The following is a 60,948-nucleotide window of genomic DNA, read 5'->3' on the forward strand; positions in this document are numbered from 1 at the left end:
CTGTGAACAGGTATTCCAGCCCAGGATGATTGGACTACATTCCACAGTTCTCCATTTCTTGGTTTTGCCTCAGAAACTGCATTTTTGATGTCACCCCACAAGTTTTCTATTGGATTACGATCCGGGGACTGGGCTGGCCACTCCATAACGTCAATCTTGTTGGTCTGGAACCAAGATGTTGCACGTTTACTGGTGTGTTTGGGGTCGTTGTCTTCTTGGAACACCCATTTCAAGGGCACTTCCTCTTCAGCATAAGGCAGCATGTCCTCTTCAAGTATTCTGATGTATTCAAACTGATCCATGATCCCTGGTATGCGATAAATAGGCCCAACACCGTAGTATGAGAAACATCCCCATATCATGATGCTTGCGCAACCATGCTTCACTGTCTTCACAGTGTACTGTGGCTTGAATTCAGTGTTTGGGGGTCGTCTGACAAACTGTCTCCGGCCACTAGACCCAAAAAGAACAATCTTACTTTCATCAGTCCACAAAATGTTGCGCCATTTCTCTTTAGGCCAGTCAATGTGCTCTTTGGCAAATTGTAACCTCTTCAGCACGTCTTTTTTTCAACAGTGGGACTTTGCGGGGGCTTCTTGCAGATAGCTTGGCTTCACATAGGCGTCTTCTAATTGTAACAGTACTCACAGGTAACTTTAGACCTTCTTTGATTCTACTGGAGCTGATTGTTGGCTGAGTCCTTGCCATTTTGGCTATTCTTCTATCCATTCAAATGGTAGTTTTTTGCTTTCTTCCACATCTTTCAGGTTTTGGTTGCCATTTTAAAGCATTTGCGATCATTTTAGCTGAGCAGCCTACCATTTTCTGCACTTCTTTATATGTTTTCCCCTCTCCAATCAACTTTTTAATCAAGGTACGCTGTTCTTCTGAACAATGTCTGGAACAACCTATTTTCCTCAGAATTTCAGAGAGAAATGAACTGTAACCAGCATGTACAACATTTGCTGCCTTCCTTCCTTAAATAAGGGCAATAATTACCACCTGTTTTTCAAAGAATGAATGACCTCACTAACAGAACTCCACACTGCTATTATTTTGAACATGCCCCTTTCAATTAGTGATTCAATTACACAGAATCAGCAGCATGCATGTCATGACTGTTGGGTCTGTTGGATTTCTATTACTCTACTACACCTGCCAGTAAATTATTTGCCATATAGAAATATCATTTCTACCAAAAACAGTGATTGATCAGGTTAGTGATGTCTGACTGCTATTATTTTGAACACAACCGTATGTATTTAAATAGTAAAGCACTCCAGAATCTGTCACCACTACACAGAAATCCTATTATACAGGAGACTATGCCTGCCCTTTCTGGCCACCTCCACCATTCACAAAAGCTGTACTTGCAGCTTCTGTGAATGGAAAAGGATGTATGAATGGAAGACAGGTGGATAATTGATAGCTCCATGGCCTCCATTCATAGATTATGTTGCATTCATGGAAGCTCTATGACAGTTTCTATGAATTGTGAAGATAAGTGGGAAGGGAAGGCCTAATCAGGCTCCCTTGATGAGTTTAGTTGTATTAAAGTGATTGCAAAGGGGTTTTTTTCTCTGAAAAATAATAAACATGTTATACTTATCTGCTCTGTGCAACAATTTTGCATAGAGGGGCCCCGAACACCAGGACGGGGAACATGAGGTAGAGCCAGGAAAACTACAGTAAGAGAAAAGGCAGAAGACATAAGGGAGGAGTCAAAGGGCTTGGAAAAACCAGCCATAACATCAGTTTTACAATGACAGTTGAATGTATTTGGGGAGACCGGGTGCCTTCTCTGCACATGACATCTACTAAAACTTTAGTGAAGGATGCGTAGGTTGTAGCCAGCAACCAGGTAGAGTAAGCCCTGTTCTTTATGATAGCCTGCTGACATATAAGAAAGCTGGATGCTCTTCACCACACAAGACAAAATCATTCTGGAAGAAGCTGGAGTGCTTTTCCAAGTAGAAAAAGCTCTTTATAGAGCGAATTTCAGTCTTCTGCAGGTAGGTAGATATCAAGTTCACAATATCCACCCTGCACAAATGCTGTTCTTTCAAAGAAGGGTCTCCTGTGTTAGAAAGATGCTTTATTGGTAGCTTGATCTTCATAGCTGCATGCAAAAACTGTCTAACTAGAGAATGGGAGGCCCATCGTACCTTCATTAAGGCCAAAATCTCTGAGACCTGAACTCTTCAGCTGGCCAAAGACAGATCGAAATTGATTCAGTTCAGCAGTTACTGGCAGAATTCTGTGTGGCTGTCTCTGTTAGATAGACTTCTGACAAATGGACAAGCTGGAAACCTTTTTTGCGATTAGCAGCTGCAGCCACTGATCAGTATATTTTGACAGTAGTGAGTCCCTCTGTCAAAATACAATTTGCCTGCGAGGGGATTTCTCCATCCACCCAGTTTAGGTGGATGGAGGAATATGTTCACCTTATTTCACTCAGCCTGCTTGCTGAATGAAAAAAAGAAGAAAAAAAAAAAAGAACCATCTATGACCAACTTTAAGGTGTTACAGCTAAGTCCTGCATCAGGGGTTGATAGGAGAAAGTCCAGAATGTTACCTACAGAAAGGTTATCAGCATACCAATCTTCACTTACTGCCATCTCTAGAAATTTCATCCATACCCATATCCTATGGCAGGTAGTCTTCGTGAAGCCCTTAGTGGAGTTTCAGAGAGTTTGGGCCACCTATGAGGAGAAAGATAAATATCAAAACCCCATCCTCTCAGTCTCCATGGCACTAAATTCAGTCAGGAGGCATTTGGCGGATGATGCTTACCTGTTAGGGCAGGAGCTCTTGGTATTGTGGAGGGTGAAGTGGAAGACTTGTCAGCTGATTCATCAGCAGGGAATACCTCAGCCAAGGTGGAAAGATGGCTATGGCCATGATCCCTTCCCTGTCAATATTCAGAAGCAGAGACCTCAGGATCAATGGTGTTGGTTTATAAATGTACATAACTTTGAAATTCTAGGGCATGTAGAGGTTCCCCTTCCCAAAAGCTCCTGGGCAGCGAGTAAAGAGATCTTGTTAGATCTTTCTGTGGTACCCCCCAAAATTGAAATATGGGATGACTATATGCCCAATTCAGTGGATACTGGCTGAGCTTGTCAGCAATCAAGTTCTCTAAGTCTAGCATGTAAGATACCGTTTGGGCCTCATTATATATCAAATAGTGACTACACTAGCAAGATCAAAAACCAGCTGATGATTCAGTCCATTGAATCTAATGGTCACAATGGGTTAAAAGTTTGCTTTGGACAGGATTAATTGCACTAGAGTGGTTTGCACTCTGTCTCTCTGTTTATTGTATTTATCCAGGAAACTAGATCTGCCAAAATCTGAAGAATGCTGTCAGGGATCGGTGTTTCTGCCGCGATGCGCAGAACACCGATGCACCCTAGCCAGCGAGCAGCGGGACCTGGGCGATCGTGGCGGCCGTGCATGCGCACTCGCGATTATGGACACGCGCCTGGCACCAATGACAGCGCAGGGCGGGCTATTTAAACAGGACAGGAGGTATATCAAATTGCTGTTTGGTCTTATTTGCTATGTTCCTGATATCTGATCCTGTGTATATTCCGTTGCCAACCTCTGCTTTGTACCTGACCCTGCTGATTGTCTCCTGCTTAACCCCTGGCTTGCCTGACCATCCTTCTGCCTGATCCTCTGTACCGCGCTGCCCGCTAGTTACTGAACTCGGCTTGTGACCCTGACCATTCTCTGCCTACTCCTCCGGTACCTCGCTGCCCACACGTTGCTGACCTGGCCTTCCTGACTACGCCTCACGTTACCCAGACGATCCATCCATCCATCCTGCATGGATCGTTTCCTGTTACCAGGTCTGCCAGCCTCTTCACGTCAGACTCCTTTCCCCACACACCTCTGGCGGTACTCTCTACCATTGCTGGACGTACTCAGGGGTCGCGACCTGGTTTCAGTCTGCTCCAAGTCCATCCCCACCATCAGGGGCCCTGGTGAATAAGCAGATTGGGACTTAGACCCTGCGCCCTGAGGAACCCCGTGCTGTGGGCTGCTAGAGACGCCGCCAGGCAGTTCGTGACAGTACCAAACGGCCAGATGTCGGAGCCTGGAAGAGGACCATCCCCATTGGAGGATATATGCCAGCACCTGGTGGCACTAACCAAGGCAGTAAAGACGCTGCAGGAGCGTTATACCCACTTGGAGGGACGGATTCAGACATGGACTACTTCCGCCACTGCACCCAAAGACTCGGGTCCCTCATCATCGTCCGGAAGCCTCCCGGAAACTCCTGCCGGAGACGCGGCCTCTATGCCCGTACCGGAGCCTCGGGTACCCACACCAGAGCGGTTCAATGGAAACCGCACTAAGTTTAGGGCCTTCCGCAATGCCTGCCAATTTTACTTCAGTCTGCAGCCGCAGACATTTTCCACGGAATCTGTGAAGGTGGGATTTGTCATTTCACTGCTGCAGGACAAACTCCAGGCCTGGGCCCACCGGTTACTGGAGACCCATTAACCACAGCTGGAGTCTGTTTCAACCTTCTTTGAAGTGATGGCACTTCTTTATGATGACCCACAGTGAACAGCTTCAGCCGAATCGGCCCTACAAACTCTCAGACAGGGTCGTAGGGCGGCCGAGGAGTATGCGGCAGACTTCAAGCGTTGGATGGGGGATACGCAGTGGAACGATGCGGCCCTGCGCCATCAGTTCCGTATAGGTTTGTCCGAGCCATTAAAGGACGAACTAGCCAGGGTGGGCATACCAGCCACGTTAGAAAACCTCATCACTCTGGCCATCCAGATTGACCGACGGTTGCAGGAACGCAGGATGGAAAGGTCCGGCCAGGGTCAGAGGCCTACAAGGGTGTTACCCCGTGTCCCAGTGCAGGCCGCTTTGCCTACTGGGAGTCGCTACCCGGAGACAGCAGACGCGCCTGAACCTATGCAAGTGGGGTTAACTCGTCCCTCATTAACATTCGAGGAACGCCAGAGACGCCGGCTCAACAATCTGTGCCTGTACTGTGGGGAAGCGGGTCACATGGTACGTTCCTGCCCAGCAAAAGTGGGTAAGTGTGCATCTGTTTTTTCTGCCACATCTTCCACTGCCATTAATAGTTCTAGTTACTTAGCAGTACCTGTCTCGTTCCAGCTTCCCGAAAGGACCGTGTCAGCGACGGCAATCGTTGATTCTGGGGCCTGTAGCTGCTTTGTAGATCTAGGGTTTGCAGCACAGTATCAGATTCCCCTACAAATCAAAGAATGTGGATTAAACATCTTTGTGGCCGACGGGTCCCAAATCAAATTGGGAGTGGTAGACCGGGAGACCCCACCTCTCTGTGTTACAGTGGCGGGGCACCATCAAGAGTTCCTTCGTTTGGATGCCATCGCATCTCCTCTGTTTCCAATTATTCTGGGGCTTCCTTGGTTACGGGCACACGACCCCCAGATTAATTGGAAGACCGGTACCCTCCAGTTCAGCTCCCCATACTGTCAGGAGCACTGCTGTCCCCAGGCGCCTTTGGCTCCACGCTTTCTGTTATGCTTAGACACTGACGCAGAATTGACACAACTCATTCCCCCGGCCTAACACAGCTTTCTCGATGTGTTTAGCAAACGAGGAGCGGAGAACCTCTCCCCACATAGGGCCTATGACTGCCCGATTGATCTGCTTCCAGCATCTGAGGTACCCTTCGGGCAAATTTTTCCCTTATCAGAGAGAGAATTTTGGGTACTCAAGGAGTATATAGATGAGAATCTTCAGAAGGGGTTCATCCGCCCTTCCACGTCCCCGGCCGGGGTGGGAATTTTCTTCGTTGAGAAGATAGATAAATCCCTGAGACCCTGCGTGGACTACAGGGAACTCAATAAGATCACAGTAAAGAACCGCTACCCACTTCCCTTGGTACCAGAATAATTTCAGAGGCTCAGGTCAGCATCCATTTTTACAAAATTGGACCTAAGGAGAGCTTACAATTTGGTCTGCATTCGGGAGGGAGATGAGTGGAAGACTGCCTTCCGTACTAGGTTTGGGCATTTCGAGTATCTGGTAATACCCTTCGGTCTGTGCAATGCCCCAGCAACCTTTCAGCACTTCATTAACGATGTGTTCAGAGATCTTTTGGACATTTTTGTGGTCATCTATTTAGAGGACATCCTGATCTTCTCTGCATCCCTGGAAGAGCATAGAGGTCACGTTAGAAGTGTGCTGGGACGGCTCCGTCTACATGGGCTGTACGCAAAGGCAGAGAAGTGCAGTTTTAAGCAACACAGCATTTCCTTCTTGGGACTAATCATTTCCACCACTGGGGTAGCCATGGACCCCCAAAAGATCTCTGCGATTCTGGAATGGCCGGTGCTGGAGGACAAGAAGGGTGTGCAGCGATTCATTGCCTTCGCCAATTTTTATAGAAAATTTATCAAAGGCTTTTCAGGCCTCGTGTCCCCCATCACCCAACTCACCAAACAAGAAGTGCATTTTTGGTGGACACCTGAGGCACAGATGGCCTTCGAGTCCCTGAAGAGGCTGTTCACCGAGGCCCCCATATTGAGCCATCCGGATTCCTCGTTACCCTACATTTTAGAGGTGGACGCGTCTGAAAACGCGGTAGGGGCTGTACTATCCCAGAGGAAGGGCGTCAAGGAACTGATGCACCCCGTGGCATTCTTCTCCAGAAAACTGTCATTGGCGGAGAGGAATTATGATATTGGGGACTGGGAACTTCTGGCCATCAAGGCAGCATTAGAGGAGTGGAGGTACCTACTGGAGGGAGCCATGCACCCAATCCTAATCTTCATGGACCACAAGAATCTGGAGTACCTGAGGACGGCGAAGCGCTTGAGACCAAGTCAGGCTAGGTGGGCACTCTTTTTCTCTAGGTTTGTGTTCCACATAACATACAGGCCCGGATCAAAGAGCACAAAACCCGACGCACTCTCGCGTATGTTTGAAGACCCTGAAGAACCCCACAAAACGGACACCATTCTGTCTTCTGGGAATTTCCTCGCTTTACAGACCGAGCTACGGTCCCAACTACAGGCTGCGTCCGTAGGAATGTCGAGCCCACCAGGAGTTTCTTTGCAACGTAAGGAAGGGCTTTGGTGGAAGGAGGGACAGATCATGGTGCCCGAAGAGTCCCGCACCGCAGTTTTGGGTCACTGCCATGATCATCCTCTGGCTGGCCACTTTGGGGTACGGAAGACATTGGAACTGCTGCAACGTGTGTTCTGGTGGCCCAGCATGACTAAGGATTGTGAATTGTACGTGAAAACCTGTGCAGTCTGCCAGAGAAGCAAACCTTCCAGGAGCAAGGCCTGGGGTCTGCTACGACCCTTACCCATACCTAGCAGACCATGGGAGATGATCTCCATCGACTTTATTGTGGAGCTCCCACCATCCCAAGACCATACCGCCATTTTCGTGGTGGTAGACCGCCTGTCTAAAATGGCCCATTTCCTGCCTCTGAAGAACACGCCATCAGCTGCAGACAGCACAAGTCTTCGGAAAGGAAGTGGTAAGACTTCATGGGGTCCCAAAGGACATTGTTTCAGATAGAGGGGTTTAGTTTACCTCTAAATTCTGGAGAGCACTGTGCGAGCCTCTGGGAATCAAACTGTCGTTATCTTCGTCATACCATCCACAGACCAACGGGCAGACAGAATGCACAAACCAGACCCTGGAGCAGTATCTCCGATGCTACACTTCGTTCCTCCAGGATGATTGGCTGACTCTCTTGCCGCTGGCCGAATTCGCTTACAACAATGCGAGCCACTCTGCTACTCAACAATCTCTGCTTTTCGCCAACTACAGATTCCATCCTACATTTTTACCTGACACGATTCCAGAGAGCCCAGTACCAGCTACACAGGATATGTTACAATTCTTCTCAGCGAATAACAAGGGGCTACAGGAGGCTATCTCAAGAGCTCAAGAACATAGTAAGAAGGCCTTCAATAAAAGAAGGAGAGGCGAACTTGTTCTGCACCCTGGGGACCAGGTCTGGCTAGCCACAACAAACCTGAAAATGTCTTGCTCATCAAGAAAATTAGGACCAAAATTCATGGGTCCATTCAAGGTGAGACGGAAAATCAATGAGGTGGCATATGAACTCGTACTCCCCGAATCCTTTAAAATACACCCAGTTTTTCACGTGTCCTTGTTGAAACCCGCGTGCCGCTGCCCGGGTCCATTCCCGAACTGGAGATCTAGACCTCCGGAGGCCATAAACATTGATGGGGAAGAGGAATTTGAGGTCAAAACAATTCTAGATTGCAGGAAAAGGGGAGGCCAGACCCAATTCCTCATTAAATGGAAAGGTTACGGCCCGGAGGAAAACTCGTGGGAACCAACCCAGAACGTCCATGCCCCTAGACTGATTCGGGAGTTCTTTCGTAATCACCCACGCAGGAGAGGACAATTGGGCATCTGGCGGCTGCCCGTGGGGGGGGGCATTGTCAGGGATCGGTGTTTCTGCCGCAATGCGCCGGGCGGCGCATGCGCAGAACACCGATGCAACCTAGCCAGCGAGCAGCGGGACCTGGGTGATCGTGACGGCTGCGCATGCGCACTCGCAGACACGCGCCTGGCACCAATGACAGTGCAGGGCGGGCTACTTAAACAGGACAGGAGGTATGTCAAATTGCCGTTTGGTCTTATTTGCTCTGTTCCTGATATCTGATCCTGTGTATATTCCGTTGCCGACCTCTGCTTTGTACCTGACCCTGCTGATTGTCTCCTGCTTAACCCCTGGCTTGCCTGACCATCCTTCTGCCTGATCCTCTGTACCGTGCTGCCCGCTAGTTACTGAACCTGGCTTGTGACCCTGACCATTCTCTGCCTACTCCTCCGGTATCTCGCTGCCCGCACGTTGCTGACCTGGTTTTCCTGACTACGTCTCCCATTACCCAGACGATCCATCCATCCCGCATGGATCATTCCCTGTTACCAGGTCTGCCAGCCTCTTCACGTCAGACTCCTTTCCCCGCACACCTCTGACGGTGCTCTCTACCATTGACGGATGTACTCACGGGTTGTGACCTGGTCTCAGTCTGCTCCAAGTCCATCCCCACCATCAGGGGCCCTGGTGAATAAGCAGATTGGGACTTAGACCCCACGCCCTGAGGAACCCCGTGCTGTGGGCTGCTAGAGACGCCGCCAGGCGGTTCGTGACAAGTGCTCTTTATCCCTTGCCACACAATATACAAGTCATTCTTATTGTACTTGCTCAGCTTGACTTGATATCTCTTCAGCATTAGTAGGAAAATTTTCAAGGCCTAAAAAACCACCTGCAGCTTTTCCTGAATACAGGATTTCCCAGGGGCTATTCTTTAAAATTCCATCTGCTTATCAGCTATAGTGAGATTTGGAATTATATCTATGGTGAGATAAAAGGAGGAGGCATCGAGCTATAGTGTTAGCTGTTACACAGAGGAGGACTTGGGCTATGTGGTTTTGATGTACTTTTCTGTATACCCCTGTACAATTTTCCCTACAGAAGATACAGAGGCTACACTTATACGGTAGTGCTCTTTTTACCTTGCAGACCATGAAAAAACAACTCCCCATAAAATTAGCCATCTTGATAATCTACTCTGGTAAAGCTATTTTTTCACTAAGAGGAGGTCATCATAGTATCGCAGAAGCAGGTCGTTCCCCAAACTTCACCAAAACTCATGTACTATATGGAAAAGCTGAACAGTCTATTCATAAAGTAACAAATCCAGGTCAGTCCAAGGATGAGGATGAAATTTCCTGGTTTTGCACAACACAAAATACGCTATCCAGGTGCAATGGTAGACTTTGGAAGAAGTCAGTTTCATAACCTTCGAGAGGGTAGGGAAGACTGAATCCAAAAGAATCCTGCAGCTTAGGACACGGGTTTCAACAGCCATGTTATTAAAGCCAGTGACCAAGAAGCAGAATGGTGAACAGGTTCTTTGGGACAGAAGTTTCAGATAATCCTGCAGAACCTACAGAGAGTATGCCAGTTGTCCAGGGTTTTTTTTTTTTTTTTTTTTTTTAAGCACCACATCCTCCTGGGCCAGTTCAGTGCAAAGCAGATGAGGGAGAAGCAGAAGAGGCAGGTCCTCTGCACCAGGAAGGCATCCAGGACTCCTTCCCAGCCCGTCAGCCTGGCATCCATTATGAGAACTTTCCACGTCTTCAGGGGGAAAGGGGTGGCAGCGCCAGGTTGGAAATCACAATGCTGAGTAAAGACTGGCCTTGCAGGTCAGATTCATGGGGCAGCCCAAGGACGGAGTCTGTTTGTCCCATGTTTCCAAATTCTTACGTTTCAATGGTTGTTATGAAACTGGGTGTAAGGCACTGCCTCGAAGGAGGCTACCATCAAGACCTCATGCAGGCATGAATCTAGGGTTGACCTTGGAACTAAAAGGCCCGAGCACAGGAGCAAAAAGGACAAAAGTTTGTCATGGGGCAGGAAGATTCTGGACAGGGCCGTATCCAGACTCAGGCCTGGGTACTGCAATTGGTGAGTTGGCTCCAGCAAAGGTGCGAAGTTTGAGGACCCAACTGATTCTCTGCAAAGTCTGCACTGTCCAATAGCCATTGGCTGACAGGAATAGAGAGAACTGATCCTTTAATAAGATATTTTAAAAAAACCCACATCCTACGAAAGGAGCAGATCACCTTGGTGAAAACCAGAGGGGGACATGGATAGGCCAAAGGGAAGGGTGAACAGTTGGTTATGCTGATCGTTCACTGTAAAATGCAGATAGCATTGATGAGGAGGAAAGATGGAAATGTGCAAGTATGTGTTCTGGAAGTCAACTGCGGCCAAAAAATTCCAAGGAAGGAGGAAATCACTGACCGACCTGGCCAATTCCATGCAGAACTTTTGAACCTGCAGTTATAAGTTTAGATATAGCATAGGCTAATGTGGCTTTGAGCGCTGACAGTCCTTGTACGATACACAAGCTGTTTCACATGTAGTATAGGCCAAACTTCTTTGGTTTGGAAACAGCAGTTTGGGAATAGAAAACCTGAAAGCATTCCTCATGCGGTATTGAAGTGATAAACTTTTTCGTGAGAGGAGCTGCTGAAGAGCAGCAACAAGATCTGCCCATCTTTGCGCGGAAGGAAAGCAAAGCTGAAAGCATGAAGCAGGGAGGAGGCAGAGTCTGAGACTTTAGTTTGTACCAATGGGAAATGACATTGGATCCAAACACCTGAAATTTCCTGCAGCTCCTGGAAATAGCACTGGACCCAAACATCTGAGATTTCCTGAGACCAGAACGCCCAACATATGATCCCCCACTCTGATAAGAAGGGGTGCCCCATCACTGACAAGAGGGCTTAGAGCCAAGGTTGGCAGGCTTAGAGGCCCACATTTTCCATGAAAGGTTGCTCCAAACTTAGACTTGGAGCTAACGGTCAGAAGAGGACTCCCAGCCTCAGGAGTACAAGGTCTATCAAAGTGCAAGCCTTCTTTTTCTGGGGGTGGAGATTACTCTTGCCCCCTACTCTTTCCTGAAGAAGTCACGTGACCATTATGACACGTGTTGGGTGGAGCTAGGTGCAGTCCTGAGACCGGAAGTGAACGGGAGCCGCGGCCACGCAGTCATTTCATGCCTGTGTGTTTATTATATTTTTAAGTGCAATACTTTTAATAAATAAGCATTGGCTTTAACATACTACATTATTAGGACATACTCTGTTGCGATGAGTTCGGTTGCAGAGTGGTGATCAGATTTTAAAAGAGCCATATACCCGATAAGAGGGAAACTACTATAGGAGGTCTGGAGGCTAATTACAGTGGAGCGAGGTTGGAGATCTACCCAGGCTGGGGAAGGCATATTTCACCTGGGTTTAATAGGTCACATTTTAACGATGAGCGCATTTATGAAGGGTGGAGGGAGTCACTGTGCATGACCATAGTGTCAACACAGATGGTGGAACGAGTTATAAGGAATATATTGTTTGAAGAGAATCATAATTTCTGAACTGGGACTATGCACTAGGTTTATTGATTGACATAATTTGTATACAAATCAATTTATAATCAACTTCTCAAATTATTAGTGGTTTTACTGCCTACAACATTATCCAAAATTTTACTGTTTAGGGTAATCACGTGTTTGTCCAGGGAAAGCACAACCAAAATAATTAATTTTGGTCAATTTAGTGATTGTGGGAGCATTTTCACTGGTTTCAGCCACCAACTTTTGTCTATATTTTAGAATTTATATCTGCTAAGGGAGTTTTTGATGTTTAGTGGGTAGCAGGGGATATCACAATATTACTATTTAGAACAGTGAAGCATGGCGTAGGTTCCTAGCAAGTTTAGGGCTGCATTTCTGTAAATTTAGTGGGAGATTCGGACAGGATCAATGGTGCTCTCAATGCTGAGAAATACAGGCAGATAATTATCTGTCATAAAATACCATCAGGGAGGCATGCGATTGGCTCCAAATGTATTCTGCAGCAGGACAACTACTCCAAACATACAGCCCTGGCCAATAGTTTTGAGACTGACACAAATATGAATTTACCTGCAAGGAAACACGTGCAGTCATCATTGCTTTGCACAAAAAGGGATCCACAGGCAAGGATATTGCTGCTACTAAGATTGCACCTAAATCAATCATTTATCGGATCAATAATCAATAATTTCAAGAAGAGAGGTTCAATTGTTATGAAGAAGGCTTCAGGGAGCCCAAGAAAGCCAGCAAGTGCCAGGACCATCTCCTAGAGTTGATTCAGCTGTGGTGCCAGGGCACCACCAGTGCAGAGCTTGCTCAGAAATGGCAACCGACAGGTGTGAGTGCATCTACACACACAGTGAGGCGAAGACTTTTGGAGGATGGCCTGGTGTCAAGAAGGGCTGCAAAGAAGCCATTTCTCTCCAGGAAAAACATCAGAGACAAACTGATATTCTGCAAAAGGTACAGGGATTGGACTGCTGAGGACTGGGGTAAAGTAATTTTCTCTGATGAATCCCCTTTCCAATTGTTTGGGGCATTAGAGAAAAACCTTGTCCAGAGAAGAAAAGGTAAGCGCTACCATCAGTTCTGTGTCATGCCAACAGTGAAGCATCTTGAGACCATTCATGTGTGGGGTTGCTTCTCAGCCAAGGGAATGGACTTACTCACAATTTTGCCTAAGAACACATCCTAAAATAAAGAATGGTAAAAAAAACAAACAAAAAACAAACATTCTCCAAGGGCAACTTCTCCCAACCATCTAAGAACAGTTTGGTGGTGAACAATGTCTTTTCCAGCATGATGGAGCACCATGCCATAAGGCAAAAGTAATAACTAAGTGGCTTGGAGAACAAAACCTTGAAATTTTGGGTCCATAGCCGCGACACTCCCCAGACCTTAATCCCATTGAGAACTTCTGGTCAATCCTCAAGAGGCAGGTGAACAAACCCACAAATTCTGACAAACTCTAAGCATTGATTATGCAAGAATGGGCTGCCATCTGTCAGGATGTGGCCCAGAAGTTGATTGTCAGCATGCCAGGGCGAATTGCAGAGGTCTTGAAAAAGAAAGGTCAATACTGCAAATATTGACTCTTTTCATAAACTTAATGTAATTGTCAATAAAAACCTTTGACACTTATGAAATGCTTGTAATTATACGTCAGTACACCATAGTAACATCTGACAAAAAGATCTAAAAACACTTAAGCAGCAGACTGTGTGAAAATTATGTGTGTCATTCTCAAAACTTTTGGCAGGGGCTGTACAGCCAATGTCATTAAGAATTATCTTCAGTGTAAAGAAAACCTGGAGTCCTGGAAGTGATGGTTTGTCCCCCACAGAGCCCTGATATCAACATCGAATCTGTCTGGGATTAAATGAACAGACAGAAGGATTTGAGGCAGCCAACATACACAGAAGATCTGTGGTTAGTTCTCCAAGATGTTTGGAAAAACCTACCTGCCAAGTTTCTTTCAAAAACTATGTGCAAGTGTACCCAAAAGAATTAAAGAATTGAGGCTGTTTTGAAGGGTGTTCATATTGATTTCATTTGGATTTCTCTTATGTTCATTTGTTTTACATTTTGTTATTTGATAAAATAAGCTACAGTAAAGTATTCATACCCCTTGAAATGTTCCACATTTTGTCATGTTACAACCAAAGACGTAAATGTATTTTATTGGGATTTTATGTGATAGACCAACACAAAGTGGCACATAATTGTGAAGTGGAAGGAGAATAATAAATGGTTTAAAAAAATATTTTACAAATAAATATCTGAAAAGTGTGGCGTGTATTTGTATTAATCCCCTTTACTCTGATACCCCTAACATCTAGTGAAACCAATTTCCTTCAGTCACCTAATTAGTCTGCCTGTGTGTAATTTAATCTCAGTATAAATCCAGCTGTTCTGTGAAGCCCTGAGAGGTTTGTTACAAAACATTAGTGAACAAACAGCGTCATGAAGGTCAAGGAACACACCAGACATGTCAGGGATAAAGTTGTGAGGAGGTTTAGAGCAGAGTTAGGTTATAAAACAAATATCTCGAGCTTTGAACATCTCACAGAGCACTATTCGATCCATCATTCAAAAATGGAAAGCGTATTGGACAACTGCAAACCTACCAAGACATGGCCGTCCACCTAAACTGACAGGCCAGGCAAGGAGAGCATTAATCAAAGAAGCAGCCAAGAGGTCCATGGTAACTCTGGAGGAGCTGCAGAGATCCACAGCTCAGGTGGGAGAATCTGTCCACAGGACAGCTACTAGTCGTGCACTCCACAAATCTGGCCTTTATGGAAGAGTGGCAAGAAGAAAGCCATTGTTGAAAGACAGACATAAAAAAAGTCCCATTCACAGTATGCAAGAAGCCATGTGGAGGACACAGCAAACATGTGGAAGAAGATTTTCTGGTCAGATGAGACCAAAATTGAAATTTTTGGCCTAAAAGCAAAATGTGTGGTGGAAAACTAACACTGCACATCACCCTGAACACAACATCCCCACCACGAAACATGGTGGTGCCGGCATCATGTTGCGGGGATGCTTTTCTACAACAGGGACAAGGAGGCTGGTCAGAGTTGATGGGAAGATGGATGGAGCCAAATACAGGGCAATATTAGAAGAAAACCTGTTAGAGTCTGTGAAAGACTTGAGACTGGGGTGGAGGTTCACCTTCCAGCAGGACAACGACCCTAAACAGACAGCCAGAGCTACAATGGAATGGTTTAGATCAAAGCATATTCATGTTTTAGAATGGCCGAGTCAAAGTCCAGACTTACATCCAATTGAGAATCTGTGGCAAGACTTGACAGTTTGAAAGAAAAAAGGGGTGCTGTTGCGCTTATGGAAAATGTTTAAGATATATGTGAAAAAATTTAACTCTATATAAGATACCTATATAGCAACAGTCCTAAATGTGAATTTCTAAACACAAAATCTTATACATTTCAAAAATTGACCACACTGAGGTCACAAATAGACAAAATAAACTGTGCAATCTTTAAAGTGATAACACTGAGCAAAATACAAATACAATATTAAAATTCAGTCCCAACATGTGAATAATTGGTGCAACGGTGCTGTATCTTTAACGGTGATACTCCATACTGAAATGACAAGTGCTTCACTGTGTTCACACTAGTGCCCCACATAGATGTAAACTCACCGTCATTTCATGATCACCTATCTCTAGGTAAGTCGCACTCGCTTTTTGGAAATATCCGAGTTTGCAATCCGGTCCTGATGGCCGATATTCCTTCGCCCTTATAACCGTGGTTGCCGGTAGTAACCAATAACTTTCCACTAGATCTGCATCAATGTTAGGCAACTCCTCTCCTCCACAGGCAGTATTTCATATTTTCAGCATAAATCAAAACAAAACCAGACATCCCATAGTGTAAAACTGTATAAAACTTTAATATGGGGTCAAACAATAGAAATGCCACTCACAAAAAAGGTGCCTTTCCTGGCAATAGGTGTATTCAGCTTTGTATATTATGAATAGGAATTAAGATGGCCGCCACATTCCAGCATGTGTTCCAAATCCCGGAAGTGACGTCAGCGGAAGTTGTGTCATAAGGGCAATGCAAAGCATCGGATGCAGTGGTGTAAAGCACGCCGCCACTGGACTCTAGAGCAGTGGAGACGTGTTCTCTGGAGTTGCGAATCACGCTTTTGTCTGGCAATCCGATGGATGTGTCTGGGTTTGGTGGTTGCCAGGAGAACGGTACTTGCCTGACTGCATTGTGCCAGGAACTTGACTTGCCTGCACAGAGTCCTGACCTCAGCACAACAGAACACCTTTGGGATGAATTAGAGCAGAGACTGTGAGCCAGGCCCTCTCGTCCGACATCCGTGCCTGACCTCACAAATGTGCTTCTGGAAGAATGGTCAAACATTCCCATAGACACACTCCTAAACCTTGTGGACAGCCTTCCCAGAAGAGTGCTGCAAGGGGTAGGCTAACTCAATATTGAACCCTACAGACTAAGACTGGGATGCCATTAAAGTTCATTTGCGTGTAAAGGCAGGTGTCCCAATACTTTTGGCAATACAGTGTATAATATATACACACATATACTGTATATATAAAATCCTGGTCTCCACCCCATCTTATATTTTAATTGTGACATTAACAAACCTTACTAGAAAATTTTCTGTGATTATCAGTTAGAGGCAGCATAGATTTGAATCTCACACTGCAGATATACAGCTATGAAGCACCTGGGCACAGTCGCATACCAGGAAGGCCAGTGAGTTTTTTTCAGGAGGAACTATGAGCAAATCTTGCAGTGTACCGCTTTACAGGCACAATTACTTTTCTAGATGTTCACTGTAACAGCAAATCTTCACTTTTGTAGTTCAGGTCCACTATAAAAACAAAAGTCTATACAGCAATCTAACACATGCTGATTTTTCATGCTGTGCTGCAGTAGCATCTCATGGCATGTAAAACTGTCATGTGCTATGATTCCTTCCTATAGAAACTGAAAAAGTCAGAATATCAAAAGTCTTTAAATAATTCTAATTAATCCAATGTATATAGTACCTCACAGATATAGTTTAAGTGTCTTTATTGGCCTCTACCTCAGTGGAGCTTACAGCCTTCCATCCCTTCCATAGACCCACGCTGGTCAACAGTAGCCAGTTTTCCTGTTTTGAGTCCATCCTAAATTACAACATTCAATTTATTAACTATCTGTAAAAGTCACTCAAAAGAAATAAAAATCCATGCAAAGAAATTTAATTTCTTAATTTTTATTTTTTGTTCCTATAAAAACTCTTGCAAGAATTCCAATAATAAAAATAATACAAGACCAAATACCTATGCATCCTCATCGATACAGTTTCCAACCATCAAGTTTGGTTCAAAACCAATTTACTTTGATCGATACATTAATAAATACGTCTTAGACAATACAACCGTTGAATTGCAGAGGTTTTATGTGAAAGTGTTTTTTTTTTTGTTTTTTTAAGTTGGCCACTATAAAAATCTCCACTCAAAACAGCTTAGTTTTGGTGAAAGGGGCAGGCTGTGGTAAAGTTATACTTACAGCTCTTGGTATACAGTCGTGTGAGACTCTTCCCCCCCTCAATGCTTCTTCCTGTCATCCACTCAAAGGCCAAAAGGCAATCCTTGAGCACCAAGACATACATAATCCATGTTGGTAGGAGAAGCAGTGTGGGGGAGGAGAGAGCAAATGGAACATCACTGAACTGAAACAAACACAGGTGCTATAAAAGTATAAATTTAACCCTCCAACCCAAAAGACAATTAGTTAATTGATGTGTCTCACATGAACCCAACCTATAAAGTGTTACTAAACCCAGGACCCTGCATTCACTATCTGGTCTCCCACAGTACGCAGAACATGGAAATGCATTTATTTTAATAAATATAAACTGCTAAATACCTTTTCTCATCAGATGTTAGAGCAGTCTTGTGGCTTCTATCAGTGTCCAGCCCAGCACTAGCTAAAGCTTGTAGGAGGAGTTTTCTTTCTGCTCTAGGAGGATGCAAAACCCCTGACCTCTGTCTGGACAGTGCTGATTAGCCCTGTGCTGATCACGTGCACTCTCCCAAGAAAAAAAAAACCCCTCTAGCAATACACACCAAACTGAGCATGTGCAAATATCTACAGTTCAGTCTGCCTTACCAGGAGGTAAGAGGTGGCCGCTTGAAAAAGGGGAAGAACAGAGAAGAAAGGATCAAATGGCCATTTTACACAACGCAGAGGATTAACCCCCTAGGTTCTACAGTGAGTATAACAAGCATATACTGCATATACAGACTGATTTTACAGATGTGGGTTTAGTAACACTTTAAATCATGCGGCTGGGAACTGCAGATGTTACTGTCTAGTCTATAAAGTCATCATTCAAGCAATCATGTTTTCTTCCAACCTCTCGATGATTTAACGGTGTTTAAAGAATACCTTTAAGGTTATTTTATTTCCCATTAAGGGGACACATCATTAATCAATGCCCAACATCCTTCAGGGAAATGCAGTTCTTATGCAGTTGACAAGAAATACTGACATAAAATGGAGGGAATCAAATACTGTGTGGAAGACCCAAACTCTAAATGTCTGCCCTTACAAACACAACATACAAATACAGTATATGTGTACAATAACTATTCTCCTAGTGGAGAGAACACTTCCGATAAGACAAGACTAAAATAGCTGTAGTGTTGCTTCCGTACACAAAGTCCTGTTAACACAAAGACCTAGAAAGGGAAAGGCTAGACATGCCCATTAGTTTTTATTTTTTTTTAAATGACCTAAAAAGGGATTTGTAGAAGTGGACAACATACACAAGTGGCCTTTACCACTTAAAACATGTTATTCTCATTTTGGTCCTAAGAGGGTCTGAAGCTGGTCCAAAAAGGGTAGTGTTTGGAAAGGAGTGCAACAATGAACATAAATTAAAACAACACTAGTGTTTAACTGAAGGCAGTGTAGGTAGCTTATGATTTTATTTTCTTGGGGCAAAAAAATCTTCCTCTGCTAAATTCAGAAAAGGGTCAGTGCAGCAAGCAGCAGGATTCCTATCCATAGTCAACATATTTTACAGTTCCATATTAGAGTAGGCTATATTGCTGACAAGTATCTGTGCAATTTCAAAAAGGCAGTCACACTAGTCACTCCAACCGACCCTTTAAAGGGAAACTATAACTAAACATGTAAAATTAAACTGCATAATGTAAATATTCTCATCAATGAGAAATGTTTTGTTTCGGGGTATAGCTTGCAAGTCTGCAAATATGAAATATGCTGGCACTGCTGTGCTTCCTGCTTAGTAGTTCTGCACAAGGACTGTGCTCTATTGTTCCTCTTTTCTATATGTGCACATCTACTAGTCAGATCTGGACTACGGGCAACAAAGATGCTAGAAGTTTCACTGAGCTATGAAAGAACTAATCACAGCTGGGCTTGAGGAAAAATGTAAAGATTCAGTCTTGTTAGAACAGTGAAAGGATTACTTACGAAGTACCCACGAGCCCCCTAACGGAGCTGTAATTATTTTGAGCCTGACTTGGCTTGAGATTTAGGTATCAACTGAATTTACGCACGCTCTCTAAACATCTCTATGTATATGACCAGAAAACAGAGCATCCCGTTTACATTGTTCTTAAAGTGGAACTCCAGCCTCACCCATTTCTGTCCCATGTGCTTCTGCCTCTAGCGCTTGATGAAAAACTTTCATTTAATCCTGCTCTTTCATTTTCTCCCTTCCCCTTCCCCAGTTTGACTGCTTTAGACACCCCCTGGGCTTCAGGGGTGGCAATCACTGCTGCTGTGTCCAATGTGATGTACATAATATCCATAGAGCCATTTTTATCTAGATAGGAAAATGATTGGAAACCCCACCTACTGTGCATACTAAATCCAGGCATGATAACATACAGTACCATAGGTTTCTTTGTTGCTATGTGTAAATGCTGTTGTTTCACAGGGAGTAGAACCGACGTGTAGATGTGTTGTATGATCAATGTTATACATAAACAGTAAGGCTTATGGGATGGTAACTCAGACTAATGTCTTATGTTGTGTATTGTGATTTGTTCTGCAAATGTACGGTATGTATCGTGCTTTACAGTCTATTCACATTTAGGCAAAACTGTGTGTATTGGTTTAGATAGCTGTGATGTCTTCTTTTTAAAAGGTAGAAAAACCTTGAATAAATGTTAAAAAAGAGAGGAAGAAAACTGTACAGCATGCAGGAAAAGGTGGGGGGGAGGGGGGGTTAGGAGTATAAAAATATAGTTTGCTGCAGACTGGAGTTCTGCTTTAAATGCAATATTTGAAACTGATATGCAGTCAAAGCAAGTACAGCTAAGTAAGAGGACAGCTATTTTTTTTTTCTTTTAAAAGAAGGCCTATGATGTTAGAATATGCAATCTTCAATCACCATGATCTTTGCATAAGCCCTGTTATGACTCTCTAAATGGGGATGGCAAACTTCCCTGCTAAAGAAATGAACAAAACAAATTGCATTTATACAAAATAATAAAAGAGCACGGCAAGTAAAACTGTGAACGTCAGGTCAAATGTTCCTTCCACTCAAATGTTACAAATCAAAAGATGTACTCGGTGAAAATACACTATAGTTTCCCTTTAAGAAGCTGGGAATTCTTGGGGTACCTGTTAGAACCAAGAGAGTCAGCAGTGTCCTATGTATTTACTCTGGTTCCCACATAAAGCATTTTTTGCCTGTACTTCCTTCTGCTTGTCAGAAAGTAAATAATGTTAAAACACTTAAAAAGCCCTTCCAAAAACAGAATGTAACGTTTATAAATTACAATTTAAAATGGCATAAAATCACTTCCAACTTGCAAATTTTGAATTGCTTGCTAAAATAAAATAGGATGGTAAAGACATAAAAGACATACAATGATTTAAAAGGAAAAAAAAAATCCTTGTTCCACCCTTAACCATCAACATAAAAAAGAAAGGGTAACTGCTTCTTCAGGCCCTCTTATACATAAAATACATACATACATACATATATATAATATATATAATATACAGCTTACAGATTCAAAGTTCCGTAATGCTTCCAAAGCTGAGTGTAGCCAGTGCTCTAACGCGCCTTGCTCACCATAAATAGTATAATCTCCGCCTAACTTGAATCGCGAATAGTATACAAAACACTTAAAACGTGGACAAGAGAAAGTAAGGAGGAGGCATTACCAGAGATTATTCACAGTGAAGAATACAGGTTATTCCTGTATTAGACTGCTTGTGGATGGGGGACTCATGCTTTCGGCAGGAAATTTGGAGGTTAAATACTGAGCAACTGCCTCATAATACAAAGATACAATTCTACCGCACATTTAAAATTACACAGATGGCTTCACTTCTCAATATGTGCTGAAATAAGAACAGTCGGTATTGTCCACAGCTGCCAATCAGATTTTAACAGACATTCCAACAGTTCTGTGTTGCTAAAACATGGCGCCCATTGAGACTTTAGCTAGTATTTTTTCCAGTCTAAGCTTCCAGAAGTTCATTTCTGATTGGCTGCCATGCATTATTGCCTACACTGATCATTGCAAATTAATAAACAAACTCATTAGTGTGTATTGGCCAATATATATTATATGCACATGTGTTTTTCACATTCGTGCACATCTGCAGATATCCTGTGAGACAATGAGGTGGATTCATTAAAGGCAAATAGCTCTGCAGCAACTGCACTTGCAAAGTGCACAGTCATAGTAAATGAGGAAAAGCTTCACTTTGCAAAGAATACCCAATCACATGCAATGAGAATAAAAAAGAACAGTATTGTGCTTGCACGTGATTAGATAATGGAAGTCAGCACAGTTTTTCCTCATTTATTACACTCAAACAACTGCACTTGCAAAGTGCAGAGTCTATTTGCCTTTAGTAAATCCACCCCATTGCCCTTCAGCTCTAGTCTCCAAAGATCACCAATGGTGGCCACACACTCTTCAACTTTCTGGCACATTTGGAGCTTTCCATCAGCTTTCAACTACACCTATCCACCTTCCACTGATCTATTTCCCATTTTCCAGTGGCAAAGGTTGAAAATGGCATTGGCAATTAAATGCTAAAATGCTTTTCTGGCACTGAAATGGTTTTAGAAATGTTTCCCCAAAATGCTGATCATTTGGTTGCTCTGAACTGGAAAACATGAAATGGTGGTAGATTGCTCTACATGAAAGCTGATAGAAAGCTTCAAAGATAGCTAAGATTTACAGACCATGGGGTAAATTTACTAAAACTGGTGCACTCAGAATCTGGTGCAGCTGTGCATGGTAGCCAATCAGCATCTAACTTCAGCTTGTTCAATTAAGCTTTGGCAATAAAACCTGAAAGCTGATTGGTTTCTATGCAGAGTTGCACCAGATTTTGCATTCTCCAGTTTTAGTAAATAAACCCCGTGTCTTTTAGATTTCTAAAGAACAACAAAGTTGCATTAATCAATAAACCTGTAAATGAAGCATTCCAATTATTTCACCTCGGATTCTCTAAGGACATCCTTTCAGCATGCACTGCCAGAGGTCCATGAGCACTGGAGTTTGAACATTTCTACACCACTCTCTTTACATAACTTGTAGAAGCTGTAGTGCTTTCAGTGCAGATTTATAGATGTAGTGTGAATGGAAAAAATATGGTTTCAAATTTCTGGTAAAATAAGTCACTTAGTAAAATGCAGCACACTGCACTGCAGGAATAGTCTAGATGATCCTATTTGCTGGGTTCAGCCCAATCAACTCCAAATGTGCACTGACCATGGTAACTTCAAGGAATAAGGTTTTTCGTCAAGAATACACAGCCCACAGCATGTTCTTCTCTCTCATACTTTCCCTTTGACCCTTGGGTCATGTGGCACCAGCTTCTAGGTAACTCTGTAGCTTGCGAACAGTTGTTTCATCCAATGAGAAAAGATCAAAGTCAAAAGTTGTGTTTGTGACATTGAAGTGGCCTGTTTCTTCTATAAGATTAACGATCTGAGGAAGAAGATCACACACATTGATTAAGATAAACAATGGTTTTTGATTTGTATGTTGAATTGATTTCATGCAATGTATCTATTATAACTTTTCAAAAACCCCAAAAGAATCAGTTATGTTTGTACCACCTGCTAAATGGATGTAATATTTTATAGAAATCCTAGCTCTTCCCTCAGTCACAGTGATCCTGACTTGACTTCATTGCAAGCAACAGTATCACACATTCTGATTACTGTATTTATTGTATCATGGCAAATCCAGTGCTCTACTCAACTGAAGTCATCCCCTGTCACTGTCCAGCTCAGTAATAGGAAGAGGTGTGAGTGAGATGTAGAGAGCTACTTAGGATGTGGTAAGTTCACTGCTTGCTATCCTCCCTACAGCAGTTGTACTGCGAGTGGGCGGCAGCTGCAGATCAAACGATGTCCTGCTAAGTCACAGCCTTTCTTCCAGATTTTGGGTGTGCATTCCCTGCCAACCCATGCTGTGACTGGACACAGCACAAGTTTGGTAGCTGATTTCATCCAATGATTTTGGCTGAAGTCAGCTGATCGGCTGTGGCCAATCACACACAGGGAACAGCGGCTGTTTATTATCCCTGCAAAGCAGAGAGAAAAAACAGACAGATAGCAAAGAAAAATCAGCACAAAATACACACATCACACATTGTTAGGCACACAGTTAAACCCTTTGAATTCCCCTAAATGTTAACCCATTCCCAGCCAGTGTCAGTGTACAGTATTATCACTGATCTCTGTATTAGTGTCACTAGCGATTTCAGTTTTAGTTAGTGATTGTGACCAGTGTTAGTCGCTGATCACTGCCATTAACACTATAAAGAGTTTTCTTTAAAAAATGTTGATTTTTTTTGTTTATATTGTAAAGAATAAACCCAGTGGTGATCAAAAATTACCAAAAAAAAGCTCTATTTATGTGAAAAAAATGATAAAAATTTAATTTACGTACAGTGTTGCATGATTGTGCAATTTCCACTTAAAGTAGCACAGTGCTGAATAGCAAAAAAGATGGCCTGGTCATGAAGCAGGTAAAACCTTCTGGAGCTCAAGTGGTTAAAATTAATGCTGCCTGGAGTTATATTAAATGATTGTCATGTCTTGTGTTTATCAAAATAAAAAAAACCTACTAAAAAAATAAAATCTTACAAGGACCACAAGAAAAGGTTTCCCCTCATAACAATGAAAGAACAGAATAATTTTACAATTAATGAATGTAATTGTTAAATACAGATATACGATTAACGCAATCGAATGAACTCAGATTTCCACACAGAGTTTTCCTCCCCGACTTCAAACTGCAGTAACAGGAACCCACCTGTTGCAGGATGTTCCTCTCTCGCAGAGCCATCAGTCTTCTGTGCAAATCAACTAATTCATCTGTGTATGCCTAAAGAAGAAAGAATTGAGGGAAACGGAGGAAAAAAAATGTTGCAAACTCCACCTAATAAAATACTTGACCAAAAAGTTAACCCAAATGTACCTTGTCATACACTCCCTTCTTTAACATTTTATCCGACTTGCTGCAAGTCTCAGGACTTCTATGGCCAGAGCTCTGTACGAAAGGAATAATATGGATATTATGAATAAATATTGCATATTTACAGCAGGAAAAATATATTTTTGATTTTAGAGAACACACTAGGTATAACTCTGACACACCACAAAATTAAAAAAAGGAAGAAGAGTAGTCAGCTAGTTGCAATCTGCCTTCAACTAAAGGCATGCAACAATCACCCAGTCCAACTTGTTTATAAGCCGCTTTCATATATGTACACACACATACGCGGCACTCAGATTTTTAATACTAATGTGTCACTGGGGTACAAACTACTATTCCACCAAAATTGTGCTTGCTATTAACAATATCAATTTTTATTCACCTGAACTGCAAGTACCCCACCCTGTCATTTAAATTCTCAACATTTTAAACTTTAAAATATATATATATTTTTTTTATTAATACTTTCATTATCCACTACACTTTTGACAGAAAACATAATCACTTAGTTACTATGGGTAAAACAAATGGCGATGGCTAAGCACAATTTTGCAACTTAGACATGTGTTCGTAAACCTGTTCATCACCAAAACTACTTTGTGTACATGGGTGGATTGTACCTTGTTTTTCTTTCTTTTGGTGGTAAATGGTAATAAGTATTACCTTTTTTTTTTTAATTATCAAAAGGAAAACTGGTCCAAAATAGAAAAAAAAATATTTTTTTTAATTTAGCTGTATATTTCTTGCTATTACTATAACCTACCACCAAAGAACAACCCAAAATAAATTCTCCTGTTCCTGATTGATTGCGATACCACATATGTGTATGTTAGTTGTTTGTACCCATAGTAGGGCCTGGAAACATAAGGTGCACATTTTGCATTTTCTTTATCCTGCCTGAAACACACTGACACTGATATGAATTAAAAAAAAAAAATTCTACCTAAAATATACTGGCTGTGACCTTTCAACCTGACCTTTACCTTGACCCTAACACTAAGCCTGGCAAACCTTGATCTAGTTATGTTTTTCCATTTCTTTTTTTTTTTTTTTACACACTTCGCTTGTTTGTATCAACCTCTCCTGCAAAAAGAGAAATATACAGTGTATTGAGAAGAGGAAGTAAACATAGAAGTGGGCTCACAGTGACTGATCACTGTGATATCCAATCAGAGGCTATGACAGCGATCAGATGACCCCGAGCAGGCAGTCCTGATTGTTAGTACGAGACCCAAAGATCTTGTTGAGAGCCCGGTATCTGTGCTGGAAGCGCGCTGTGTGGCATGCTCCCAGCACAAAGATAGATACAGATATATGCAGCCCCACAGATAAACACCCACAAGGGTTAAGAAAGAAAATTAGATTTCTGACTAAGCTATACATGGCTGGGTTATATACAGCTACCTTCTGATAATTGGACACAGGCAAGCAGAACTGTAAGAACCCCAAAATAACCCCTCCTACTTCCAGCAATCCTCACTTTTGGCAATCAATAAGAGGATACACAGAGGATGAGTTCCTGTACAGTACTCCAAGAAAAGTCAAAAATTGACAAATGTATAAATAAAATTTAACTGAGGAGTTGGCAACACAGCAAACAAACACCATCAGGTGCACAAAACAGAGAGCAGAACCCAAACCTAAACAGCAGCAGCTTCAAACACCCCATGGCCAAAGTCAGCACCACTGGAGGCATGTACAGTATCTCACAGAAGTGAGTACACCCCTTTGTACATATTTTATTATATCTTTTCATGTGACACTGAAGAAATGACACTTTGCTACAATGTGACGTAGTGAGTGTACAGCTTGTATAACAGTGTAAATTTGCTGTCACCTCAAAATAACTCAACACACAGACATAAATGTCTAAAACACTGGCAACAAAAGTGAGTACACTCCTAAGTGAAAATGTCCAACTTGGGCCCAATTAGCCATTTTCCCTCCCCGGAGTCATGTGACTTGTTAGTGTTACAAGATCTCAGGTGTGTTTGCTGAAGACAAGCAGACTAAGGAAATTGATTACTGGAACCATGTCCTGTGGTCTGATGAGACCAAGATAAACTTATTTGGTTCAGATGGTGTCAAGCGTGTGTGGTGGCAACCAGGTGAGGAGTACAAAGACAAGTGTGTCTTGCCTGCAGTCAAGCATGGTGGTGGGAGTGTTATGGTTTGGGGCTGCATGAGTGCTTCCGGTACTGGGGAGCTACAGTTCATTGAGGGAACCATGAATCTACTGTGACATACTGAAGCAGAGCATGATCCCCTCCCTTCTAAGACTGGGCCGCAGGGCAGTATTCCAACATAACGACCCCAAACACACCTCCAAGATGACCACTGTCTTGCTAAAGAAGGTGATGGACTGCCCAAGCATGTCTCCAGACCTAAAACCTATTGAGCATCTGTGGGGCATCCTCAAATGGAAGGTGAAGGAGCACAAGGTCTCTAACATCCACCAGCTCCATGATATCGTCTCCAGTGGCAACCTGTGAAGCTCTGGTGAACTCCATGCCCAAAAGGGTTAAGGCAGTGCTGTAAAATAGTGGTGGCCACACAAAATATTGTTACTTTGGGCCCAATTTGGACATTTTCACTTACGGGTATACTCACTTTTGTTGCCAGCGGTTTAGACATTAATGTCTGTGTGTTGAGTTATCTTGAGGAGACAACCAATTTACACTGTTATACAAGCTGTACACTCACTACTTTACATTGTAGCAAAGTTTCATTTCTTCAGTGTTGTCACATGAAGAGATAGAATAAAATGTTTACAAAAATGTGAGGGGTGTACTCACTTCTGTGAGATACTGTATATACATCTGTTAGAACATCGCAAACTCATGAATAGACCAGGTGGCAGCCTTACAAACCTGAGCAACCACAGACTTAGTAGAGCAATGCAAAGTACAGGACACTTTTTCATGAAGTACATGGTAACAAAGACACATCAGGAATACAAAATCTTGAGGTAACACAATTTTAAGTTCTGCTTTAAGCTAAGGGCGATTTTCTCTGTGAAGGAGAAACAGTTAATTACCTTCGGACACTAGCACAAAACTGAAGATGCATGGAGTGGGGTAGGGTTATAGGGGAGGTACACAGGGGGTGTTTCCTCTAAAGCTTTGCCAGTGTCTAGTCAACTATAGGTACACACCTATCCATGGTGTATGAATACGCTGTGTTGTGTCCTGTAGATCTCTACAGATACAATTCCTAACTAAACTTTAGCTTTAAAGTGAATTATAAGTGAATAGATAGATAAAAATATAATTTTTGTACCTTGTTATTTGTTGGTGGCATCTTCTGTATGGGGGTGGTACCACGACTAGGAGCACAAGAGTCATCACTGCTGTCACTATCACTGTCACTCAAGCTCATTCTGTCAGGGCACATACAGACAAGCAAAACCGTAACAAAATATTAACACCTCAAAGTTTATTTCCACAGTAAAACTTGAGAAAACCCAACTATATGTTTGCTATGTGTTCCCACTCACATAGCATACCTAAATATCAAATTTTAAAATATTGCTTACATTTAGACATTTCTTAGGAGAAGGTCTCATGGCTGACAGCAAGAATTTCTCAATTAGCTCAGCAGGATCTGTCTCAATAGCTGAGCTGGGGACCGTTTGAGTCCATTTTAATATAACATACAACAATTTTTTAAGCTGGTCATACATGGATCCAAACTCGCTGGGTTCAGCAGGACCTGGCCAAAATTTTGATCCATGTGTGAACACTGTGGTTGAAAAGAAGTCAGTCTACTGAACTTCCATTCAACTGCCCTGCCAGTATTTTACTGCTCAATCAGCACCACAGGTAACAGGCTGTGGTGCGATCAGTGTATTCTGATGGCAGGTAAACTGCAAATTTTAAATCTTTTTTGAGTTATGCTATGTAAACGGAGTCACGTAACAAATATAAAGTTGGTAATACCCCAATTTGGCTGCAAAAGGTGAAATACATTGGAACTATATACATTTTTATTTTTGTTTTGGATAGAAAAAAGGAGGATGGGAAGGTTATAACAGTGAAGGAGGAAAATTAGCTGTTTGCAAATTTTATAATAGAAACAAAGAAAACCCTTTTTTCATATTATTTGTTTTTTTTTTGTTTATAGTGCAAAAACTAAAAACCCCAGTGGCGAGTAAATACCACCAAAAGAAAGCTCTATTTGTGTGAAAAAAATGCAAAAAAATTTCATTTGGGTACAGTGTAGCATGACCACACAATTGTCGAAGATGAGGATGCACTGACACGCAGCACTGATGGGCACTGATGAGGCGGCACTGATAGGTAGCATTAATGAGGCAGTGCTGATGAGGCGGCACTGGTGGGCATTGATGAGGAGGCACTGATACGCAGCAATGATAGGCAGTGATTGGCTGCACTGACTGAAGGCAATGATGGGCGGCACTGCTGGGTGACACTGGTGTGTGCTGCTGGGGGCGTGCAGGGTGGGTGTGTTCTGGGAAGACATCCATGGGCACCCTCCTAGAACTGGACAACCACGCTGTAGCCGTCTTTCGGCTATAACGCGGTTGGGAAGCAGTTAAAGTATAGCTAAAGGCAAAACTTTGTTTTTTAATTTTGGATAGAATGTAAAGGGATTAGAGCACCTGTCAGTTTTTATTGCTGCCTCTACCCTATTAGGGAGATTCACCCTCTCTATTTGTCCTGTCTACTATTATCACTGAAAGTGAAAGTAGAGGAAAATCACAGAAAAGTAATAGAGAGGGAATCTTCCAATGGGGACACTACAGGTGAAACTTGAAAAATTAGAATATCGTGCAAAAGTTCATTTATTTCAGTAATGCAACTTAAAAGTAATAATATATGAGATAGACTCATTACAAGCAAAGCAAGATAGTTCAAGCCGTGATTTGTCATAATTGTGATGATTATGGCTTACAGCTCATGAAAACCCCAAATCCACAATCTCAGAAAATTAGAATATTACATGCAATCAATAAAACAAGGATTGTACATAGAACAATATCCGACCTCTGAAAAGTATAAGCATGCATATGTACTCAGTACTTGGTTTGGGCCCCTTTTGCAGCAATTATTGCCTCAATGCGGCGTGGCATGGAAGCTATCAGCCTGTGGCACTGCTGAGGTGTTATGGAAGACCAGGATGCTTCAATAGCGGCCTTCAGCTCTTATGCATTGTTCGGTCTCATGTCTCTCATCTTTCTCTTGGCAATGCCCCATAGATTCTCTATGAGGTTCAGATCAGGCGAGTTTGCTGGCCAATCAAGAACAGTAATCCCACGGTCACTGAACCAGGTTTTGGTGCTTTTGGCAGTGTGGGCAGGTGCCAAGTCCTGCTGGAAAAGGAAGTCAGCATCCCCATAAAGCTCGTCTGCGGAAGGAAGCAAGAAGTGCTCCAAAATCTCCTGGTAGACGGTTGCGTTGACCCTGGACTTAATGAAGCACAGTGGACCAACACCAGCAGATGACATGGCTCCCCAAATCAACACAGATTGTGGAAACTTCACACTGGACTTCAAGCATCTTGCAGTGTGTGCGCCTCCATTCTTCCTCCATACTCTGGGTCCTTGGTTTTCAAATGAGATGCAAAAGTTGCTCATCAGGACTTTGGACCACTGAGCAACAGACCAGGTCTGTTTTTCTTTAGCCCAGGTAAGACGCTTCTGACATTGTTTGTTGTTCAGGAGCGGCTTGACAAGAGGAATACGACATTTGAAGCCCATGCCCAGGATCTGTCTGTGTGTGGTGGCTCTTGATGCACTGACTCCAGCCTCAGTCCACTCCTTGTGAAAGTCACCAACACTTTTGAATGGCCTTTTCCTGACAATCCTCTCCAGGCTGCAGTCATCCCTGCTGCTTGTGCACCTTTTTCTTCCACACTTTTCCTTTCCACATAACTTTCTATTAATGTGCTTTGATACAGCACTTTGGGAACATTCAACTTCTTTTGCAATTACTTTTTGAGGCTTTTCCTCCTTATGGAGAGTGTCAGTGATAGTTTTCTGCACAACTGTCAGGTCAGCAGTCTTTTCCATGATTGTGATTCCTACTGAACCAGACTGAGAGACCATTTAAAGGCTCAGGAACCCTTTGCAGGTGTTATGGCTTAATTAGCTGATTAAAGTGGGACACTTTGAGCCTAGAATATTGCACCTTTTCACAATATTCTAATTTTCTGAGATTGTGGATTTGGGGTTTTCATGAGCTGCAAGCCATAATCATCACAATTATGACAAATCACGGCTTGAACTATCTTGCTTTGCATGTAATGAGTCTATCTCATATATTACTTTCACCTTTTAAGTTGCATTACTGAAATAAATGAACTTTTGCACGATATTCAAATTTTTTGAGTTTCACCTGTAGTTCTTGTGATCTTGGGATGCCCAAGGGATTCCCTCAATTTGCAAGGATTTCCTCTCATTTCCTTGTTTGGCTATGGGACAGGAAGTGAAAATAAATCTCCCCGATGAGGCACAGATGGCAAAAAAAACTGACAGGGGTTATAAAGGATTTTTTTACAAAATGGAAAAAAAGTCTATAGTTCTGCTTTGAAAACAGACAATGAAATAAAAGATGCCTTCTTTTTTCTCCATACTAGCACTTTACTCACCGAGAATCTCGACCTGCTGTTTTATTCTTCGGTGTTGCCTCCTCCCCGCATGAGCTGTCATCATCAGACTCTTCTGACTGAAGATCTGCCACCATAGATCGCAAAGGGCCTAGTTCGTAAAAGATAGAAAACCAACACATAAACCCTAGTTTGAATGCAAAATCAATCATTCCTGTGATTTTATTTTCATGGTGGTGTTCACCAAGAAAGATCATTTAAAGAGGTATCTCACAGTACATAGGAAATGGAAAAAGCCTTTGTAGCTGTCCAAAATGAACTGTTAAACCCAGCTTGCATACATTCAGGCCATATTACCGTAGGAATATTTTAGCAGCTTACAAGTGCAGTGCTAGCCTCAAAAGTGCTTAGCACCTGATAATTAGCGCGTTGAGAAAAGCACTTGTCAGCAGGAGAGATGTGTAACCCAACCTTAGAATTTAATTAGGTAAAAAAAAAATTGAAACTGGAATTGAAATTATGACAACCACAATGGTTTATCTACCCTCCTGAAAAAAATGTATGAAGGTTTGTGCCAAGAAGAAAGAAAGGAATGGTGAACATGCGAAGGACGTTAAGGGATGTAAAGAGAAAATAAATTGGGTCCAATGGCCTGGATTCATTAACCTGCCCAGTACTTAAAGTTGACCTTCCACCATAGTGGCAATGTCTGTTTATTCAAGTCGCCCCTCTCTCACTAACATGCTGCATTAATGTACTTGTGGGGCGAAAAATAACTAGATAATATACACCTTTCCTTGACGTTCTCCCTGAGCACCTAGGAGAGGGTGACATCACCTTGCTTCCAGTCAGATCTCAGTAATATGTTGAGTAGCATAAATCTTGGGAGAAGACGGTCCTACACTGTGCTGTAGCACATTCTGAGATTTGGGCTACTCAGCATTTCTATGGATCTTGTCAGTAGTATGATTACCCCATATAAAATCAGGGAAATATATTATGTAACTACCCCTCCCCACAGGTACTTATACAGCATTTGGGGGTTGAGGGGGGGGGCACTATGAAAAAGCGGACCCTGCCAAGGAGATGAAGGTCCCTTTTTAATGTGTCCTAAAGTAATATTTAAAATTAATATTTTTAGATTATCACGTTCCTTCGCTAATACTAATTTATTTGCTCTGCCAATAGTTGCAGTCACTTCCCTTTGTGCCACAATCGGCCTCTATTTTTATGCAATTTTATCATGTCCCAAGTACTGGTGCAGCTTAAAGAATCCGAGTCAGTGTTTTTTCATGTGAGCATGGAAAAACAGCTAAATATCCTTATTAGGGTTCCATTCAGGGTCCATGCACACTGGGCTTAAAAAACACTGCTGCTAAAATGAGTTTTATGTGTTTTTTTCCCCTTTCTGTAGAAGCAGCTCAATATTATCCTATGTATTCATGCACATTAGGATGTTTAGAGGCATATTTTAATTTCGGTGTTGAGAGGCAGAAAAAAAAAACCCTTCTGGATTGCATTTTTGAGAGGAGTTTTCTGCCAGAAAAAAAAAACCCGCTAGGCATGCCTAAACGCGTGTACAAAGACTTTCTATATGAGCGTTTTTTCTGCCAATGTATGGATCTTAACTTGGCTAATTTTATGCGTCTTCAGGCTAGACTGTGGAAAGCTTTTCAAAAGAGAAACCCCTAATCTGACACTTGAAAAACCTGGAACTTCTATATGTGAGGCAAACATGGAAATTCTGCATAGGACTTTCCTGGGGCCAGAATGGCGGATGAGGGGTCTAGGCAGCTCACTTTATAAAAGCAACCACCTTAGTGCACTGTTATCGTGTTGTGTTTAAAAACCTTAGAAGGGGTTTACATTAAGCATCCACCTTCTTTGCAACTGCAGTCTCCAACATGCCTCCTCGTCCTGTATAAACAGGCTCTTTTTCTAGAAAGCAAAACAATGCTGCACATTTTGCATTTTCTGAAGCTGTAAAGTGCGCTGGCTTTTTACTTCTATTTTCCCTTGAGAGATCAAATGGATTTGATTGCTCAGGAAAGCAAATAAAAAAAAATAAAGCATACAACTTTCACTCTGTTTGTGCTGCGTAGTAGGGACAGTGCATGCCAGAAAAAAAAAAAGCAAAAAAGGAAACTTTTAGAACAGTAAGGCTACATTTGCACAGATGACTAGCACCAGTGCAAATGACAGCAGCAGCAATCTGATTTCTGCAGCTGTTTCTGACATCTATGAGCGACTAGCTTGAGGCCAGCAAGTACTGTATATTTCAAGTAAAGGTCGGCAGCAGCCACAGCTATCTGTGGCTGTACGCCCAGCCATCCAGCGATTACAAGTGATGATCACTGCTGGACGCACTCCTAAGGAAACAAAAGGGATTTCCTAGCACATGACCATGCTGAAATAAGCACATATATTGTTAAATTTCAGTTTGAAAAAAAATTTAATTTATATTTCCAACAGGTATTTATACTGACAATATACGCAGAGCTTTACATACATTCATATAAGTCCGTGCCTTTAAGGAGCTTACAATCCAAGGTCCCTATCTTATATGTACACATATACTGTACTATGGCCAATTTGGACAGGAGCTAATTATTCTATTAGCATGGCTTTGGATGTACCCATAAAAAATGGAATAGTAGGCCCATTTTTTCACAAATGATCTGGATAGATCGTTACAGGTTTTAAAAAAAGCATGCCTACCTTGGCTGTGGTTTTGGGAAGGTTCAAAGTCGGATTCAGAGCTGGAGTCTGAAGTGGAGCTGCTGTTTGATGGGCTAGATGGGATGGACTACATACACACACAAATTAAGGAGACAAGGGTGGAAATGACAACAAAAAGGGAACAAATTAGAGTTGTAAAATTAGGCAACTCACATTTTAACAGCAATAATATAAACACATACTTGCATATGCTTGAAATAAGTATAGTAGAAACTAAACACCACCAGTAATTTTAAAGCATGGGTCGGGCAACTTGTCGCTCGCGATCTACCCATCAACCGCGGGCAGGTGATAGGTAAATCATGTTCCTGATTTGCCGACTCCTGGACTGCTCCTCACACACTGCAAAGCAGTGCAGGGAAGCAACTACCTGGTATGCTGCACTAATCATGATTGACCCTTCTCCCACGTCCATCCTATGCGCTTGTGTATGACACCACATGGGATGGACAAGTGAGTTGGGATTAGCACGCCAGGAGAAAGAAGAGAAGAATGTCACCGGCGGTTCCCTTCTGTGCATGTGAGGAAAGTTTCTGCTCTCCTAGTCAACACATCACTGTTCTAATGACTGACCTCAGCCTCTACTGACACCAACCACAGCCCTACTAACTGTCACCATCCTCTGGCACTAACTGACGCCATCACTGCACTGCTAACTGACACCATCCACTGCCCTACTTACTGTCGCCATCCACTGCCCTAATTACTAATATCATCCACTGCCCTGCTAACTGTCACCATCCTCCACACTGCTAACTGACACCATCACTGCTCTACTGTCACCATCCACGGCCCTACTTTCTAATACCATCCTCCGCACTGCTGTCACCATCCTCCGCACTGCTGTCACCATTCTCCGCACTGTCACCATCCTCCGCACTGCTGTCACCATCCGCTGCACTGCTAACTGCCACCATCTTCTGCACTGCTGTCACCATCCTCTGCCCTGCTGTCACCATCCGCTGCACTGCTAACTGCCACCATCTTCCGCATTGCTGTCACCATCCGCTGCACTGCTAACTGCCACCATCTTCCGCATTGCTGTCACCATCCCCTGCACTGCTAACTGCCACCAGCTTATGCATTGCTGTCACCATCCCCTGCACTGCTAACTGCCACCATCTTATGCATTGCTGTCACCATCCCCTGCACTGCTGTCACCACTCTCCGCACTGCTAACTTTCACATTTCTCTGCCCTGCTGACACTATCCTCCGTACTGCTGTCACCATCTTCAGCACTAACTGTCACCATCCTCTGCCCCGATAACTGTCACCATCCTCTGCCCCGATAACTGTCACCATCCTCTGCCCCGATAACTGTCACCATCCTCTGCCCCGATAACTGTCACCATCCTCTGCCCCGATAACTGTCACCATCCTCTGCCCCGATAACTGTCACCATCCTCTGCCCCGATAACTGTCACCATCCTCTGCCCCGATAACTGTCACCATCCCCTTCCCCGATAACTGTCACCATCCTCTGCCCCGATAACTGTCACCATCCTCTGCCCCGATAACTGTCACCATCCTCTGCCCCGATAACTGTCACCATCCTCTGCCCCGATAACTGTCACCATCCTCTGCCCCGATAACTGTCACCATCCTCTGCACCGCTGTCTGTCACTATCCGCTGCACTGCCAACTGTCACCATCCTCTGCACCGCTGTCTGTCACTATCCGCTGCACTGCCAACTGTCACCATCCTCTTGCCTGCTGTCACCATCCTCTTGCCTGCTGTCACCATCCTCTTGCCTGCTGTCACCATCCTCTTGCCTGCTGTCACCATCCTCCGCCCTGCTGTCACCATCCTCCGCCCTGCTGTCTTTCACCATCCTCCGCACTGCTGTCTGTCACCATCCTCCGCACTGCTGTCTGTCACCATCCTCCGCACTGCTGTCTGTCACCATCCTCCGCACTGCTGTCTGTCACCATCCTCCGCACTGCTGTCTGTCACCATCCTCCGCACTGCTGTCTGTCACCATCCTCCGCACTGCTGTCTGTCACCATCCTCCGCACTGCTGTCTGTCACCATCCTCCGCACTGCTGTCTGTCACCATCCTCCGCACTGCTGTCTGTCACCATCCTCCACCATGCTGACTGTCACCATCTTCCACCATGCTGACTGTCCCCATCCTCTTCCCTGATAACTGCCACCATCTTCAGCACTGCTGCCACCATCTTCAGCACTGCTGTCACCATCCTCTGCCCTGCTAACTGTCACCATCCTCTGCCCTGCTAACTGTCACCATCCTCTGCCCTGCTAACTGTCACCATCCTCTGCACTGCTAACTGCCATCATCTTCCGCACTGCTGTCACCTTCCTCTGTCCTGCTGTCACAATCCTCTGCCCTGCTGTCACCATCCTCCGCCCTGCTGTCACCATCCTCCGCCCTGCTGTCACCATCCTCCGCCCTGCCGACTGTCACCATCCTCCACCCTGCTAACTGTCACCATCCTCCACCCTGCTAACTGTCACCATCCTCCACCCTGCTAACTGTCACCATCCTCCGCCCTGCTGTCCGTCACCATCCGTTGCCCTGTTAATTGCCACCATCTTCCGCACTGCTGTCACCTTCCTCTGCCCTGCTAACTGTCACCATCCTCTGCCCTGCTAACTGTCACCATCCTCTGCAATGCAGTCTGTCACCATCCGCTACACTGCTAACTGCCATCATCTTCCGCACTGCTGTCACCTTCCTCTGTCCTGCTGTCACCATCCTCCGCCCTGCTAACTGTCACCATCCTCCGCCCTGCTAACTGTCACCATCCTCCGCCCTGCTAACTGTCACCATCCTCCGCCCTGCTAGCTGTCACCATCCTCTGCCCTGCTAGCTGTCACCATCCTCTGCCCTGCTGTAACCATCCTCTGCCCTGCTGTAACCATCCTCCGCCCTGCTGTAACCATCCGCTGCCCTGTTAACTGCCACCATCTTCCGCACTGCTGTCACCTTCCTCTGCCCTGCTAATTGTCACCATCCTCTTCCCTGCTGTCACCATCATCTGCCCTGCTAACTGTCACCATCCTCCGCCCCTGCTGTCACCATCCTCCGCCCTGCTGTCACCATCCTCCGCCCTGCTGTCACCATCCTCCGCCCTGCTGTCACCATCCTCCGCCCTGCTAACTGACACCATCTTCCACACTGCTGTCACCATCCACCGCCATGCTGACTGTCACCATCCTCTGCCCTGCTAACTGTCACCATCCTCTGCACTGCTGTCTGTCACCATCCTCTGCACTGCTAACTGCCATCATCTTCCGCACTGCTGTCACCTTCCTCTGTCCTGCTGTCACAATCCTCTGCCCTGCTGTCACCATCCTCCGCCCTGCTGTCACCATCCTCCGCCCTGCCGACTGTCATCATCCTCCGCCCTGCTAACTGTCACCATCCTCCGCCCTGCTAACTGTCACCATCCTCCGCCCTGCTGTCCGTCACCATCCGTTGCCCTGTTAATTGCCACCATCTTCCGCACTGCTGTCACCTTCCTCTGCCCTGCTAACTGTCACCATCCTCCGCCCTGCTGTCACCATCCTCCGCCCTGCTGTCACCATCCTCCGCCCTGCTAACTGACACCATCTTCCACACTGCTGTCACCATCCACCGCCATGCTGACTGTCACCATCCTCTGCCCTGCTAACTGTCACCATCCTCTGCACTGCTGTCTGTCACCATCCTCTGCACTGCTAACTGCCATCATCTTCCGCACTGCTGTCACCTTCCTCTGTCCTGCTGTCACAATCCTCTGCCCTGCTGTCACCATCCTCCGCCCTGCTGTCACCATCCTCCGCCCTGCTGTCACCATCCTCCGCCCTGCCGACTGTCATCATCCTCCACCCTGCTAACTGTCACCATCCTCCGCCCTGCTAACTGTCACCATCCTCCGCCCTGCTGTCCGTCACCATCCGTTGCCCTGTTAATTGCCACCATCTTCCGCACTGCTGTCACCTTCCTCTGCCCTGCTAACTGTCACCATCCTCTGCCCTGCTAACGGTCACCATCCTCTGCCCTGCTAACGGTCACCATCCTCTGCCCTGCTGTCACCATCCTCTGCAATGCAGTCTGTCACCATCCGCTACACTGCTAACTGCCATCATCTTCCGCACTGCTGTCACCTTCCTCTGTCCTGCTGTCACCATCCTCCGCCCTGCTAACTGTCACCATCCTCCGCCCTGCTAACTGTCACCATCCTCCGCCCTGCTGTCACCATCCTCCGCCCTGCTAACTGTCACCATCCTCCGCCCTGCTAACTGTCACCATCCTCTGCCCTGCTGTAACCATCCTCCGCCCTGCTGTAACCATCCGCTGCCCTGTTAACTGCCACCATCTTCCGCACTGCTGTCACCTTCCTCTGCCCTGCTAACTGTCACCTTCCTCTGCCCTGCTAACTGTCACCATCCTCTTCCCTGCTGTCACCATCATCTGCCCTGCTAACTGTCACCATCCTCCGCCCTGCTGTCACCATCCTCTGCCCTGCTGTCACCATCCTCTGCCCTGCTGTCACCATCCTCTGCCCTGCTGTCACCATCCTCCGCCCTGCTGTCACCATCCTCCGCCCTGCTGTCACCATCCTCCGCCCTGCTGTCACCATCCTCCGCCCTGCTAACTGACACCATCTTCCACACTGCTGTCACCATCCACCGCCATGCTGACTGTCACCATCCTCCACACTGCTAATGGTCACCATCCATTGCCCCACTAACTGTCACCATCCTCTGCTGTCTGTCACCATCCTCTGCACTGCCAACTGCCACCATCCTCTGCACTGCCAACTGTCACCATCCTCTGCACTGCTAACTGTCACCATCCTCTGCCGTCTGTAACCACCCTCTACACTGCCAACTGCCACCATCCTCTGCACTGCTAACGGTCACCATCCTCTGCTGTCTGTAACCACCCTCTACACTGCCAACTGCCACCATCCTCTGCAGTGCCAACTGCCACTATCCTCTGCACTGCTAACTGTCACCATCCTCTGCACTGCTAACTGTCACCATCCTCCGCACTGCTGCCTGTCACCATCCGCTGCACTGCTAACTGCCACCATCTTCCGCACTGCTGTCACCATCCTCTGCCCTGTCACCATCCTCTGCACTGCTGTCTGTCACCATCCACTGCACTGCCCTCTGTCACCATCTTCCGCACTGCTGTCACCTTCCTCTGCTCTGCTGTCACCATCCTCTGCACTGCTAACTGTCACCATCCTCCGCCCTGCTGTCACCATCCACTGCCATGATGACTGTCACCATCCTCTGCACTGCTAACGGTCACCATCCTCTGCAGTCTGTAACCACCCTCTACACTGCCAACTGCCACCATCCTCTGCACTGCTGTCACCATCCTCTGCACTGCTAACTGTCACCATCCTCTGCACTGCTAACTGTCACCATCCTCTGCACTGCTAACTGCCACCATCCTCTGCACAGCTAGCTGTCACCATCTTCCGCAGTGCTGTCACCATCCTCCGCCCTGCTGTCACCATCCTTCGCCCTGCTGACTGTCACCATCCTCTGCACTGCTAACGGTCACCATCCACTGCCCCACTAACTGTCACCATCCTCTGCCGTCTGTCACCACCCTCTACACTGCCAACTGCCACCATCCTCTGCACTAACTGTCACCATCCTCTGCACTAACTGTCACCATCCTCTGCACTAACTGCCACCATCCTCTGCACTAACTGCCACCATCCTCTGCACTAACTGCCACCATCCTCTGCACTAACTGTCACCATCCTCTGCACTAACTGTCACCATCCTCTGCACTAACTGCCACCATCCTCTGCACTAACTGCCACCATCCTCTGCACTGCTAACTGCCACCATCCTCTGCACTGCTAACTGCCACCATCCTCTGCACTGCTAACTGCCACCATCCTCTGCATTGCTAACTGCCACCATCCTCTGCACTGCTAACTGTCACCATCCTCTGCACTAACTGTCACCATCCTCTGCACTGCTAACTGTCACCATCCTCTGCACTGCTAACTGTCACCATCCTCTGCACTGCTAACTGTCACCATCCTCTGCACTGCTAACTGTCACCATCCTCTGCACTGCTAACTGTCACCATCCTCTGCACTGCTAACTGTCACCATCCTCTGCACTGCTAACTGTCACCATCCTCCGCACTGCTGTCACCATCCTCCGCACTGCTGTCACAATCCTCCGCACTGCTGTCACAATCCTCCGCACTGCTGTCACAATCCTCCGCACTGCTGTCACAATCCTCCGCACTGCTGTCACAATCCTCCGCACTGCTGTCACAATCCTCCGCACTGCTGTCACAATCCTCCGCACTGCTGTCACAATCCTCCGCACTGCTGTCACAATCCTCCGCACTGCTGTCACAATCCTCCGCACTGCTGTCACAATCCTCCGCACTGCTGTCACAATCCTCCGCACTGCTGTCTGTCACCATCTTCCGCAGTGCTGTCACCATCCTCTGCACTGCTGTCTGTCACCATCCTCTGCACTGCTAACTGCCACCATCTTCCGCACTGCTGTCACCTTCCTCTGCCCTGCTAACTGTTACCATCCTCCGCCCCGCTAACACCATCCTCTGCACTACTAACTAACATCATCCTCAGCATTACACAGGTTTTTTACCTACATGTATAGAATGCGGGAAGGTAAAAAACATTCAGCCTTTACAAACTGTAAGTTAAACTTTCTCATTAATATCTGATAAACATTAACAAGGCTATATCTCCCTTTTAAGGATGCAAGGATTCTGTTAAACCAATGCAGATGCAACAAAACAAACTTTAAGGTACTCTAACCTAAGATCTTTTTAAAGTAGAAATATAGGCAAAACTTTTTTTTTTCCCCCTTTTGGATAGAGTAGGGGAGAGTTATAACCCCTGTCAGTTTATTTTTTGCCACCTGCGTCCCATTGGTGAGATTTACCTTCACTTCCTGTCCCATAGCCAAATCAGGAAGTGAGAGAATATCCCTTAAATTAGGGGAATTCTTGGGGACCCCCAGGTTACCAGAACAAGTGTCCACATTGGAAAGGTTTCCCTCTAATACATTTCTGTGGACAACCCAAAATTTGGGGTTTTCGTTTACTTTCACGTTCGATAATAATGGTAAACAGGACAAATAGACAGGGTGAATCTCTCTAGGGCCTCATGTACACTGCTGCTCCCAAACTCGAGTTTAGGAGCTTTTGGCATTTTTTTGACAAAGTCCCTGAACTCAACTCAATAAAAGCCTATGTGACCATGTACACATAGGCTTGCAGCAGAGTTTAAGGGCAGTTAAACGTTTCTCTTCTGAATGCAGAATAATCGTGTTCAGGAGAGGAACGTTCTGGCCAAAAAACACTTGGGCGTTTATCTATGTCAATGGAAAATACTCTGGTCAATCAAACTGCGTTTACACATGTTTTTGCAGCGTTTAGCCTTTTCCTGCTACCAGGAAAGTTTAATGACTAGGTGAGTTCATGTGTACATAATGCCTAAGCGGGGGGGGGGGGGGGGTACAGACTACAATAAAAACCTAATAGCCATTCTAATCCGTCTCCATTCTGTCCAAAGCTAAAAAAAAAAAAAAGTTTTGCCTTTAGTTCTAGTTTAAACACTGCAGAATGATCATACATATTTCACTTAGTATTTACAACCAACAACTGATAAGAGAAAAACATGTTAGAAAGAACATTTAGAAAAGCTGGAATGTTCCAGGATTACCCCAGATTTTGATGATCCTTCCTCATCAGAGTTTGAGTCATCGGCTTCAACTGCTTTCTTAACATCAGGGTCTGGCTTGGGCCTGTCTGCTTTGCTTACTGGTTTTTCTTTGACCAATTTTTTATCTGTATAACAGGTGACTGTGTTGCTAGGATTAGGTGGAGCACGAGGAGAGGTTGTTGAAACTGCAAGTCCTTTGGAGTTGCCTTTTTTTGGCTTTTTACTGCTAGATTTGGGAGAGTCTATGTTTGGTGGTCTCTTGCTGGAAGGTTTGGCATCAGAAGGACCCCCTTTTGGAGACATGTTCTCCAGTTTGGGTTCTTTAAGCGTTAGTTTTTGTTCCTTAAAGGCTACTTTAATAGGTGCTTTTTCTTCCTTAGTTGGTTTGTTCTCAGCTGGTTTTCGAGAAGAAGAAGATTCCTTAACTGGTTTACTTATGTCACTCTCTTTGCTTTTACTTTCCGAATCTTTCCTCATTCGTTCTCTATGTTCTTTTGTTACTTTGTGGGGTTTTGATGTTTTGTTGCTATCTTTGCTGCTTTCCTGTAAACAGAAATTTGCGTTATGCAAAACTCTTTAAGGGGTAACAAATCTGTCACGCTAGATTTAACTATAAAAAAGGCAAACATACAAACCTTTGAGGGATGCGATGATGGCTTTGCTTTCTTTGGATCAGAAAATGCAGAGAGAGGAATTGTGGGTAACATGGGGTAGTCTGGACTTGGTCTTGACACAGTCTCTGCTCCCTCTGGCATAACCATCACCTTGAATAGAAATAATGCATCAGCAGACAAACTTGTTACATAACTGTGGACAGATTCAGACTTTCCACACTAAAGTAAAGAATACTTTTTATAAAGCCTGTGAAGCTTTCCTATGCACAATTAGGTGATCACTCCAAGGTCAAAAGTATAACTATTAAAATTGTTCAATTGTTTCCGTAAGAAATTCAAACCGGAAATTATTTTGTACAGTTCTGGAATGTGTTTGTAATATTGGCAGTTATTAACTTTTAAATATGTTAATTTCACTGCATAACAGTACTCATAGGACACAGCGCAAAACTCTTGATATCTTTCCAACCATAATCATGTTTTTAGCCGGGCCCAAAAAAGTGAGTTGCAGTGTAAAAGAGGTCAAACTTTTGCCATGCCCTGCAAGTATATGATGTCAAACTTTCAGAGAACATTAAAGCAGTATTAAACTCAAAACAAAAATATATTATATTGCAGCTTACCAATTCTTAGATGTGATGGCTACATTCCTTTTCTTCTTTCAAGTTCCTTTACCTGATCAGCGTCCAGCAAAAGTAGCAATTAGAGCATTGCGGCACACCACACTGGCGTGGTGCTTACAATGATCAGCTTTTATTCATTTACTGTACGCAAAACGTTTATCCCAAAAGGAATAAAAAAAATATAACTTCCTAAAATGTATTTAGTGGAGTTCACCTTTAATGCATCTAACACTACCCTCTCCAACATCATACAATGATGTTGCTCCTGCATCCACAGTAGAGACACCCTAGGACAGGAAGCGTATTACTGGCCAGATGACCAGATCAAAATTAAAACAAGGTTCCAGTTGTTTTTGTGTTTATTAAAAGTCAGCAGCTACAAAAACTGTAGCTGATGACTTTTAATAAAGACACACTCACCTGTCCCAGGATCTAACGGTGTGCTCACCTGCACCATCCCTTCTCTCACTCTTCTCTCCCTGGGGCCGGCCTCTCAACTGTGGGCACCCAGCTATAACAGCTTGTGGCTTCACAGCCAGGTGCCCACTGCGCATGCATGAGTCGCGCTGCATTTCCAGATTGGTCTGGCAGTCTTCTGGGACCTGTGAAGTGTCCCAGAAGACTGCGTGGGGGAAGGTGGGGAGCCGGACTGAGCTGGGAGTGGGAGAAGGTACCTGTCAAAACCAGGTATCCGCTCCCCCACAAAAAGTGCCAAATGTGGCAGTGGAGGGGGGTAGGAGGCAGGCGAATGGAGCTTCCACTTTTAGGTGGAAGTCCGCTTTAAATAAAACCTAAGGAATCATACACACTAAGCTTAAGAAATGCTGCTTTTACAGGTGTTTAGCCTTTCTTTTTTCAGCCTGTAAAAGCACTGCAATGTTAGCCTATGTGTCCATGCACACATAGGCATTTACAGACGTATTAGAAGAGAACGCTTTACAGGCTGAAAAAAGAAACCATCAAAAGAGCATGCAGGAGAGGAGCTGAAGAGCAGAAAAAATGCTGCACATGCCTAGATGCGTTTAGGTGCTTTTAAGCGTAAATCCATTCAAATAAATTAATATTCTAGCCAATGCAATCCATTACTGTTCAAACATTTGATGCGCCTAAACAAGTGTGCAATATGCAGATTTAGGTGTGTTTTTTTAGGAGCTTTTTTTCCTGCCAGAAGTTCTGCTGTTCAGAGGAGCAAAGCAATCTTTTTGCATGTGGCCTGAAAAGAAGAACTAATGCAGCCATCAAATTCAGGGATTTGTAAATTGAGATTTATTAAAATATTTGTTTAAGGGATTAATACCGCTTTATGTAGTGCTAGTTATCTGTATATACTATTGTATGCTGGAAGACAGGTATAATCCCTTCCACACTTTCCTTAAAAACAAACAGACTCTTTTGCACCATTAAACATGAGTTTGTAAGCGAGTTGTCCTGCAGGTATCTAGGCATACACAACTCACTTTTTTTGTCAGTATACTTTAACAATATCATAATGGTTCCTTCTGTGACAAAGTACCTATTGCTGCAAAACCTCTCTTTGACTACTTACCCCTCCTGCTTTGAGCAGCTTCCTACGGAATTCCTTGGTTGGATTATTGAAGGTCAGCTTCTCACAGCGCAAATGGTTAACTGGTGGATTCCCCTCCAGGTTTAAAAACAAATCATATGTAAAACACACCTTTTTGGGTTCTTCCTGCACAAGAAATAAGAATAATTGCGTATTGTAAGGTTTCCTTAAAACCAAGTACAAACATAATAAAGAACATCTATAACTACCTTGTTTTTGAAGTATACTTCAATCGGTAAAATGAAGCCAGCATATCCAGTTTCTTCTACTTTGTAAGGGGGTTCCTTGCACACTATAAAAAATAAGATTCAAATGCAGCTCTATGAACCAGGGTAAGACAGCTTCACATTTAACAAGAACTCAGGGATACAAATGTATCAGGATAGGCTGTGCAAATCTAATCTACCTGCCAACCCTTACTCTTCCAAATTCTGCAGGATCTCTTTAGCTTTTGGGTATCATATGACTCCCCATAGTCTCCTACAGGGAATTTTGTTAACAATAAATATGTTATGAATGTAGAAAAAGCAGGACCTGGTGGAGCAAGTTCATGGATCAGCATCTTTAGAAGATAGATTGCTGAAAAACAGGTGCACGTGAGATGCACACCTCAGAACCACCTACATTTTCTATTTTTATCTTACAGCTTCACACTTATCACTATACGAGCCGGTTCACAAATGTGCACATTAAGATGTGTTTCAGAACACATTGATTCACATGACATGTAAAATAACATTCTAACAAAATAAAATTCTATTGTGGCCATTCGTATACATGTGGTGCACCTGCAGTGCGAATTTAAAAAGAGTCCTTTATGTTTCTGAGCAGTGCAGTGCGGGTCCGGTGCGAATTACAGGTTCTTTAGCTTAAATGGGAATGCTTCTAAAATCGCATGCCATCAGTTGCGAACACGATTTGAGCCTTGCCAATTCACATCAAAATAGCATCTAAATCACACCTGACCCACTGAACAACTACTTTGGAAACGGACCTGAAAAAAGCACCGCACATGTCTGAACCCTGGCTTACTGATCTTGTGTGCATTGTTCCCTTGACAATGATGCACCTGTGTGCATATCAGTAAAACAAATGTGGCTTTTTTTACGCCTGTGTGCAAGAGGCCTTACTGAACAAATTTTACATTTTTTTTTAATGTGTATGAATGTTTTGTTCAAGCTCATCACTGTAAGGAAGCAGAAACTTGAAGATGCTTACCACGTTTAGGTCTGGGAAAGCTGTCATGAAGCCGGAAAACCACCTTCTCCACAAAATGTTGAATGTCACACTGCTCAGGCCCACGAACAAACACCATCCAGTCATGAGTAAATCCATCAGTAGTTGGCTTCTTCCTTAGCTGAGCACGATGTCCCAGCTCCAGCTTCACCTGAACAGTGCACTATAAGAAAAAAAAAATGTAACCAAGGAGTGCAAAGAGTTGTGAGATTATGCCAAATATCAAATAATTTAAGTCCTAAAATCTAGACAGAGTGCATATAAACCTAAGCCAGCCTTTCTCAACCAGGGTGCTTTGACAAAATGTATAAAAATTGCCCAAAACTTAAATACAAGCCAGCAGGTGGAACAAACCTGCCTTTTAGTTACACAAAGCCACAGGTTTTCATTGTGCACCATTACGACCTTCTAGCCACCGGCGTCCTTACAACCAATGACATCTTCAGTTGATAAGGAGGATGTCAGTTGCCTGCACAGCATCCTAGTTTGACACTCCCCTGCCCCTCTCCATCAGTGCTGGAGTCACATTAGCTCAGTGAAGGAGAAAAACTGAGGGAGAAGAGAAACACTGAAATACTACTCAGCACCAGTGTGCAAACATGTGTTTGCTTTGGAAGAATAAATCACCTCTAATGTTGGATGTCCTACATATGTGGATGTTGCTGTGTTATATACAACTATTAGAATAGTTTTTCACATTTTAGAATGGGGTGCCCTTTTAAAATTATGGACAGTCTTGAGGCACCCCATTTTAGAATGGGGTGCCTCAAGACTGTCCATAATTTTAAAGGGTGCCTCAGGACTGTCCATAATTTTAAAGGGTGCCTTGACTGAAAAAAGGTTGAGAAACACTGACCTAAGCTCTAAAGGCTGCAACAGCTTTCATTTGCTTGCCAACTGCCACAAGTTACATCCTAATTTTAAAAAGGCAATATGTGTTTTTAAGCTGGTTAAAAATCGCACAACGTAAATAAAAAAAGATGCATGTAGACATGTTGTACAGTAAGCAAAGTACAATAACAGATTACCTGAATGTGTTATATCCTCTAGCACAGTGGTTCTCAACCTGTGGGTCGCGACCCCTGTGGGGGTCAAACGACCCTTTCACAGGGGTCCCCTAAGACCATCAGAAAACACATATTTCTGATGTGTAAAGAGCAGCTACTGTGTAGAAAGCAGCAACTCTGTTAAAAGCAGCTACTGTGCTGAAAGCAGCAGTATTGGAGGTAAAACGACACTCATGAATTATAATTACTGGGTAAATAAATTTATGTTTGGGGGTCACCACAACATGAGGAACTGTATTAAAGGGTCACGGCATTAGGAAGGTTGAGAACCACTGCTCTAGCAGCTATAGATGTCAAAGTTAAAAAGCCTATACTCCATTCCTAAAAGAAAGTATCTATGCTGTCATTCAGCATTTAGATTTTCATTGTTTTATGCTGCTGATCAGTTGCTATGAAGCATCACATACAAAAATTCTTTCCTCATGCACCTTCATAATTGAAGCCCAATGCTCTTTATCTGAAATCTTTATAGAAACCAAATGTAAATCTTTCACATTTTCATGTTCCTGAGCTAAGGAGCAAATGAATATGCATTGTGGTAAATGCAGAGGCTTTGTTTAGGTTGACATGAGACGCTTCACTTCAGGCTGCATTCTTCTGAGCAATTCAATGCTCTTAAATTCAGTCAACATTAAAGAGATTCTCTACTTTAGATGTATTGTGTACATTTCTGATGTACAAGCAGCGCTGTCCTACAATATCTGAGTATATTCCTAAAATACTGTCTCTGTGATGGATCCATCAAAATGCCAATATGCACAAGCTTATGCTACTGCACTTCATCACATTATTAAAAACAAAAAAAAGAGATAAAAGCAAGGATGAAAAAGAAAGTTTTTCCCAGAAATGTTTGTGATCTTCTGTTTCCTCAATTGCTTATATAAATACAGATTCAGCCATCACATCACTAGACATGCATTAAAATGCTATTGGTGAAAGGGTTAACTACTCATGCTGTTTATAGAACCATCTCTAGAACATGACAGCTATCTGGTTTCAAAACTTGAGATCCCACCAGCTATTTGTACATCTGTGCAAAAAGAAAGGTTGGATCACCCTAATACAAGATTAAGATTCTATCTCTATTTGAATAGTACAGAGACATTTTAGTCAGTATGGGTTTCCTCCAAAACCACAACACCAGCAAGAATGATGGAAGCTATTGAGTCTTCTATAAGAAATTTTAATTTAGCATTAAAGAGAAATGCCAAATAGCTAAAAACACTCATGACAGCTAGCCATTTGGATACATTTTTCACATTGCACAAGGAGACAGGTGACATTGCTGATTCAGCAACTCAGCTTTCTTTGTCATCCTCCACCTCCAGCCTCCTGCATAATTTCTGTCCAGTGAGCTGACCAGGGCAGAATCAAACCTGACCCAGCAAGCAGCATAATGATGCTCTGCAAAAAAAAAAAGGACAGAAGTGAGAGTAAGTGATAACCTCACCCACATCCTGCAAAACAGAACTCCAATTTTATAATACTACTAAATATAAGCAGAAGTTCCCACACAGTTACAGTCTTTGAACCATATAACTCTGTACACTGTGCTGTACATGGCATATTCAAGTGTTGTATATGAAATACTCTGGGACAGCCTATTCCTTACACTGTGCTGTACATAATATACTTCAGTGTTATATAGTTGCAAGAAAAAGTATGTGAACCCCTTGGGATTACGTGGAGTTTTGCATGAATTGGGCATAAAATATGCTCTGAACGTCATCTAAGTCACAACAATAGAAGAACACAGTCTGCTGAACATAATACTACACAAACATTAGATGTTGCCATGGTTTAATTGCTCATAAGATGTAAACATTCACAGTGCAGGGAGGAAAAAGTATGTGAGGCCCTAGCTTAATGACTTCTCCCAGAGTTAATTGGAGCCAGGAGTGAGCCAACCTTGACTCCAATCAGTGTGATGATATTGGATGTGTTGCTGACAGCTGTCCTGCCCTTAAAAAACACACACCTGTTTTGGGTTTACTGGTTTCAAGAAGCACTGTCTGATGTGAACCATGCCTCGCAGAAAAGAGCTCTCAGAAGACCTACGATCAAGAATTGTTGACTTGCATGAAGCTGGAAAGGGTTACAAAAGTATCTCCAAAAGCCTTGATGTTCATGTGTCCACGGTAAGACAGACTGTCTACAAATGGAGAAAGTTTAGCACTGTTGCTACTCTCCCTAGGTGTGGTCGTCCTGTAAAAATGACTGCAAGAGCACAGCGCAGAATGCTGCATGAGGTAAAGAAGAATCCCAGAGTGTCAGCTAAAGACCTACAGAAATCTCTGGCACATGCTAACATTTTGACACATCTACAATAAGGAAAACATTAAACAGGAATGGAGTACATGGGAGGACACCACGGAGGAAGCCATTGCTGTCCAAAAAGAATATTGCAGTACGTTTGAAGTTTGCAAAAGAGCACCTGGATGCTCCACAGCACTACTGGCAAAATATACTGTGGACAGATGAAACCAAGATTGAGTTGTTTGGGAAGAACACACAACACTATGTGTGGAGAAAAAAAGGCACAGCACACCAACATCAAAACCTCATCCCCACTGTAAAACATGGCGGAGGGAACATCATGGTTTGGGGCTGCTTTGCTGCCTCAGGGCCTGGACGGATTGTTGTCATTGATGGGAAAATGAATTCCAGAGTTTATCAAGACATTTTGCAGGAAAACGTACAACCATCTGTCCGCCAACTGAAGCTCTGCAGAGGATGGGTGATGCAACAGGACAATGACCCAAAGCATACAAGTAATTCAACAAAACAATGGCTGCAACAGCACAGAATACGCCTTCTGGAGTGGCCCAGTCAGAGTCCTGACCTCAACCCGATTGAAATGCTGTGGCATGACCTTAAGAGAGCGATTCACACCAGACATCCCTAGAATATTGCTACACTGAAACAGTTTTGTGAAGAGGAGTGGTCCAAAATTACTCCAGATCGTTGTGCAGGTCTGATCTGCAACTACAGGAAACGTTTGGTTGAGGTTATTGCTGCCAAAGGAGGGTCAACCAGTTATTAAGTCCAAAGGTTCACATACTTTTTCCTCCCTGCACTGTGAATGTTTACATGTTATGTGCAATTAAACCATGGCAACATCTAATGCTTGTGTAATATTATGTAGTATTATGACTGTGTTCTTCTATTGTTGTGACTTAGATGACGTTCAGAGCACATTTTATGCCCAATTCATGCAAAACTCCACGTAATCTCAAGGGGTTCACATACTTTTTCTTGCAACTGTATGTGACAAACTGGGACAGCCTATTCTGTAAAGTGTGCAGCATGGAACACACTTGGGGCTACACTGTACTGAAAGTGACATTATACAGATCATTGGACTTTGTATGTTGTGCAGTATGTTACTTACTCCACACTGATACACTTTGAATGCCATGCTGTGTGTTATGTATTCTATACCATTAATTACTGCCAGTTCTATTTGTACTACTATTTTTATTTCCAACCTATTAAATGAATCAGAACATTTTTGCTAGTATTACCAAAATAAATGTTCTGACATCAAAAATAATGAACCATATGTGATTTTAGCTAAAAAAAAGCGTATGTTACAAACCTTTAAAGTCCCAAACTGGGCTAAAACTATTTTTTTAATATCCTTCTCTCCGACCCCCCTCTAACCCATGCTACTTTGCCTTTTTTTTCCATCCCTTGTAATGCCAGAGATATTCATCTAAGTCCTCCCTCCAGGTCTACCGTTGCCACCAGTTCCGGGTGGGGGACTACTGATCCATCACCGAGATGCTTCCCCCCGAGAAAACGTCATCCTCTTATGGATCCTGAGAGAATCCCAACACTGGACATCCAATAGGAAATGTCCATGTCATTCAGGCACTTGCGAAGAAGGACCAAAGCAAAAAGTAAACAGAGGATGAGAAGACATGGAACAGCAGAGACACATGACTGTGGCTTAGGTAAGTAAAAAGCATTCAGGTAGTACTTTTTTCAATCAAGCGATCAGATAGAGGTGAGTGGGAGGAAAGGGTGGCTGGCGGCTGAAGATAAGCCTTCTCCCAATTTAAATTTTAGCCTAGCCCACCTCTCTTCTACATTCTGTTTGTTTGTCCCACTCTTATCTCTGCATGTCAGCATGCCTGGTCTGCTCCCAACTCAAATTTCCCTTTCTTTCCTTTCTTACTTGCTTGGCCCACACTATCCTTTTCCATCCCACCCATTCTCAGTTTAAATTTTTGCCTCCCTGACCCACCTTTGTTCTGCTTTCTTAGCCAATCCCTTCTCTTTTTCTAAGTATTTGGGCCACTTTCTTATCCTTGCAGTCACTGTTCCTGGGACTCTCCAAATTTTAATTTTTTACCTACATGGCCTACCCTATCTTTGCGTGTCAGCATGCCTACTCAACTACCAATTTTAATTTATGTGTGCTTGGCCCATCCACCACTTCCATTTCTGCTTGTTGTGCCCATACAGTCTTCCCTTTGAAGCTTGTTTTCTCATGCAGTCCCCCTCTTGCTGCTGGCTTGGAGTACCCAGTCCTCATTTGCTGCTTGCTTGGTGTACTTAGTCCTCCACTTGCTGGTTGTTTGCCTGGCCCACCAAGTCCTCTCCCTGCTGTCTGCTTGCCTGGCCCACTCAGTCCTCCCATTGCCGCTTGCTTGTCCGACCCACCCTGCCCTCCTCTTGCTGTTGGCCCACTCTGTTCTCTCCTTACTGCTCGTCTTTCTGCCTGCTTTTTTTGTCTTCTCCTCCATTCCCTTTCTGACCTCCATCTTAAAATGTAAGTAACCTCACAGTCTTGCTTTTTGTGCCTCTGATCTGATCCAGAATAGGTATGCAGCAAGTAAATTTGAAACTCCTGATTTAAAAACATACCCCAAGTCAGGGACTCAAAATATTGAAGTAGTTGGATCAGCAAACGACAGTTAGGCAACCAGAGAAAAGTCAGCAATAACACCCTAAATAATTCCTACATACCATGTGGCCTTGTTAGGTCAGTCATGTTATGAGTATTCCTGCCCATTTGTGTAGGTGCAGCACTAGTGGGGGAAATGCCCTGACCACAGTTGCTAGGGAGTGACAGCTGCCTTCCAAATTCAGTTCAATCAAACCTGAATTCATCCCTCCTGACAAATAGGGCTGAGCTCAGATGGGTTTGAGCTATGCTGCCAGGAAGCTGTCAAAGCTAGTGGTCAATCATAGGTGGTGGAAACATTCCCTGCCCCACAGTCACACATATACAGGAGGTGTGTATATATGAAGCTGGGGGACAGAGAATACCTCTGCAACCTATGACTGGCTGCCAGCACTGACAGCTTCCCAGCAGGAAAGCTCAGGCTGCTTTAGACTTGTGTCTGAACACATCACCGCTCATCACTACTGACAACACTAAACCCCTACCTTGCATATAGAGGCGGTGTTGTCAGCCCACCATGTACATTTTCAGCAATGCCGTGTTGGCGCACAGCAACTTTGTTATTGCTTATACGTTAAACCATACCACCCACCTCCGATGGTATATACCAAGAAATCGAAGTGCATTGCTCACCAGTGTTACAAGACTGCTGTTTATCAAAAAATGAATGGAGGTTGGCCTTCATGTGCTAACACAGTGGAGCACACTGGATTACTATGCATACCAGAAACGTCTCCTAAACAAGGTGATCTTTTATACATACAAGCAGGACCATGAATAAGGCCATACAGCCAGCCCTCCTGTATGGGGCACGGACCCCATCAGTTCGACAGGGCAGCATGGGCACATAATGAGCAGGAAGGTCAGCTGTGTACTGCTTTACTGCTGAAACAATCCCTCTGTGGTCTCCGCACAGCAGCTGAAGGTAAGCAGGAGGGAAAGAAGAAGAAGCTGGCTGTGCTGCAGAGGGAGCCACAGCAGGATCGGTTTCCAGTATCTGTGTTTACTATACTTCATTTAATGAATGCACAGGAAGTGCTTCCTGTTCATTCACCTTCAGTGCAGCTGAGACTGAACAGAAAGGGACTGAGCAATCTCTGTTTTCAGTCTCAAAAGTGAGACATCAGAGGTCTGTTTGACTTCCCCTGCAGCCTCTTAAATACATACTTTAGCTCCATCTAAATCCAGCCATGTGCACAAGGCTCTCTCACTCCTCATTGGCCCAAATACAGCAGTGGGAGCCATTGGCTTTCTGCTCCTATTAATCAGAACCAGTGACGACGGAGCAGGGGCTGAGCCCTGCTCTGTGTGTCTTACGGATGCACAGAGGCGGCTCGAGAGCAAGTGGCTTGCTCTGGAGACACTTTTTGGGGGGGCACTGGACCTGAGAAGAGGAGGATCCGGGCTGCTCTGTGTAAAACCATTGCACAGAGTAGGTAAGTATAACATGTTTGTTATTTTGATTTTAAAAAAAAATCACTTTAAAGGGTTCCTTCACATGAGCTTTGCTCTCTGAAGACCAATCCGTGTTCAGATCGCTCTTCAGAGAACGTTTGACAGGTGGCGAGGAGGCTTATTTTAACCCCTTCAACCTTGCACTACTGCTCAGTAACTGCATGTATTGCACACAATTGCAGCACGCTTTCAGAGCACCATCATTCACTTGAATGGGTCATGTTTGACAGGGGCTATAATTCTGTCTGCGGCTGCAGCATGTGTGCACTCCCAGCCACTGCCTCAACAGCTAAAGGGGATTATGGTAGGGGTGCAGTAAAAGCGCAACTCATCCGTGCAGTTTTACCACCCCCTAACCTGACATGTGAGCGAGCTCTAAGGGTTTATTCACACAGGTCCTCTGACCCTGTGAATGAGTGGTTTGTTCATGTGGCTAGAGCTGCCTATTACTCTATGGGGACGCAGCACCTGTATGAACACGGATCCTAATCTGACAGATGTGGAGGAGTGGGCGAGTGACCTCAAAGGCACGCTGTGTTCAGGGCTGTACACCTACACGCCTGTCAATTCAGGATCTGCGGCTGTGTTCATACATAGTGCCACTTAGGCTGCCTGCACACAGCTCCAGCCACATAAACCACTCAGTCACAGGACACAGCACCCGTCCCAAGACCTCATTTCCATACAGAGCTTTATTTATTACCTCAATAGTTTGATCTTTTCCATACAGCAGGAATTGTATACGTCATGTTGTGTTTGTGTCCTCTAAGTGTTTTATTAGCGAAAGCATTATTTTGCTACTGGGGGGACTGTCAGGCAGATTGTACGGGGCCCCCCAAGATTCCCAACAGCAGTCCTGCATACCAGGGGGCACTATGATGAAGTGACACCTCCTTCATAGATGACACCTGAAGTGAGCACACAATGATGACTGGAAGGTCTGACACTGGTAAGAGACAAAAGCCTGGAGCCCCAATGAATGGTGTCCTTCTGCTGGGGCCCCTCTCCTCCTGTATGGGGCCCATTCTTCCTCTCTAGAAGTGTTCCACACGTCCCCATTGTTATTCTTCCCTGCTCTGCACTGTGGTGACAATGCTCTGGGCTCTGTGTACCTGGCCCTCATTATTCTTCTATATAGTGCAGTCCCCAGCACCTCTCAGCCAGGCTGCTCTCCCCTCAGCTCGGTGGCTGAGTCTCTTGTTCAGTACCTGACTGTCCATGTCTCTGCGCTCAGATGGTTTCCTTCCTCTCGTGCTCTTCACGGCGCCTACGGCCTCATCCTCCCTTATTACGGCCCTTATTCTTGCGGCTTGCCTAACACAACCGAGACAAAAAAAAAATGCACCGAATCCGCGAACTCCACACAGCCCCCCGAATAGGCCCGAAACCCCCTTCTGTCCTTAATGGATTACTCCGACTGCCGATCCCACAGCCGGGATACCGGAATGTACCACCTTGAATCTGACCAATCCGAGGGATGGTGTAGGCGGTGCTTCCTGTCAGGAAGAGATTACAGAGAAAGAACCAGATAGTAGGCCTATTCGATAGGCGGAGAGGGTGTGACTGACGTCTTGGTTCACCAATAGCTAGTGCTCTAGGGTCTCCATAGTGATAGCAGGTTCCGGCTCCACATTCCGAGATTTATCGCTCCGCCTTCTTTTTTTTCTCGAAGAAGTGATTTCTTGTTAAGTGGGGTTATTGTGTTGCAAGCGAAGGATTCTTGTACTGGCTGGAGGAGGCGGTCCTCTTGTTCAATGAATAGTAATAATGTTCAGGCTGGTCACATACTTCCCTAGGAGTTCAAGTAGTTAAAAAATACTATATACAGTGTATATATATATATATATATATATGTAATGTATATAATGTGTGTGTATTTATTTATTTCAGGTACTTATACAGTGCCGTCAGTTTACATATATATATATATATATATATATATATATATATATATATAAAATGTATTTTATATACATATATAGATAGTAATAAATATATATATATATATATATATACGTATATATATCAATATATAGATATATATGTGTATGTATATATATATATATATATATATTAAATACATTATATATTTATATATATTTATTGCTATTTAATATATATATACATACACATATATATGTATCTATATATTGATATATATTGATATATATGTGTGTGTGTATGTATATTATTATTATTATACAGTATATATATATATATATATGCAATTATTGCAATCTCTATATCTTTCTATGTGTAATTAAAGTAAAGAGTTGCTTTTAATATTTTTTAATCTTTCATTAAGCTTATATTATCTCAGCTTTCATTGAACTCAGATATAATGATCCTGCCTTGCAGTTCCCTTGTTCACACTTCCTGTTATAATGTGACAACTCAGTCTTTGTATCCTAGTTCTCCTGAGTTGTCACTCTGTCATATGCTTTCCCAATAGATACTACAAGTGGCTGTTTCAAAACATAATCCACTGTTAGGAAACTTGATCTGTGAATTGCCTAGGAGGCTTCTTTCTTGTTAGTTCATGGGTGGACAATCGGTCATTGCCACTTCTCTATTTCTGGGTTGCGTGGTCATCCCCTTCTCGACCTCATCATGTACTGTGGAGGACCTGTAGTTACCGCTGGTTTTGCATTGTACATGATGATTTTGAGGTCTTTCCCACATTCTGGGGCTGGACTGGGGTAAATATTTCTTTTCATTACAATACCTCTAGGTCTCCCAACTGTGGCCCAAGAGCCGTATGCAGCCCTTTGAATTCTTTTATCCGGCCCTCGGGGCACTATTTCTTCTACTGATACCAGCAATGGGGCAATAATTGCTGCACTGAAACCTAAAGTGGGGCATTCCTCCCACTGATACCAATGATGGGGCACTATTCCTCCCACTGATACCAATGATGGGGCACTATTCCTCCAACTGATATCAATGATGGGGCACTATTCCTACCACTGACATGAGTGATGGGGCACTATCCCTCCCAGTGATACCTATGATAGGGCACTATTTCTCCCAGTGACACCAATGATGGGGCATTGTTCCTCCCACTGATACCAATGATGGGGCATTATTCCTCCCACTGATACCAATGATGGGGCATTATTCCTCCCACTGACACCACTGATGGGCCACTATTTCTCCCGCTGACACCAACAATGGGGCACTAATATTTCCCCTAATACCAAAGATGGGCATTGTTTCCTCCGAATTATTCCAGGACATTTTCTACTCCCACTGGCCACAGGCCGGCCCCAGTAAAGTTTGAAGCACTGGCCCCAGTAAAGTTTGAAACACAGTAAACTGGTCCTTCGTTTAGAAAGTTTGGAGGCCCCTGCTCTAGACCAAGCAATCAGTAATTAATTATGGATGGGGGATCCTATATCAAGAACCTGCTTAGAGGTTCAAGTGACGAGAAGGCTCCCTTTACACCTCTGGTCCTAACACCCCTGGAATGGGAATGAAAGAGTACTGACAGTCTAGTCCAGAGGTGTTCGTTTCTGGTAGATGGCTTAGCAGAGAGATGGTCACACACACACAGCAGAGGAGATCACCAAGGAGCCAGTTAGAGTGCCACGCAGAGCAGATTGAAAGAGTAGCTGGCAGGAAAACCAGAACCCACGACAGGGTCCGCAGCCAGGAAGGCAGGTCACATTAAAGAAATAGGCAGAATCGTGGTCAGGAGGCAAGCCAAGGGCTCAACAGAAAGTCAGCAGAGACAAGTCAAAGTCAGGACCCAGGAGTCAGCAGAGACAACCTGTGGTCAGGAACTGGCCGAGGTCACACCAGGACTCAGCAGAGACAAAGTCATAAGCTAGCCAAGATCAAACCAGGATTACTAGCATTGGGTCTGGATGGTTCCCCATTGGGAAGTTGGTTCTTCTATTTCAAGAAAATGTGTACAAGATCATTGGCTGTTTACAGAATGTATTTGAATTTCCCACCCGAGAGGCAGTGGCTTCATCTTGGCTTACTCATTTACACCTCTATGGGCAACATACAAATGCTATGAATTCCAGTCCACTCTACTGGCAGATAAGGAGTGGGTTCCAGTGTACTGACTCTGTAATAAGTGCTCCTCAAGAAGCATTCCTGAGACGCATCGGGGTTTATTTACTAAAGCTGGAGAGTCCAACATCAGACTCCCTTCTGCATAGAAACCAATCAGCTTCTAACCTCAGCTTGTTCAATGAAGCTTTGGCAATGAAACCTGGAAGCTGATTGGTTTCTATGCAGAAGGGAGTCTGATTTTGGACTCTCCAGCTTTGGTAAATAAACCCCATCGAGTCCACATGTGAACTTGAATCGGTATCCCTATGTGGAGAGTCATTTTTAATGTTGTGTATTAGACTTTTAATGGTACATAATAAAGTTGTTTTTATGGTACTCAGTTTCTCTTCTATATGTCCACACAAAGTCCATGACTACATATTCTGTTTATATTTGTACAAGAGTTTCACTTTAACCTTAAACTTTCATCTAAACCCACAGAAGCAGATAAATGCAAACATCTGCATGTGCTTGCCACATTTCAGGGGATCAGAAATATCATCATAAAGGCCCTGAAATCTGAAACTCAATATACAGATTTAGAGCTCTTGCACCAAAGCTCAGATTTCTTCCCGCACTGCATTATTGGTCAGTGAAGGTACATATCACATTGAGGGGCCAATGGTGAAGTGGGTACAGTGAGGCAGTTGCCTACAAGTACATCATCAGAATTCTATCAATTTAAGTATACATTATTGGTCAGTGAAGGTACATATCACATTGAGGGACCAATGGTGAAGTGGGTACGGTGAGGCAGTTGCCTACAAGTACATCATCAGAATTCTAGCAATTTAAGTATACGCAAAGCCAAAACTTTTTAGATTTGAATTTTGGAAAATGTAGATCAGCGTTTCTCAACCAAGATTCTGTTGAACCCTAGGTCTCTTCAAGAAGTTGCTAGTGGTTCCTTGAGCAATGAGCAACTTCTGCCTCTAAGATGAGTAACTACTAACACCAATAATCTTTTGGCTATCTGTAAAGGGGGAACTCTTCCCACTGACCACAAATGAAAGGAACATTCTTCCCAGTGACCATTGCACCAATGTACCATGAGCTGTAGATATAATAATTATTAGAAGGGTTCCCTGAGCTTGGAAAGTTATTTCAAGGGTTCCTCCATTTTGAGAAGGTTGAGAAAGGCTGATGTTGCCATCTGTGTCCTACTGGGAAGATTTATCTTCATTCCCTATCCTGTAGACACAAAAGAAAGTAAGAAGAAATCTCTCCAATGTGAATGAGATCTCCTCCTAATAGAAAAAGTGTCCCTGCTGCAACATTTTTCTTCTATTCATGTTCTGGTAACAACTGAAAAGTTGGGATTTTCCCTCACTTTCAGTTAATTTAACTACTTGCCCTCCAGACGATTTACCCCCCTTCCTGAACAGGCCATTTTTTGTGATACGGCGCTGTGTTACTTTAACCGATAATTGTGCGGTCATGCAATGCTGCACCCAAATGAAATTTACGTCCTTTTTTCCCCACGAATAGAGCTTTCTTTTGGTGGTATTTGATCGCCTGTGCATTTTTAATTTTTTGCTCTGTAAACAAAAAAAAAAACGCCAATTTTGAGAAAGTAACAATATTTTTGACTTTTTGCTATAAAACATGTCCAGTAAAATAATTTAAAAAAATCAAATTTCATTATAAATTTAGGCCAAAATGTATTCTGCTACATGTCTTTGCTAAAAAAAATCCCAATACATGTAAATTAACTGGTTTATGTGAAAGTTATAGTGTCTACAAATGGCAGTATATATACTGGAATTTTTTTTTTTTATATATTTTTTTTTACTAGTAATGGTGGCGATCAGCGACTTACAGCGGGACTGCAGCAGGCATTCTGACACTGGGGGGGAACTGACTTGGTGTCACTGACATTCCCAGTGGCAACAATACAGTGATCAGTGGTAGTAAAAAGCACTGACACTGTACTAATGGCACTGGGCAGGAAGGGATTAACATGTGGGGCGATCAAAGGGTTAACTGTGTGCTGTTTTAGTATGAGGCTGTGTGCTGTGTTTTACTGTAAGCACACTGCTTTGTATGGCTCTGCTATGCAGAGGAGCTGACAAGGGAGAAATCTGTATTGTTTATACACACATCTATCCCCCGTCGGAGATACTCGGAGATCACTGGGTGCTGGTGAGAAGTCACCGTCTGGGACTGGTGATTGACAGCCGAGGTTGCAAATATTGGCACGGGTAGGGCGCGCGTGCGTCTTCTACCCAGAACAGCGAAATCACATATATATATATGTGATTTTGCGCATCCATGCCACCTTGTATCAGTATTTCTACTATAGGGTGGCGCAGAAGTGGTTAACAATGGTCATCAGAGCAAATATGGTATGTTTACAAACTACCCTTTCTTTGATCCTTAGTACCTTGCTTTGGTTTGTTTGTATTCTGATATTTGTTCTGTCTCTGATTACTCTCCATTTTACCCTGTGTGTACTACAACTTGTCCACTGGCATTTGAGTGGTTTGCTGTCTGGAGTTACTAACCACACAAGTCTACCCACAATGTCAGTGACTCTGGTGAAGTCCTAGTAGCCCTAGACCTAACATACTGTACATGTTAAGAGACACCAGTGGGTAAAGACTAGTGCCCTTAGCTGGTCCCTGGCCTCTATGGGATCATTACACCATAGGCACTGTGCAAGACCATGCTGCTCAGAAGTACAGTGCAGCAAAGGCATAGAGGTTGATTTGCTAATCACTGTGCACTTTGCAAGTACAGTTGCTCCACAGCTTAGTAAGTGAGCAGACGCTCTGCTGACTTCATTCATCCAATCATGTTCAAGCAAAAATGTTGCTTTTTTTTTTCTTTTCCTTGCATGTGATTGGGTATTCTTTGCAAAGTGGAGCTTTAACTTATTTACTAAGCTCTGGAGCAACTACACTTGCAAAGTGCACAGTCTATTTGCCTTTAGTAAATCAACCCCATAGTGTTGTCAGCCCTAATAGGAGGCTAAGAACACACTAGACATCAGGCACATCAGCAGTTATGTTTCTGTACTGTCAGCATTTGTAAAGGGATAAAACATGGGGAAATGTGTATGTATTGCAGATATGTACTAAATATATTTTTTTCTACCCATATACTTTAGCATTGCTCTCAGTTGTTCCCGTGACTGCCCCTGTTTTGGAACCAAATCTCTCTGTCCCTTTTTTTTTTCTCTGCTGACCCTCTTTTTAGTTTGATGTTAAAACCTCTAAAATAAAGCACTATTAACCAGTTCAGCTCTGTCACCTGTGTACATATGGACCATAGCAATGTTTAGATTTCCAATATGGGCCTATTGATTTGGTGATAGGTTTGTTCTACATAGTATTACATATGTAGCCCTCTTTTTGGGGGGTTATGAGAATGACCTTCCCAAAACAGATCATGTGCTAAACCTATTGATACACAAGAGAACCAGAACCTTCACTAAATTGAAAATTGGGTTTGATAATAAAGTTGGCAGTACCACCACCCATGACAAAGTCTCGGTGAATTTCCTGAGAAATGAACTAGTAATCTAATCAAAGTAATTGAAACTACTGCAACCAGCATAAAACATTAACCATAACATACAGACACATGCCAGTGTTGACATAATACATGGTTTATATAAGAAAAGATTACTCACACATGGTGGATTGGGTGATGAATTGGAGATTTTAATCACAAATTAAACAAATTGGGGTTGATTTACTAAAGGCAAATCGCCTGTGCACTTTGCAAAGTGTAGTTGCACTCTGCAAGTACAGTTGCTCCAGAGCTTAGTAAATGAGGTAAAGCTTCCCTTTGCCAAGAATATCCAATCACATGCAAGGAAAATAAAAAAAAAAACAGCATTTTTGCTTGCACATGATTGGATGATGGAAGTCAGCAGAGCTTCTACTCATTTACTAAGCTCTGGAGCAACTGCACTTGCAGAGTGTAACTGCACTTTACAAACTGCAGTCTAATTGTCTTTAGTCAACTCCATTGTGTGGT

At 43.8% G+C, this 60,948-nt stretch overlaps 1 protein-coding gene across 1 annotated transcript; it reads right to left on the reverse strand.

The window, feature by feature from the left end:
* Window positions 1-17,179: 17,179 nt before the first annotated feature.
* MLLT1 (MLLT1 super elongation complex subunit) lies at window positions 17,180-54,379 on the reverse strand. The gene is made up of 12 exons (XM_089670004.1): window positions 54,111-54,379; window positions 45,451-45,631; window positions 44,442-44,524; window positions 44,215-44,358; window positions 42,067-42,195; window positions 41,432-41,974; window positions 33,724-33,811; window positions 31,048-31,156; window positions 27,718-27,817; window positions 24,421-24,492; window positions 24,256-24,327; window positions 17,180-22,920 (listed from the first exon to the last, which is right to left on the reverse strand). Exons 1-12 carry the CDS (start codon window positions 54,120-54,122, stop codon window positions 22,792-22,794), a joined length of 1,662 nt encoding a protein of 553 aa, XP_089526130.1. The 5' UTR covers window positions 54,123-54,379; the 3' UTR covers window positions 17,180-22,791.
* Between the last annotated feature and the right edge of the window lie 6,569 nt (window positions 54,380-60,948).

The sequence above is a fragment of the Staurois parvus genome, unplaced genomic scaffold, assembly GCF_062004578.1.
Source record: "Staurois parvus isolate SC_StPar_1 unplaced genomic scaffold, SC_StPar_1.0 ptg000086l, whole genome shotgun sequence".
NCBI classification, from domain to species: domain Eukaryota; kingdom Metazoa; phylum Chordata; class Amphibia; order Anura; family Ranidae; genus Staurois; species Staurois parvus.

Bases quoted from the DNA above. Each gene is read 5' to 3' on its own strand.
- MLLT1 (XM_089670004.1), bottom strand. The intron at 42,196-44,214 runs GTAAGTAGTCAA...TTTCTATTCAAG, and splicing joins AGCTGCTCAAAGCAGGAGGG to GTGATGGTTATGCCAGAGGG. The intron at 24,493-27,717 runs GTACAAAAATTA...CCTTTCGTACAG, and splicing joins TGCCACCAACAAATAACAAG to AGCTCTGGCCATAGAAGTCC.